The 51,921-nt window shown below is 56.5% G+C and overlaps 20 protein-coding genes across 20 annotated transcripts; 7 read left to right on the top strand and 13 right to left on the bottom strand.

Moving 5' to 3' along the window:
• Positions 1-1,298: 1,298 nt before the first annotated feature.
• Positions 1,299-2,533, bottom strand: HRG_09255 (kinase; the record flags this gene model as incomplete). Its single annotated transcript, XM_044867726.1, has 5 exons — positions 1,299-1,503; positions 1,585-1,867; positions 1,988-2,068; positions 2,143-2,191; positions 2,273-2,533. 5 exons carry the CDS (start codon positions 2,531-2,533, stop codon positions 1,299-1,301), a joined length of 879 nt encoding a protein of 292 aa, XP_044716986.1.
• An 824-nt stretch (positions 2,534-3,357) lies between these two features.
• HRG_09254 (indoleamine 2,3-dioxygenase domain-containing protein) lies at positions 3,358-4,933 on the bottom strand (the record flags this gene model as incomplete). The annotated part of the gene is made up of 2 exons (XM_044867725.1): positions 3,358-4,396; positions 4,485-4,933. 2 exons carry the CDS (start codon positions 4,931-4,933, stop codon positions 3,358-3,360), a joined length of 1,488 nt encoding a protein of 495 aa, XP_044716985.1.
• A 1,535-nt stretch (positions 4,934-6,468) lies between these two features.
• Positions 6,469-7,968, bottom strand: HRG_09253 (uncharacterized protein; the record flags this gene model as incomplete). Its single annotated transcript, XM_044867724.1, has 1 exon — positions 6,469-7,968. The coding sequence occupies one exon, from the start codon at positions 7,966-7,968 to the stop codon at positions 6,469-6,471; it is 1,500 nt and encodes a 499-aa protein (XP_044716984.1).
• A 2,970-nt stretch (positions 7,969-10,938) lies between these two features.
• HRG_09252 (INO80 complex subunit ies4 domain-containing protein) lies at positions 10,939-11,847 on the top strand (the record flags this gene model as incomplete). Its single annotated transcript, XM_044867723.1, has 2 exons — positions 10,939-11,339; positions 11,445-11,847. 2 exons carry the CDS (start codon positions 10,939-10,941, stop codon positions 11,845-11,847), a joined length of 804 nt encoding a protein of 267 aa, XP_044716983.1.
• A 2,138-nt stretch (positions 11,848-13,985) lies between these two features.
• On the top strand, positions 13,986-16,334 carry HRG_09251 (SPRY domain-containing protein; the record flags this gene model as incomplete). Its single annotated transcript, XM_044867722.1, has 6 exons — positions 13,986-14,791; positions 14,853-15,076; positions 15,137-15,264; positions 15,327-15,573; positions 15,628-16,125; positions 16,183-16,334. The coding sequence occupies 6 exons, from the start codon at positions 13,986-13,988 to the stop codon at positions 16,332-16,334; spliced, it is 2,055 nt and encodes a 684-aa protein (XP_044716982.1).
• Positions 16,335-16,953: 619 nt separating this feature from the next.
• On the bottom strand, positions 16,954-18,047 carry HRG_09250 (mitochondrial membrane transport complex protein; the record flags this gene model as incomplete). The annotated part of the gene is made up of 3 exons (XM_044867721.1): positions 16,954-17,439; positions 17,499-17,756; positions 17,826-18,047. 3 exons carry the CDS (start codon positions 18,045-18,047, stop codon positions 16,954-16,956), a joined length of 966 nt encoding a protein of 321 aa, XP_044716981.1.
• A 442-nt stretch (positions 18,048-18,489) lies between these two features.
• Positions 18,490-19,422, top strand: HRG_09249 (OTU-like cysteine protease domain-containing protein; the record flags this gene model as incomplete). Its single annotated transcript, XM_044867720.1, has 1 exon — positions 18,490-19,422. One exon carries the CDS (start codon positions 18,490-18,492, stop codon positions 19,420-19,422), a length of 933 nt encoding a protein of 310 aa, XP_044716980.1.
• A 134-nt stretch (positions 19,423-19,556) lies between these two features.
• HRG_09248 (thiopurine s-methyltransferase (TPMT) domain-containing protein) lies at positions 19,557-20,483 on the bottom strand (the record flags this gene model as incomplete). The annotated part of the gene is made up of 2 exons (XM_044867719.1): positions 19,557-19,907; positions 20,046-20,483. 2 exons carry the CDS (start codon positions 20,481-20,483, stop codon positions 19,557-19,559), a joined length of 789 nt encoding a protein of 262 aa, XP_044716979.1.
• Positions 20,484-21,247: 764 nt separating this feature from the next.
• On the bottom strand, positions 21,248-21,478 carry HRG_09247 (uncharacterized protein; the record flags this gene model as incomplete). Its single annotated transcript, XM_044867718.1, has 1 exon — positions 21,248-21,478. One exon carries the CDS (start codon positions 21,476-21,478, stop codon positions 21,248-21,250), a length of 231 nt encoding a protein of 76 aa, XP_044716978.1.
• Positions 21,479-24,657: 3,179 nt separating this feature from the next.
• On the top strand, positions 24,658-25,944 carry HRG_09246 (polyprenyl synthetase domain-containing protein; the record flags this gene model as incomplete). Its single annotated transcript, XM_044867717.1, has 1 exon — positions 24,658-25,944. The coding sequence occupies one exon, from the start codon at positions 24,658-24,660 to the stop codon at positions 25,942-25,944; it is 1,287 nt and encodes a 428-aa protein (XP_044716977.1).
• A 465-nt stretch (positions 25,945-26,409) lies between these two features.
• On the bottom strand, positions 26,410-27,956 carry HRG_09245 (integral peroxisomal membrane peroxin domain-containing protein; the record flags this gene model as incomplete). The annotated part of the gene is made up of 2 exons (XM_044867716.1): positions 26,410-27,697; positions 27,772-27,956. The coding sequence occupies 2 exons, from the start codon at positions 27,954-27,956 to the stop codon at positions 26,410-26,412; spliced, it is 1,473 nt and encodes a 490-aa protein (XP_044716976.1).
• Positions 27,957-28,782: 826 nt separating this feature from the next.
• On the bottom strand, positions 28,783-30,164 carry HRG_09244 (phosphotransferase enzyme family domain-containing protein; the record flags this gene model as incomplete). The annotated part of the gene is made up of 4 exons (XM_044867715.1): positions 28,783-28,810; positions 29,180-29,867; positions 29,963-30,094; positions 30,146-30,164. The coding sequence occupies 4 exons, from the start codon at positions 30,162-30,164 to the stop codon at positions 28,783-28,785; spliced, it is 867 nt and encodes a 288-aa protein (XP_044716975.1).
• A 2,800-nt stretch (positions 30,165-32,964) lies between these two features.
• Positions 32,965-33,944, top strand: HRG_09243 (glutathione-dependent formaldehyde-activating gfa; the record flags this gene model as incomplete). Its single annotated transcript, XM_044867714.1, has 4 exons — positions 32,965-33,093; positions 33,148-33,260; positions 33,329-33,503; positions 33,567-33,944. 4 exons carry the CDS (start codon positions 32,965-32,967, stop codon positions 33,942-33,944), a joined length of 795 nt encoding a protein of 264 aa, XP_044716974.1.
• Positions 33,945-35,001: 1,057 nt separating this feature from the next.
• Positions 35,002-35,241, bottom strand: HRG_09242 (uncharacterized protein; the record flags this gene model as incomplete). The annotated part of the gene is made up of 1 exon (XM_044867713.1): positions 35,002-35,241. One exon carries the CDS (start codon positions 35,239-35,241, stop codon positions 35,002-35,004), a length of 240 nt encoding a protein of 79 aa, XP_044716973.1.
• A 29-nt stretch (positions 35,242-35,270) lies between these two features.
• On the bottom strand, positions 35,271-37,462 carry HRG_09241 (uncharacterized protein; the record flags this gene model as incomplete). Its single annotated transcript, XM_044867712.1, has 4 exons — positions 35,271-35,953; positions 36,211-36,295; positions 36,343-37,000; positions 37,392-37,462. 4 exons carry the CDS (start codon positions 37,460-37,462, stop codon positions 35,271-35,273), a joined length of 1,497 nt encoding a protein of 498 aa, XP_044716972.1.
• Positions 37,463-38,321: 859 nt separating this feature from the next.
• HRG_09240 (phosphorylase superfamily domain-containing protein) lies at positions 38,322-40,417 on the top strand (the record flags this gene model as incomplete). The annotated part of the gene is made up of 4 exons (XM_044867711.1): positions 38,322-38,690; positions 39,371-39,821; positions 39,882-39,992; positions 40,059-40,417. The coding sequence occupies 4 exons, from the start codon at positions 38,322-38,324 to the stop codon at positions 40,415-40,417; spliced, it is 1,290 nt and encodes a 429-aa protein (XP_044716971.1).
• A 1,259-nt stretch (positions 40,418-41,676) lies between these two features.
• HRG_09239 (alpha/beta hydrolase family domain-containing protein) lies at positions 41,677-42,384 on the bottom strand (the record flags this gene model as incomplete). The annotated part of the gene is made up of 1 exon (XM_044867710.1): positions 41,677-42,384. One exon carries the CDS (start codon positions 42,382-42,384, stop codon positions 41,677-41,679), a length of 708 nt encoding a protein of 235 aa, XP_044716970.1.
• Positions 42,385-45,475: 3,091 nt separating this feature from the next.
• Positions 45,476-46,710, top strand: HRG_09238 (RTA1 like protein; the record flags this gene model as incomplete). The annotated part of the gene is made up of 5 exons (XM_044867709.1): positions 45,476-45,494; positions 45,551-45,650; positions 45,711-45,878; positions 45,948-46,285; positions 46,427-46,710. 5 exons carry the CDS (start codon positions 45,476-45,478, stop codon positions 46,708-46,710), a joined length of 909 nt encoding a protein of 302 aa, XP_044716969.1.
• Positions 46,711-48,070: 1,360 nt separating this feature from the next.
• HRG_09237 (rhoGAP domain-containing protein) lies at positions 48,071-49,222 on the bottom strand (the record flags this gene model as incomplete). The annotated part of the gene is made up of 3 exons (XM_044867708.1): positions 48,071-48,591; positions 48,659-48,720; positions 48,792-49,222. 3 exons carry the CDS (start codon positions 49,220-49,222, stop codon positions 48,071-48,073), a joined length of 1,014 nt encoding a protein of 337 aa, XP_044716968.1.
• A 1,392-nt stretch (positions 49,223-50,614) lies between these two features.
• On the bottom strand, positions 50,615-51,703 carry HRG_09236 (MYND finger domain-containing protein; the record flags this gene model as incomplete). The annotated part of the gene is made up of 2 exons (XM_044867707.1): positions 50,615-51,025; positions 51,086-51,703. 2 exons carry the CDS (start codon positions 51,701-51,703, stop codon positions 50,615-50,617), a joined length of 1,029 nt encoding a protein of 342 aa, XP_044716967.1.
• Positions 51,704-51,921: the final 218 nt, after the last annotated feature.

Raw genomic sequence — 51,921 nt, 5'->3', positions numbered from 1 at the left:
TGTCTGAAGCTTAGCCCCCGAGCCCGTGGGCAGGCATGTGCTACGACGGGGCCCGAGGATGACCACGGCTTTCTTCGGTTTAGCCAAAAAGATCTCGTGGCATCACTTCAAAGCTCTCGCCTTTTCTGGAACGAGTTCAAAGCAAATTCTACGGAAGTTCGGCAGGCGTTCAATGTCCTCTCGGTCATGGTGGAGAATGTGTCGAGGAGTATCGGAACGCAGGAAGATGGGCAATTTGCGTACGTTGGAAACCCAGAGAACTCTGACACGGCTCCTCGGGGTGATGTAGGTGAGTCTATAGTACTGATATGTGTAACCTTTGGCTCATTCCACAACCAGCAATGGGTGCTGTCCCCGAGTCTATCGGCCTAAACAGCTTGAACTCACAATTAGACCCGACGCAAACACTGTCTCCGGGCATCAATCCAACTCTTGAAGGAATCAGTGCTTTTTTTAACAGCCCTGGGATCGTTAATTGGGTTCGTCTACGTTTTCTTTATATTTTTCTCTTGATACATGACAGGAAGCTCACCATTGCATGACTGCCTGGGATTAGGAACTGTGGGAGACTTACATGAAAGATGCTCGCTTCACGGAGGACTCCTAGAGCACCTGAAAAGCAATCGTTGTTCGGCTCTCCAAGGACGAGACCTCTCTCGGTGAGGGGAGACTTGATTCCTCGACAAAATCATATTTGTTTGTGAGGGCCAAACGGGTCACGGTGTTCAGGGTTCTCTGCCTTGAGGGGCTAAGCGGAATTTCAACTTCAAATCACCTTCAACAAAGTACCAGTGCGGGATCTGAAAGAGCGTGGTGCGACAGCGGTGGGCTCACGAGAAGGGCGTATTGTGGATCAACCATGACATACGAGGACAACAGTTGGTGAAGAAATTGCTACCGTTTACTGCTGGACGTTGCTTGCGTGTCATGAAGATAAGGCCCCAATGCCGGCGAAATTACCACTAGCCGGAGCCGATGGCCCGTTCGCCGACTTGTCTATCCGTAGGAATGTTCCTGATCCCGGCGTGAAGGTGGGGACTGCTGGCAGGTCGGGGGGTTGTACGTGGAAACGGAGCCTCAATGGGCCGTCGTGGACGATCCCGAATTCTCCATGTCTGCGAAATTTGAGAAGCCGGGAAGGAGACTTTTAGCCGTGCCTCCTAAGAAGATGGTCTTCGGAATTTGTCAAAGGTATGTGAGTCGATCACACTCATGGTTCCGTGACTGGGCCCATCAGCTCGCATTCACAGACTTAACCCATGGCGATAACGAGCCAGGGGTAGCCCGCCAAGCCGTCTTCAACTTCCATCTAGGACATTCTCAAACTCTGGCAACGCCCATTTCACCATCCATTCCGACTCCAGAACTTGCTTAGCTGTGGCCCGTTGCTCGGGTTTGAACTTCAGCATTGAGCGCAGCATTCCCACTATAGCCCCCGTTTCATCCTGGCAAAACTCGCCCATGTTATCTCGTTGCCGGTACCTTTGCACATCTGTCTCGAAGCTACGGGTCAGAGGGGCGTAAATATGCCGGCCACCCTTCGGCTGTCCCATGTCATTGAAATACTCGTGACGCTTTTCCCACCGATTCCACCAGTCAGCTGGCAATGGGCCAACTTTATCCACCTGCTGCGAGGTGATATCGTGGGCCGTGGCAAGCGTGGCGTCGAAGAGGGCCCTCGGTGTCAGGATAGACCATATGGCGCAGGCCAGGGTCCATATGTCGGAGGGAAACGAGAGGGCTTCGTCGGGCTCAAAATACGCCTCGGGGGGCATGACGGGGCGAGGTGCGTGGCACTCGTGTCCAGTGCGCTTCTCCCGGGAAGGGTAGAAGGATTCACCGAAGTCGCTGAGGAGGAGACGGGCTTCTGCAAGGCCCATCACATTCGCTTTCTTGCCCAGCCAGACAGGTACGACTCCATGGGTAGGGACTCCGGATGGAAGAGGCCCTCCATCCAGGCGTATAACCGGCTCTATGTGAGGCTTACCGAAGGTTTCATATAGCTGATCAATAGAGAGCAGATTAAAGTTGGATGGCAGTCGAATGAGAGCATTTCCAAGATGGATATCTAGGCTTAGAGTGTCAGCATTGAATAAAAGAAAGGACAGGGGTCCGATGGGATTTTGGACCAGATGGACTGACCACCATGACCACAGCCTCGGCCATGGGTGTATGCAACCGCCAAGACCAACTGGGCGGCCAACGCACGCGCTGTATCGCGCTTGAAGAGACAACAGAAGCTCGCTGCAGACACGCTACTTCGCGCGGGAACCGTAACTAGGCATCGATGCCTTCCGTTGGGGCCTTGAATCTCGAATTCGTCGTGGATGATGGGGATCATGGCGCGCCACCGTGGATCAGCGCTAGATGCCGTGGAGTCTGCTATAGCCCGTAGAATTTCGGCCTCGCGATTCTGTGCGTCGGCTGTCCCAACCTTGACGGCAACGTAGGCGGCTTTTCGCTGATCACGCGCCAGCCAGATGGTGGCAAACGTCCCGTGGCCTAACTTGTGAATAGACGCGGTACCGATCATGGAGGACGTCGCCGACAAGGATTGGATGATATCCGCCAGGTCGATAGCGTTCAAGCCACTCAGTGCCCTCGATCCTTTCATACTTAAAACCAGGGACGTCCTCGTCCGACGACGACATATTGGACTGCGAGCGGTAGAAGGTGGTGGGCAGACAGGGAAAACGGATAGACAGCCAAGCTTTGGGGAAATGGGTCGAAAGGCCTGGGCCTCGTTTCCTCCCACTGGTAATCAAGGAATAATGAATTCGCCTCATGATGACATTTCATAATCTGAGGCATTGGTGTAGAGAAGGAAAGGGTTGTGTCGGGGCAGAGCAAGGCGTATAATACGCGATAACAATGCCCCTAATGGGGGTGCCCCTATCTTGCCTGGTGTAGCGGTATTTTTATTACCAGCCGACAGTTACAAGCCTGCTTACAGGTCCTGAGGGCCCTGCTAAATAGCAAAGTAGCGAGGGTTGAAAACCGTTCCGGATTTCACTAATTACTGACGGCATGATAAGCACCGAGAGGTATAGTATCTACATGGCAGCCTCGTTAAAAGAATATGCCGGGCGGATCACGGGGCTGGTTACACACATCATGTTGAAGTTGCGATTTGATTGTGGCCTCGGCAATCCGAGAGAGGGGGAAAATCCTAACGCTTGCACTCCGTCGGGAACACATGAGCAGACACACTCGATACGCCTGGCGACAGCCAACCAGGCAGGTATAAGTCATAACCCCTTGGAAGCCCCCCTTGGCGCTCCCGAGGCAATTGGAAATAAGAGGAAAAGAAACTGAGAGGGAGAGAAAACACGCAAAAATGGTCCGACAAACGTCTCCTCAGCCGCGAGCAACGCCGCGCTCGGCGCAATACTTGTCCACCTCCTTGCGCAGCGTCTCCCGCTGGCGCATGGCCGCCTCCATGACGTCGTCGCACGTCCTGCCGAGCCCGCGGGCGTCGTCGCGGCGCGCGACGTCGTTGATGTCGGCCATGTCGGCCAGCACCGCCTCGAGCTGGTTGGGCAGCCAGGTGACGATGGGGCTGCCGCCCGTGGCCGTCGGGTGCGCCGTGCGCTTGAGGATGTACTCGCGCGCGAAGCACCAGTGCCGCCAGCGGAAGTCGCGCACCTGGTTGAGGATCTGCAGCCACAGGCCGCGCGACTGGCGCAGCAGCTCGCGCTTCTCCTCGTCGCCCGACCCTTCTTGGCCGTCCTGCTTGAGCCCCAGCGTAAACGCCCGGAGCTCCACCTCCATCGACCGGTCGCGCACGTGCTGCAGGAAGGCCTTGTGGTTGCTGGGCCGGTACTGGCGGAAGTCCTTGAGGATCTCCGTCAGCGGCGTGCTCGGCATCGGCACCTGCAGCAGGTTGTCCATGAGCGGCACCATGGAGTCGTTGGCGCCGCTCTCGCCCCGGAACGACAGCGGCTGGTCGTCGTTGAGCCCCTCGTAGACGACGCCGTCCGGGAACATGGACTGCGACGTGATGCCGAAGATGAAGGTGCGGAAGCTCGTGTACTCGGTCGGCCGCGACTTCCCCCACATGGTCTCCATGACGCCGTTGATGCTCGTCATGGCGTCGAGGATGCGCCTCAGGCCCTGGTTGAGCGCCGTCCGCTCCTCGACGCTGCCCAACCCCGAGCTCGCCCGCGACGCCACCTCCAGGCACTGCATGGTGCCGGCCACCAGCGGGCCCGAGTTCTTGACCATGTCGATGTGCACCAGCACGAAGCCCGCCTCGGACGACTCCGGGTCCAGGCCGTGCTCAAAGGCCCGGATCAGCCGCAGGTTGGAGTACTCAAGCCCGGCCGCCGGGTCCACCAGCCGGTAGTTGAAGAGGGCGTACGACCCGGCGTACTCCATGAAGGGCTTGAAGCCGCAGCTGCCAAAAGTCTGTCAGCCACTTTGCAAGGCAGGGGGCAAGGGAAAAAAGGGGGGCAAAAGGCTGGGAAGCATCGGGACCAGCTTACATCTCGGCACAGCGCGCAATGGGCTGCGAAATGTTCCGGGGCAACCTCTGCCTGCCCAAGCCATATCCCTCGCCCCTGACGAAGCGCTCATGGCACGGCTCAAGAAGATACGCAGACGCGAGGAAGGAGTAGTCGCGGTACAGCGCATTCATGACGGGCAGGTCGTCCTCGTACCTGTCCATGGCGGCCGTCAGGTCCGGGAACGAGCCGTCGACCTCGTCGCCGAGCTTGCCGAGGGCGAGCAGGCCCGGCTCGCCCGAGGCCGTCTTGACCGGCATGCGCTGCAGGATGGACTCGAGGGCGTCAAACTCGGCCGGCAGCGAGACGACGGGGTCCATCCGGGGCAGGAAGCCGCGCGTCGTCGACACCATAAAGGCCGGCAGCGACTTGTCGTCTGGCCGGGTGTCATCGAGGACTTGGAAGGGGGGGGTTGTGGCGAGGGAACCCATCTTGGACGGCGGGGCGTGGTGTGCGCAAAGACTGTGAATGTATGTGTCTTGTGTGTGTGTGTGTATGTGTGCGTGTATGAGTGTGTGTGTGTGTGTGTGTGTGTGTGTGTGTGTGTGTGTGTGTGTGTGGAGATATGTGTGTCTGTGTCTGTGATGCCTTCCTTTCTCTTCCTTTCTCGATTCAGATGATGTGGCAAAAGGGGCAAAAGGGGGGGAAAGGGGTCAGAGCATCCAAGGTGAGGGCGTCTGTCTGTGTGTCTGTCTGCCTGTCTACAAGCGGACAACGATGATACTGAGAGGAAAGAGTTTCCAACCCGCCGTCCGGCGCCGTCGACGCCGCCTAAGTACTCCGTGGCCGGAAAGGATTCCGGCCAAGCAAGCGGGGATTAGGGTGTCACGATGGGCAGCCCGGCCCTCATCTACCAGGGCCGCGACCGGCCCCTCCCAGGAGAACACGTCACAGAATTATGTTTCAGCATTTTTTTTTCGCTGTTGTGCCGCCGTGGTCGGTGCGCGGGAAGGGGGGGGGGTGGCGGGGGATGCGGTGAACGGCCGGATGGCGAGCGGATGAAGAGGAGGGCGAGCAGGAGGAGAGGGTGTCCGGCGCACACTCCGCACGCTATTTTGTATCACTCATCTCTCTTACGGCGGCCGGCTCGCCACGACCAGCAGATATCGGCCCCGTGCCGGCCCTCGTCGTCTACCTGGCGACCCGGCGCGCTCGGAGGCGTCACACACGGAGGAGGCAGGATGGTGATGTCCGGAAGCGTGTCTCCCCCCCCCTCCTCCCTTCCTTGGCCCCAACACGGCTTGGCAGCAAGGGAAACTGCCGTGGTGACTCGTTGATGCGGGATGTGGCCAAGGAGGGGGGGCTTGTTGGTGCCGGCGGCGCACTTGCGATAAGGAGGCATCCCCACATGGCGCCGAGCCAGCCCGGCCACGTGTGGAGCATTGGCCGGAATGGATTCCGGCCAAACACGGGGGACGATATCGGAGCCCCGGCCGTCGCCTCCCCCCGAATCGCCCCCTTCTCCTCGGCCGCATTCCAGCCCCCGCGTCGCCGCCGTCGCCCAGCCAGCCTGCAGAAACAGGGACGCCGGGGCTTGGAAATATGGGCCGCGCCGTCATCGGATCACGTTATGCGGCAACCACTTGTTGAGTTGTCCATGGCCGAGACACACATGCTCTTTAATGCTTTACGCAATAGATTGGTTATGACGTTGGGGCGCCAAAAAAACAGGTAGTCTTCTTGCCCCCCCTCCCATCCCCGTTACAGCAAATTCTGTTTCCTTTCCCGGGTATCCGATGATGGTGATGGTGGATGATATGATTCCCTTGCTTCCTTGCCCTCTCCTTCTCGGCATGCCGACATTTCTCGTAGTCTCGTTTCGTAAAAAAGAAGAAAACCTCATACCCGTGCAAAGATGAAAAGATACAGTTCGAACCGTAAAGGGGCAATTAAAGACTCAAGACCTTGGGAAGAAAAATAAAAAGTAAGGGCATTCAAGCATGTCCGTTTCGCCATTGCGTCCCATTCACTTCCTGGTCTCGTTGGGCCTCTTGGATGCCTTTGTAGCAATCGTCTTGAAGCCACTCGGGGGCGGCGAGCTTGTCCTGGCGCTGCCGGCACTCGGGGGCAGCGTCAGCCTCTTCCTCGTCGCCATGGCCGGCGGCGCTGCCTTTACGCGGGTCAACGACGTCGGCGTCTCGGCGGCCATAGTGTGGCCGCTGAACAGCACTCTCTCGGCCTTGAGCGGCACGTAGAGCTTGATGGTCGAGTTGGAGAACCTTTGCAAGCCCCCCGCGAGCTGCTGCGGGAGGACATTGGGCGAGGCATGGCTGAAGTTGGGGGCCCGGGTTGCGACTCTCTCAGTGTCCCGGTCCATGTCCCGGTCCGCTTCGTCGGCGGTTGGGCTTGTTGCTGGCTTCGTCTTGGCGGGTGTTCGGGAAGCCTTGGTGGTTGACGACTTGGTACGCCAGTCCATCCAGATTGTCTTGGTGCGTGTCTTTGTGATCTTCACGGTTGTGCGGCTCGAGCCTGTCCTTGTGATGGTGGTCGTGGTCAATTCCTCGCGGAGGCTCATCGTCATGGGACCCGCGTTCCTCGTGCCGTCCTTGGGCGAAGCGGAGCCCGTCGCCACAGGCTTCCGAGTTACGACAGCCTGCTGTGGTGCCTTGGCAGGGCGCGCCGTCAAAAATCTCGGAGTCGTTTCTCCCGGCGCCGACTTCATGAGGCCCACGGGCGCCGAATCGTCTTCCTCGGTAGCTGATGGAGGCGCGGGCCCGGACTCTTCATCTGTTTTGTTAGATGATGTATCGTGCGATACCTTACCCTTTCCACCCTGAGAGGATGAGCCTCCGGCAGATGCAGATGCCTCGTCGTCTGCTGAGCCTTTCGGAGAGATGTCGCTGTTGCGACCACTGTCTGTGGACTCGGAATCGTACTTGGAGGCAGCCAATGAGGACACGCTGGAAGAGGTAGAGGTCTTGGAACCACTGGCTTCGTCAAACACAGCACCCGTCAACGCACCGTCATCCGACGAAGCGCGCGCAGCCGGCGACGACGACGGCCCGGATGTCTGGCGAGCGCTCTTTTGCTCCGGCTTCCGTGCAGCAGAGCCGGCTTTCATGGAGCAGTTAGCCTTCCCGCGCGAGGGGTCATCGGAACCTACCTGGTCCGCCGAGCCATGGCAGTTATTCTCGTCGCTCGACTGGGAGCTCTGTTTGGCGTCGTCGTTGGCGCCAGCTCCGGCTCCGTCCCGCAGTAGGGCGGTCACTTGCTTCTCTAGGCCCTTAATGTCGCCGAGAATCTCTTGTAGCTTCGAAGTTGACACGGAAACGTCGGCGTCGCGGATTTCAATGATGCTTCGGGCCCGCCTTACCGACTGGTGCAGGCGCGCAATGTCGTCGGCCAGCGCGTTTCTGGCTTGGCCGGCGAGGATCGCAGGGGATGACAATGAGGAGGAAGAGGCCACCGCGGCGATGCCAACGGATAGGTTGAGAGAGACGGGAATGAGATGCTTGAAGCGAACCATGGTAGATGTCACGGTTCCAGAGGCTTGGGATCACAATCAGTCGTCAAGAGTAGTGGAGAGTTGAGAGTGTGCTTGTCTGTATTCGCCTTCTATCTTGCAGTTTCCGGGCGGCCGAGTCTCTTTTCTTGATGGTGTTGACATATTATTGAGAGCTCTCCCGTCTCCAGGGTAAAGAAAGACGCCCGTTGTCATGGGGAGCAACGAATCTCGTTTCATTCCGTAGACGGCGAGGCTGCTCTTCGGGGATGCGAGGTTCGGATCAACGGTCCTGGATGCCAGCCGCAAGCCAATCAATCGACCGCGCAACAAATTTTGCCCGCGCCGGCGAGACATGGCGACGCCACCCTCTTCTAATCAAGCCCTAGCGCTCTGAACTCGGTTTCTTAGCTACTCCGTAGAGAGAGTCCAGATCGTTTGCAATGCTCCAAACCCGTCTGTTGCGATCCGACGCCTACGTCACCCATTTGGCTGGGCGTCTTGCCACACGACGTTAGGCACGCTGCTCCCTACCCATCATAGCCCGTTGCTCGTCAACCACTCATTTCGTGTCCAGGGACAAGCAGAGTCGCCCCGCTGTGTGGCGCTTTCTCTCCCGCTCCCTCGCGGATTCCTCGGACTTGTGCATAAGAGGTTCCTGAAGACCAGGGTACATGTCGTGGCTCCGAACATCGACTATCCGAGAGCGGCCTGCAGAAAGACGGATTGGTTGCACTTGGGTCCATCGCGGGCTGAAGCTCGGTTGCCATCGTGGATGCACTGTAGGTGGCATGACAAGAATGCGGCTAGAACAGACCCGAGCCTCGTTATATTCGCATGACTAGCCACGCCTTGCTCGAGGCATGGGCATGGATGCACTCCGTTCCAGCCAACCCACCGTGCCGACAGAGAGGTCATGACGAGACGCCCAATGGCTTACTAGCAAACGCAGGCATGACTGCAGCCAGCTGGGGCGGTCATTACGCGGTTTGATGGGGCGATTCATGGCGCTCCAGCAAACACAACTCGAGCGCCTCTCACAAAGCCACTCCGTAAAGCATGAGCGCAGCTCAAATTGCGAGTCTGGCACGAGATTGAGGGCTTCCAGTCTCCGCAAAGCGTCCCGGGATGGCCCAAGTGCTTGACCAGACTCCGCCCAAGTAGATACACACAGCAATTTCACGAAACCGGCGGCGACAAAACCGTACGAGGCGTGGAGGAAAGGGGGCCGGGCGAGCATAGAGGATGCGGGTTGGGGGGGTCCCACGCGACCTGAGTAGGACCATGATCTCAGCTTGGAGACTGAGTGGACTGGCGGCGTTTCATAGCCTGTGTCCGCACCGGTTGCATCTTTTTGGATCCAGCCAGCCAACGACCTCGCCCTTTGTTGGCGCCAGGCGTGCGTGGTGCCGTGGTGCCTTGAGCCGGGACGAGACGTTCGTGAGTGCACGTTTTGGCCATGGTCATGTTGCTCCCACCAAACAAGCCTACGATGTGGTGGTGTCCGCAGGCACAGCTGGGCGGGGCCATGGCGGGCCAAGGTGTCGATCCCATTGTCGCCGTTTGTCGTTTCTGTTGTCGAGGAGGCGTCGGGGTAGTGCAAGCAACTTCGACGCAAAGATTGGGCCTAGTTGGAGGCCAAAGTGTCCGAGGCGCAACGCATGTCCGCCATCGCCGAGGGGTGGTGCATCCATCGTCTACTTGGTTCGCACCGCAGGATATCCGGAGGGGAATGCCGTCGTCAAGGGATGAGGGCAGGCGAGACCAACGAAGATACAGAGTAGAGCTTTCATCATTTCGCTGACGGTCTCTTTGTGGCGGAGAGAGCTTGGTTCCGCAAGGTACCTCATATGGTGTCTGTGCTGAGGAGACTCCTGTGAGCAAGTACCGGCTCCATCAGCTCGAGTGCAGGCGAGTACTCACGAATGCGCTGCAGCTATCGAGTACAGAGATCATCGACTAGATCCGGACCATGTGCTAGTACTCGGGTAAAGCAAGGAGCTTGGAAGTGACGGGACAGTACACAAGTACGGAGCAGGGCACAAGGTGAGTGTGCGTATATCCGTCCCTCTTGCCCTCGCGATGTCGCTCTGTCCGTTGCGGCGACACCCCCTCTGATTGGCTGCAGTGCCCGGAAACCAGGATAATGCGGGTGCCCCTTTCGGTGGACGGCCAGCCGCTAGCCCTGTTTAGGCGCTCTTTGCCTTCCCAAACCCACACCCCCCTTTCCGCCCGCCTGTTGGCTCCCCGGGGCAAGCGCGACCGTCTGCTCGCATTGCTGGTGGTGGTGCTGCCTGCCATCTCGTCGGCCAAAGAAGCTTTCGCCCACATCATTTCGCCTTGTGCGCCGCCTCTGGCCAGCAAAAAAAAAATTGTCAGGATGAGACCAAGGCCCCAAACCTACATTACGAGACAACGCAGCGCCCCCCAGACCATGAAAATCCCGCCTCCCTCCCTTCCAGGCTCCGCTCCCCCCCAACTCTCCCCGTCCGCCTTCGTTTTGCATCGCCGCCGTGGCCATGATCAGCAGCAACAACATCGTCGCCGTCGCCGCCGCCGCCCGCTCCCTGTAGAAGAAACAAGACACGGGCCCCTGACCCTGACCTGACCTGAACGGCACGCACGGCTGGATTCACCACCATTGCCCACCACTGCCACCATCGCCACCATCACCACCTTCCACCATCATCCCACGTCAACGCGGCCATCAACACCGCGACCATCGCCGACTCCACGTGAAGCATACGCATCTTGCTCGCAGCCCAGGCAGTCTAATCGTGCTCGCCAGCCCTTCTACGGTACAGCCGTCGCCCTTTTTGCAGCCGTCCCCTTGCCGCGACGCCTCGCTACCTTCGTCTCCCTTTGAACCTCGCCCGAGTCGTCAAAAACTGTACTCTTCATTGCGTCTCTACGAGGGCCTCGTCGCTGCGACACCAGCCTCGAACCCCCTTCCTCCGTCAAGCCACCCACGCACCCATCCCTCATCCGGCCACGATGGCGCCATCTGGCAAGACGGCAGAAGGCCGACGCAAGTCTGGCGGCAAGCCCAGCCTGCTCGTCACCCTAGCCGTGTCGTCCTCTCGGCTTCGCGAAATCCTTGTGCCCGACTCCATCAAAGAGGACACTCCCTCGGCCAAAGAAGTACCAACACCCAAGGATGTCAAGGACTCGCCGGCCAACTCGGCGGCCCCGGTCAACTCCAACGGCGAAAATGCATCTGACTCCAACGCCGCCACGCCCGCTGCAGAGGGCACTCCGGCGCCATCGGCCATGGGACCGCCCACTGAGGGACCCAAGAAGAAGGGCACCAAGCGATCAGCCGCTGGTGCAAATGGCGCCACGGACGGATCGTCCAAGCCAAGGGGGAAGCCGGGCCCAAAGAAGAAACCCCGATTGTACGTGCCTACCTCTGTGTCACTCCGTGTCCTTGCACGACTTTCCTCCGACGAGTCGTCCAGGTACGCAGACGTCTACCCTGAATACACTAACACACACAATAGGGAAGACGGAACAATAGACCCCGCGGCGAACCGGACGGGTGGCGGCCATAAACTCGGCCCAAAGGCGAACCAGGGAGCCATCAACGCCGGCCTTCGCGCCCTCGACAGGTCGGGCAAGCCCTGCCGCAAGTGGGCTGTAGGAGGCTTCACGCTCAAGAGCTTCACCGGCGTGGTATGGGAGGTTTCTCGATGGAGGGCGCCACCCAAGGCGGTGCCCGAGCCGGCCGATGACGAATCCGGCGCTCCCTCGGCAGACAACAGCAGCAGCAAGGAGAACAAGGAAAACGGACCAGAGGCCAACAGTGGCAGCAACAGCAACAGCGGCGCGGATGTTGAGTTGAGGAGCGTCCACAGTGTCACTGCATCGTCACCAGCACCCATGGCCGTCACTGCCGCTTCCTAGAGGTTTCTTGAGTCCGTCTCTTGCGGCCCATGAGGGTCGTGCTTTTCATTGAACACGTGAGAGGCGGGAATAGTCAGGGTCACCCTCCTTCGCCATGTTCGCGTCAGTGCGACCTGTCATGAGGTTGCCTGCCCGGACAATCTGCTTGAACACTCATCCTGTACTTTTTTCTTTCGCTTTTTGTTTTCTTGGCATCTCAAACTTGGAGCAGCAGGCGTTTAGTGGATAAGAGAGACTGCACGCCCTCTAGGGCTGGCAGGAAACGGGGAGTACAGAGTCAGTGACAGCGTGCTTTCGTGTACAGTAATGGATTTTGGACTGGACATGCCTTTTGCTATCATGAGACCCGAGCCCAGTGCCCCTGCATTTTACACGATGTTCCTGTCGCAAGGTGTGCAAGGGAGCAACGTCTGGGGGCTGGAGTCTGGCCTGAACTCGTCGGTTGCGGCACTACTTGTAGTGGACAGGACCCGGCGCACGGAATGCCCAGCACATGATGGGGATCTGGCGCCACCTCGGCTGACGAGGGTCTGAGGCCTGCGCTCTGGGGCGGCTAGTAGCCACGTATTTGGTAGCTGAATTTGGATGGATCATGGCATCATCGGATTCGCGGGTCATCAAGGCCTCCACCACCGGCGGAGCTGGCCGGGGACGAGGCAAGTCGTGCGCCTCACAGCATTAAAGGTGACAGGGCGACATTGCCTTGCATCCAGCACTTTTTTTGGGGTCTGAAGGCTCGGTATTCAAAGGCAAGGGCCCACGGCGGGATTCTGGGCGACGTGAGAGACGTCTGCCGAGAGGTTGCGAATGTGAGCGACGCTGAGTCATCGGCGCTGCATGCCCATGCGCATGTGTGTTGTAGTTGTACGGAGGCATGTATTTCGTACCGATGTTGCAGCGCAGGAGGCGAAGGGGGGTGTTTTGGGAGCAGCGGATTGGTGGGAGAGAGCATGTACAGTACATGCTCAAGTGTGCCGGGAGTACCGAGTACACGAGAGCAAAGGGACGGGCAGACCGTGGTTCCATTGCTCGTGCCTGGCGCATGGATTTACGGAATCTTCTGTCTGTCGAGTGGCCGGCTGCATGGCCAGGTGGCTTGATGACTCTTCTGGCCCGCTACTCTCCCCCTTTTGGGAATTGGAAGAAGGACAAGACCACGTGACTAACTGATGAGTGGCCGGCGCCGAGCACGGCAGCAGGATGTACCGGCTAACATGCTCGCCAAACCTAGGTCGACCTGCGCTGCTGCGGCCAAAAGGACATATGTGGCAGAGAGAAGGCCTTTTTGGTCCGCATCGCATCCATCGGCTGATGATGGTGTCGAAGAGGAACCAACGAGCACACCATGTGCCGTCCTGGCACACACTCGGCCCCGCAAGGTGCCGTGGGTGCCAGGACATGCTGTATTATGTGTTGGGCGATTGGATTAGCAGGTACCCGACAGCAAGCATGCAGGGTCAGCGGGGAAAGGCTCAAGCCACTGCTTGCTCGCCAGCGCCGCTGAAACCGGCCCCAGTGTCCGCTGACAGGGCGTCGTGCCTCTAGTAGGTACCCATGGGAGCGGAGACTGCCGGCCTGCCTCCCTGGGCCGCCGCCGCCAGACAGCTGCTGCGCCTGGCCGAATTGACGTGACGGTATCCGCAGCTAGGCGCCCGAGCCGTGTGCTCGCTCTGCCACCACCACCGCCCGACTGCTCATCACCCCCCCTTCGGTCCCTGGCATCTCCGCGCCCTCTGCCCACCAAAGTCCGTCTCTTTGTGCTGGCCACGCATGCTGCAGACCTCTCGCTCGTCCTTATCGATCGCTATCTTTGGGGGGGGAGGCGCAAGAAATCCCATTCCCCGGAATCGTTGGGGCGACTTTGCATTACGCCACGAACACCATCGAGCCTCTTGATTCTCCCCATCTCATCGCCGACGCCCGCTCGCTTCGACCTGCCGACCGTCTCCTTGCCACCACCTCTCCAGGCCGGCTGACTATCCGTCCGTGCTCCTTCTGGCCAGCAAACTGCAACTGCGAGCTTGTCCCGGGACGAGTGGCAGGTCGGCTGAAGCTTTCTCCCCGAGAGCTCCAGTTGCTGCACCAGCCCTCGTTATTCCAGGCACGCTCCCCCTCCCCCCTCCCCCTGCTTCTCCGGCATGTACAATTCCTTCGGGCAGGGCTCACCTGGCCTCTCAGGCTCAGACTCGTCTGACGGATCCTCTGGCCATTCATCAAACCGACTCGCATCTCCCTATACCCCAGCTGCGCCACGCCCGGCAGATAGCTCTCACTTCTACTCACATCCCGCCCGCACCTCGGTTCTGAGCGCCGACGGCCAGCTGCTCGTCGATCCCGTCCCCGGTCTCGCCGGAATACCGCGTGGCGACGGCACCAACATGGACGCCTCGGGAAACGACGACATGCTCCACGTTTGGAGTGCGAGCGGGAGCCTGCCGTCGTTTTCGCGCGCGTTTGACATGTTCACGCAGCCTCTCGAGGCTGACGACTTACCCTCGAGCGCCGACGGCCAGTTCTTTGTGCCCTCTTATCTACGGGGGTCTACCTATATGCAGATGCTTGAGGAGGCACACAAGGCGAAGCTGCAGGCACAAAAGGATTCGAAGCGGTCGGCGGCCAACGGAGCCGCCAACAGCACCTCCGCCTTTCCTCAGGCACCACTGCCACCCGGCGCCCACCGAGGGTTGACCCACAGCGTCATCGAACGGCCGCCTGCCTCGGACGACGATGCTGCAGTGGCTTCCCTCCCGACGAGATGGAACAAGGACGACGTCTGGACCGGCATCGATCTCCAGCCTGACGACTTGAGCGTCAAGTACACGGGGCCAAAGAACCACCACGAGCGCGATCACGAGGCGTCGGCGGCCCGGGCGGACCATTACATGCCTCCCCCGTGCGGCTTATACTACTTTGAGGTGCAGATATTGCACGGGAAGCGAGACGAGTGCGTGTCATCATTCACGGCGCCAGCCCCCGGGAGAATGAGAGCTGACGAGATGAGGCAGCACTACCATTGCGATCGGGTTCTCGACAAAAGTCGCCTCCCTGTCGAGGCCAGTGGGTTGGGAGCCCGAATCTTGGGGGTACCACGGCGACGATGGCCGGTGCTTCTCTGGCCAGAACATTGGGCGGCCGTACGGGCCAACGTTCAACGCTGGCGACGTCGTCGGCTGTGGTGTCAACTTTCGAGACCACACAGCATTCTTCACAAGGAACGGCGTCAAGCTGGGTAAGCTGCACTCGGCCGAACAAAGGCACATGCGTGGACTTGCGCTGACGGCTCTGCCAGGTGTCGCGTTCCACGACGTCGCCAGAAGCAAGCTGTACCCCTCGGTTAGCCTGAAAAAGCCTGGCGAGCATGTCCTCGTCAATTTCGGGCAGTTACCGTTTGTGTACAACATTGACGACATGATGCGAGTATGTGCTCTGCCTTTCCCCTGTACCCTTCTCCTGGACCATGCCACTTATGCGCCCTTTAGGAGCAACGGGAAAAGATCCAGAGAGACATCGAGGCCGCCGACACGTCGCGACTGGAAGCCGGCATGAGCGAGACAGACCTCATTCAGACCCTCGTACTCGAGTTTCTGCAGCACGACGGCTACGTGGAAACAGCACGAGCCTTTGCCGAGGATATGAAGACGCAAAAGCAAGCGCTGAACCTAGACCCTAGTGCCGAGGTGGAGGGCATCAACATTAAGGATGAGGAAGATGCCAACAACAGGCAGCGTGCGTATTGCTGGGATCTCCACTCCTTGCCGGGGTTGACTGACATGGATGCAGGCATTCGGAGATCCATATTGGAAGGGGACATTGACCGCGCCCTCAAGTACACAAACGCCTACTATCCGCAGGTGCTTCAAGACCATGAGGACGTCTTCTTCAAGCTCCGGTGCCGCAAGTTTATCGAAATGGTGCGCAAAGCCGCGCAGATGAGAGCGGCCAATGACCCTAGGAGGAGCAACGGCCACGGCCCAGCCTCGCATGAGATGGACGTCGACCTTAACGGGGCCGAAAACGTGGCGTGGGGTGAGAGCATGGATATGGACGGGTCAGAGCAGCAGACGGAGCTCATGAGGCTGGAGCAGAGCATGCTGGAGTACGGGCAAGTCCTGGAAGCCCAGTACGCCAACGATTCACGCAAGGAGGTCAGCAACGCGCTGGGAGAGATCTGGGCGCTGGTGGCCTACTCGAACCCGCTTAAGGAGCCACAGGTCAGCCATCTTCTGGACAGGAAAGGACGGGCAGTGGTTGCCGAGGAGCTAAACTCGGCCATCCTATGTGAGTGGATGGCAGCCCCCCCTCCTGGAGAGGACCGCGCTGACTCGGCTACCACAGCCTCGCTGGGCAAATCTTCGCGGGCCTGCCTAGAAAAGGTGTACGCGCAGACGAGCGTGCTGCTGGAAGACCTCCGGCGGGACGGCGGGCCAGGGGCCTTTGTTTCTCTGCAGGACCTGATGAAGGACATTGCCGCGTCGCCACAGATTTAAGGCGTCGCGGCGGGCATGAGCTGCCTTGTGGAAGAGGCTTCTCGTACAGCATATGATTTTGCAATTTGTGGTGTTTCGGCGCTGGGCCGGTGCTACCTCTTCTCTCTGCCATTTTGATTTCTGTCGTGTCTGCGTCGGCCGTGGAAGGAAGGGGGGGCGTTGTAGGCTCGGTAAGCCTTGTTTTCGCTTTCTTTTACACATGATCCCAGCCACGGGATGATCATTTTCGTCGGGAAAGCGGACGGATGGATCTGGAGGGCGTGAGAGAAACGACGGCCATGATGCAGGGGAACCCCGGGTGTCCATAGATGATGGGGTCTCCCAGGGGGCGACGGTGGCCGCTCGCGGTTGTCAAGGGGCGGTCGGCTGGCTGTAATGGGCCGGATGAGTGGGTGGGTGAGCGCGGATACTGGATCGAGGCAGCGAAATAGATGTGTCCCACCATTGAGTACTTGGTATGACTAGCATGATACTATAGCCAATAGATAGCGAGTGCCCGCTGTCATGGTCTTGAGCTGTCCGGTTGATACGAGTGGATATAGTGCAGGCCATGCTGGATGTCGTGGTGTTGAGTGTGCAGCCGCCATTGCGCCCGCGGATATATAAAAGCCATTTCTAGTTAGGCAGCCCTCCCCTTGCCTGCCTCACTCCCCCAACACCTGCTGTACAAGGCATTCCTATGTGCAACCAAGTTGTCGAACCCCATGAGACAGGCCCTCAAAGCACGCCCATGCTCCCCCCAGCCCAGCCCACCGCCGCCGTCGCTACTATCACGACTGCTACAGCCGCTTTTGGGTCGGCAGTGGCGATCGTCGAGGATGAGGTGCGTGTACGCAAACACGTCGGCGTCAAAGAGGCCCGGGGCGGCGGCGCCAAAGAACCACTCGTTGTCGGCGAGCAGGGCGGAGAGGGCGCGGAAGGCGGCGGCGGCGTTGGCGAGGAGGGAGAGCGGGTCGATGAGCGGGCGGCGGGTTGTGGCGAGGACTTGTGCGGCGGCGGCGGCGCGGAGGGTGCGGGTGAGGGGGACGCGGAGGAAGGGGGATGACGGGAGGTAGAGGGCAGATAGGAGTGGGGTGTTGGTCCAGTCGAGGTAGAGGGCGTGAAGCTGCGTTTGACGGCCAGTGTTAGCTCTTGTCTGCTTGGGAAAAGAGGATACGGACGAACCCAGACGGGGCGGATGCTGTGCGTCAGGAGAGCGAGGTAGGCCTCGCGGCGCGCAGGGAAGGGAGTCGTGCCACCATGTTCCGGCAGGGGATGCACGGCACGATCCCGGGCGTACTGAGCAATCTTGTGTCCCGTCAGGGGCACGTCCGGCCGGGGATCCGACGCCGCGGGGAGGAGAAAGGGCAGCGCGCCCGAGGGCGAGGCGTGGTTGTTTGAGGGCACCACGTCGACGTCGACGCCGGCGATGCGCAGATATGTCTGGCCGCAGCATGCATTGTCAGCCCACGCACGTACCATCCTCCTCGGGAATGGACGAAGGAAGCAAACCTGCCACTTGAGACACGACGGGTTATGGCTCGGCGGCGCCTCCTCATCGTCGCCGGCGACAAAGACAAAGAGGCGCGCGCGCGGCCGTGCCGCCCCCGGGGCGCGCGCCGGCAGGGCCTCTGCCGGGTGCGTCCGTAGCGGGAAGCGCTTGAAGAGGTCGCGCACCGGCGCTGGCACCGCGAACCACGCACTGGCGGCGTGGGGGGAGTCGTCGGCGGCCATGGCAACGATGAGCCTCCCGAGCCCCCAGAAGCTTTTCCCGAAAGCTCTTCTTGCGCGAGGCCGAAAACGAGGACGCCGAGGGGATGGGGAGGGAGAGTTGAGGCTTCCCGCACGGTGCCTCTTGCTTTTGATTCAGTCGGCGGTGTGCTGTCGAGTGCAGTCGAGTCGAGCTCGAGTGTGAGAGGCCAGTCAGATGGTCGAGGCGCATCTCGAGTTGAAGCTCCGTTTTTTTTTGGCCTTATTTCCGCGTACAGTGCTGTACAGTGTGTCGTGCACCACTTCCCCTGGACGGATCGGCACTTGACAGTGTCTGACGTCAGCCCACATGAACGCTCAGGTAAGCCAGCTGAACCCCTCCACCTCCCCCTCATCGGCGAGAACTTTTGCATCCACGACAGACATCGAGACGACGCCGCAACCTCGGCCGGTGCCTCGGCCAGAAATGATGGAGCAGCAGTCGCAGGCCGAGGCCGAGCAGATGCAGGCGCGGCATCGCAAGGAGCTCAAGGAGCTGCAGGGCCGCATCACCAGCAAGAAAAAGAACGCCACCAAGAAGTCGCGCAAGGGCGTCAACGACGAGTGCGCGCAGATGGAGCAGCAGCTGAGGGACAAGCAGGCGGCCGAGATTGCAGCATTGACTGGCGCCGAAAACGATGAGAGGCAGCAGGACGACGGCGACGCGACGCAAGCCACGACGGACCTCGCCGAGCTGGAGCTGCAGGTGAATGACAAGCTCAGCGAGGCGACGTCCAAGCTACACCTCTCCGAGCCCATGGCCAAACAAAAGCCGCGCAATCGGCAGCGAGAACGGCTGGCGCGCCGGGCCGCCGAACAGGAGGAGGCGGCGCGCCGCGCAGAGGACGAGGCGACGTCGATGACGGACCACCGCGCGCGCGAGAGCGAGTACATGCGCAACGCGTTTGAGGCGCACGGCCTCGTCGAGAGGGACATTGACCCGGACGGGCACTGCCTCTTTTCCGCCATCGCCGACCAGCTGGGCCAGAGCGCCGTGCCGATCGCCGACGCCCGTTCCGACGACGGCGACAGGAAGGAGCCGGCGTACAAGACGGTGCGGCGCGCGGCGGCCGACTACATGCTGCAGCACGCAGATGACTTTGCGCCCTTTCTCGACGAGGACTTGGAGTCGTATGCGGCCAAGATGCGCGACACGGCCGAGTGGGGCGGGCAGCTGGAACTCATGGCGCTGGCGAGGCGGTACTGCGCCGAGATTCGCGTCATCCAGGACGGGCGCACCGAGAGGATTGGCGAGGACGAGGGCAAGGCGTCGGGCAAGACGCTGTGGCTGGCGTACTACCGGCACGGCTACGGCCTAGGGGAGCACTACAATTCGCTGAGGCACAAGACGAAGCCGTGATGTCTCTTTGGCTCCTTGGTCCATCCATGTCCACCCCCCCTTTTTTTATATATTCGCCTCTCCATCGATGTCCTCCGACCCACGCAGACACGCGGGAGTCCAAGCCCCTCCTTTTGGCCACGAGCCGACAGTCATCATCTTGCCCAGACCGAAATGAAGTCGAGCACGGAGCCGTCCTCGGCCGTGCCGACGGCGTGCGTTCGCGTCGGCTTGATGATGCTCAGGCGGTGCAGGGCGTCGACGCGCGGGCGCGAGCAGGCGGTGCTTACGACAGCGCCGTCGGGGGCGTACGACGGTGCCTCGCCGGGCGCCGACAGCAGCGCCTCGTACGCCTCGGGGCTGACTGCCCACGGCCCGGATGGCTTGTTGTCGCTGCTGGTGCTGGACGGGTACTCGAGGCAGACGAGGCGGCCGCGCGGCTCGAGCAGCTGGGACACGCGCTTGGCCCAGCGCGGGCGGGCGTCGGGGGGGAGGGCGCTGAGGAACTGTGTCGTTGTTAGCCCCGTGTGTCCAGCTTGGTGCTGCGCGTGTTCGCCGGGGAGAACTGGTAGACGTGTACGTCATGTGTAGAAGGCAGGCAAGACAGCGCGACACCAGGAAAGGATTATCGCAGCACGACGTACCTCATAGTCAAAGACGAGGTCAAACCGACCCGAGCCGTCAGACCCCAAGGCCCGCGACCAATCCTCATCAAAAAAGTCCGCCGCCAACCACGTAACGCAACCGCCCCCCTCCCCCCCCTCCTCCTGCCACTGCTCCTCGCCAACAGCGCCCGCACCACCACTGCCGCCGCCGCCCCGCCGCGGCTGCCGGTGATCCAGCACCCACACGTCGTAGCCAAACGTGCCGGCAAGCAGGCGCGCGTCGTGCGCGCGGCCGGCGCCGGGGACGAGGGCGGTGGCGCGCCGGGGCGCCGCGGCCGGCGGAGGGGGCACGAGGTCTGCGCGGTGGGCGAGCAGGTCTGCCAGGGCGAGGGAGGGGCCCGACCGGTCTGCGGGGGGTGGTGAGGAGGTGGTGGTGGTGTTTGGCGTTGGGCTGGTCGTCGCCACGGCGGCGGACATGGTGGAGAGGTGGGTGGTGCGAGATGGGGGATGCGAGTAGTTGGACCTCCAGGCGGACTAGGCGATGCACGAGTGTACACGGTAGAGACGGCGGAAGAAAAGTCGCGCACGATGACGGATGATGCAAGGAGCCGGCTGTCGGCGCCTCTCGGTGAGGCGCCCGTGACCGAAGACCCCCGCCGGCCCCGTCCGGTCGGTCGAGCCTCGGCTCCCCCGCGCGCGTGCATGTACTCGGTACGCGGAATGTACCTCAGTCAATGCGCCCAGCAACTCTCAATCCTCGCTGCATATGCGCCAACTCTGCCCCGTTCCGTTTCGACATTTCAGCTCTCAAACCATCATCTTTGCATTTCTTCAAATCTACCGTCTCCCTACAGTGGGGGTATTGATCCTGTTTGTATATACGAATACCGCTCGGCGTAAAACGAGCAAAAAAGGACTCACAAAGCACTCAATGCTTGACCCCGTATATGCCTCAACACCGAAAACAGAAGAAAAGGAATCAAGTGCGGCAAGAGAAGATCAAAAATAGACAGAGGAAGGAAGAGCAAGGAATGGAGGGCGGTGAAAACAGAGAAAAATTTAGCAAAGCCCAAACGACATGCCCGATGCGCCATAAACACTAGTAGAAATTTCCCCCGCGCTCTTTCGTGGCACCATGCCCTTCGGTGCAGGTGCTCGTCGGAGACGGCGGCGTCACCACCCGTGTCCGGATTCACGTGTATGCCCGTATCGGGTGCAGGCGCTCATCGAGAGGCGGGCGGCTACGAGATGCCGCAGCTCTCAAAGTCGCGGACCATGACGGCCACCTGCGCGCGCTTGGCAGCCTCTGCGACGAGGGAAAAGTCCTTGAGCAGGGCGTCGGTCGAGGGCGTCTTGATCTGGACGGGTAGCGGGGGGGCGGCGACGACCACGTTTGCGGGCGACTGCTGCGTCGACGACACGGCCGACGAAGTGTTCCTCGAGTGCATAGGCGACGAGACAGGGGCGTCCATTGTGCGGGGCATGTGGGTGCCAGTGCGACTCGAGCGCGCGTGCGTATGTACGTATGAGAGTTGTCGTCCAAATGGTTGTATGTAGTGAGGCGGCTCGGAAGTCGGGTCGGCGGACGGGCCGGAGCGTCGACGAAAACGGACGGCCGTGTTACGGCAGGGGGCGGCCGAGGAAGAAGCAAACAAATAAGCCGACGACGGCAAAGGTCTCGGTGAGATGGAGATGCGACAACGGGAATATATGTCGGTAGAGGCCAGTGGTAGACTGAGAGCTGAGATGGAGAGTCGATGTCGGAGACGGGGGAGGAGGAGGGGGATTAGTGAAGAAAGAGGAGACAGTAATTGCTTGTGAAGAGGGCTAGTCAATGACGCCGCGGCATGTGCTTTTGGTCGTCGTCTCGAAGCGGCCACCAACGTCTAAGTTTGCCTCCGCAAAAGCCTTTCTTGGGGGCGCCGTGGGGTAAACGATTGCGGAAAGCCTGTGCGCTCTGCCGAGGAATGAAGTGATACGGACGCGGCCAACCGACTTGCAGGGCGCCGTTTGCCTCGTGCCGTGTAAGAGGGCGTCGAGAAGAGGAGAAACGGGATGGGATGCGTCGGGCAGAGGGGCGATGGATGGCGCAACAAGGGGTGGAAGAAGAGAGAAAACCCAGCCGAGGGGATTCCGACCGTGGGAAAAGGAGGGGGGGACTAAAGAGAGACGGCGGCGGAAGGCGCGACGGATGAAATGCGGGGAGACGAAAGGAGGGGGGAGGGGAATCGAAGGTTGGCAAGAGCGGCCGAGCAAAATGGAGCGAGGAGTCGGTGACGGGATTTGTTGACGCTTGGTCGTTGGTGGCGGTGATTTGTAGTTGTGGGGGATGAGAAGGGTCAAGATGGGAGAGAGAGGATCGGTGGGATGGCCCGAGAGACGAGTCGAGGCGCGTTTTTGAGGAGGCGAAGAAGAAGAAGCAAGAAGAGGCGGAGGAGGGACAGGAAGGAGGGCGGAGCTCGAGGTGAGACGATGCGTCCATCATCATTCGATTCGACTCGCGCGGCCCGTCCATCGTGTCTCGTCTTGTGGTGATGGCCGCTTACCGACTATTTTCCCTCGTTCTCTATCCCCCGGTCCCCTATCCGCTTCCTTTCCTCATCCTCTACTCTGTACGCCCCAGGCTGCATCCCTGTCTCTCCATCTCTATCCTCTGTCCCCATCATCCCGGGGCTCACGAATCAGTCCCCCGCATGCGGATGCAAGGCATACATACATGTGTTTTGGAAACGCCCGTCTCTCTTTTCGGACGACCCGAGCAAACCATCGGCCTGCGCTAGGCCCAGGAAACACGAGCCATTCAAGCGCTCGTGTCCTTGTACGAGAGACGAGAGACAAAAAGCATCACTCCACCAAAGGCAAATGGCCAGAAACTCGCGCCTGCCATCGAATCTCTTCGTCTTGCTCTTCGCCCTTGGCGTTCGAGACTTCAAGTTACATGTGCTTTGAAAGGGGGCTTGGGGTCTGGCCCTCTTAGTATCAGCATGAACCAGCGCCAAATAACGCCGTGCATGATGGGTCCACACAGGCGTCTGCTTTGTTGATGCTCTTCCGAGGACCATGGTTCTGTCTGCCTTTGCTCAGCTGGCACGGCGCGCCCATCATCGTCGTCCCATGAGACAGCCAAGGGGCATCATGTGCTTCGCTGTATAGCCCACGTACATATGTCCCCAACACTTCCACTGTCAAGTGTCTGCGCTGCCATCTTGGCCCCAGTTGGTCGTCTCCAGACTTGGCACGGAAAAAGAAGACGAGAATCTCCTTTTCCCCGACAAAGAGTCGCCTCCAGCGGAGCTGATCCGGGCCGACCGTACAGCGTGGGGCGCGCGTAGGAACGGGTGCTGCGAGCACATGCTTAATGAGTAGCAATCCCAGGCTGGTGTCTGGCAATAATGCCCTTTGTTCGTTGGGTTTCGCAATGGTCGCGAGCTCGAGTCATTATGCTGTCGTGTCTTGAGAAAATGAGGGCGACCTTACATAATGCACCGCTCGTCACCTACCTATTCGGTACCTTCCACGGAGTAGCCCCGGGGGGTTGTCGGCCCGTTGCTACAGTGCAGCCCTCACTGTACCTTTGCCGGCTGCCCCGCCACCCGTCACTCAATGCAGGGCGCCGCCCGCCGCGGAGCACAGTGCGCAGGACAACACGCAACCCCCCCAGGTCCCTGCTGGCAGAGGGGCGCCGTGCCTCGGAGCCGCCGCCGTGCAGTGGAAACGTCGTGGGGCGAAAAAGGAAGGGTCGAGGCCTCGACTTGGACCTTGGCTTGAGCCTATCGAGTATGGCACGACGACATCAAGTCCAAGTAGCGTCAAAGTGAAGAGGGCTCACGTGCCTGCCGAAGTCGTGCGCACTCTTTCGTGCTCGGCACATGCAGTGAAGTGACCGAAGAGCGTCGCAGTGCAGGCCAGCAACGGAGGCTTCCACAGCAGATGACTAAGAACACGGCAGACCTTTGTTCTTGTCTCCACCGAAAATGGACCATGTCGATTCACCACCATGCCACGCCCTTCTCGGTCCCTATCACAGACGCCCCCTCTCTGTCGGCCAAGCCAAGCCTTAGCTCCATGTACACGCACCGAGGGAACATGTTCTAATTACTAGACCGCCCTCGTGTCCGCTGGCGCTTCTACCTCGCTCGCTCTCTCTCCCGCTCTCTCGCTCTCTCTCTTCTCATATACCCTCCCCTCTTCCTCTCCCCAACTTCCTCCTCTCCCAAGCTTCGGCCAACTCTGCATCGGCGGCGGCCTGATCTCTCCCAGTCGGTCGGTCCCCGTTCCTCTCCGCCCGGCTCGCCCGATACGACGACGTACATCAAGCCGTCCCGCGCCCCGTGTCTTGCCCGTGCTTGTCAGGCCAGCCAGCGGCACGGGCTTATCTCTCAACGTCACGGGCCAAGAGGCACAACAACCCGCCACCCCTGCCGCCCGCCCTCCCCATCTGGCGCCGCCGATGCTGTGCTACAGCGGCTGGCCGGCCCCGACAGTATTCTTTTGGCATTGTGGGTGAGGGAGCTCGTGGCTTCCCATCGCTGAACCCCTTTCCTCACCATACCGAGGCCAACAAGCTATTTGCTCCGCTCGCCCCCGTTCAGCTCCAACGCTCGTGACCATGTCCTTGTCGTCGACGCCGAGACACAGCGAGCCAGTCACCATGTGCAACCAGTCGCCCTCGTCCGCCTCGCCGCGCCACGCCGCCGAAGCCGAAGCCACCCCAGTCGCGCCGAACTATAACCTCGGCAACCCCCTCGCCTCTCCCAACGCCATCCCTCCGCGTACTTCAAGCTCCGGCCTCCACGCCCGCGCCGCCCACCAGTCCAGCGTCATTTCCCACCAGTCCACGTCGCCCCCCTCGGTCCTCCGCCCCGTGTCCGAAGGCGACTGGCTCAGCCAAAAGAAGAAGCAGACGTCCAGCTGGCTCTCGCCCGCCCTTGACTCGCCCGCAATGGCCGTCGCCCAGCAGCAGGAAGCCTCACGGCCCGACGCGCCCCAAGCGGCCCCCGACGTCGACAAGTACGCCCACGAAGACCTGCACTTCGCCCCCGAGCGCTCATGGACCGAGGGCAAGGAAAAGGTGGTCCGCGCTCCCTTCGACTACGCCATCAGCCACCCGGGCAAGGACTTTCGCTCTCAGGTCATCGCCGCCTTTGATGCCTGGCTGCAGGTCCCGCCCTCGAGCCTCCAGGTCATCACAAAGGTCATTGCCATTCTCCACGAATCCTCCCTCCTCCTCGACGACGTCCAGGACTCGTCAGAGCTGCGCCGCGGCTTCCCCGTCGCCCACAACATCTTTGGCATTCCTCAGACCATCAACTCGGCAAACTACATGTCCTTTGTCGCGCTGCGGGAGCTCCAGGAGCTCAACAGCCCGCGCGCAATTTCCGTCTTTGCCGAGGAGCTCGTCAACCTCTACCGGGGGCAGGGCATGGATCTTTTCTGGCGCGATACGCTCACCTGCCCCACCGAGGACGACTATCTCGAAATGGTCAGCAACAAGACGGGGGGCATGTTCCGCCTCGGCATCAAGCTGATGCAGGCCGAGTCGGCCGCCAACATCGATTGCGTGCCTCTCGTCAACCTCGTCGGCCTCATCTTCCAGATTCGCGACGACTACATGAACCTCTCGTCGACCGAGTACACCGAAAACAAGGGCATGTGCGAGGACCTGACCGAGGGCAAATTCTCCTTCCCCATCATCCACAGCATCCGGTCCGACTCCAGCAACCTGCGGCTCGTCAACATCCTCAAGCAGAAGACGACCGACGTCCAGGTCAAGCGCTACGCCGTCTCGTACATGGAGAGCACGGGCAGCTTCGCCTACACGCGCAGCGTGCTGACCACGCTGATTGAGCGGGCCCGTAAGATGGCGCTCGAGCTCGACGCGGGCCAGAACAGGGCGCAGGGCGTCCTGAAGATCCTGGAAAAGATGGTAGTGGAGTAGGGAGTGGGGGGTTGTGGTGCATCTATTGAAGCGTCTTCGCGCGTGGCCCGCCTCGTGGAATGAGCAGACGCGGGGTGATGATATCCGGAGAAACGACATTTCAAGAGGCGGAGCATGAGGTTTCTGTTTTGGCTTGCAGGGGAAATGGGCCGCCCCTTGCCAAGTTCTGTGCATGTGACAGCCCACCATTTAATGCCATGACGAGATCTATGCCAACGTATTGACAATCACTTTGGAACGACCTAGGGTTGACGGCAGGTTGAATCAGTGATGTGAAAAAAAAAATTCAAAAGGGGGCGTGTGGTCAACTCCAAAACGCCGCCCTGTCTTGGCTAAAAGAAAAACGCCAGCCGAGAGCTCAAAGCACATCCGCCGACACACATACACCCACAAGTCACACACACCACACACCATACACACCCAACGTATACATACAGCGCATAAGACACCCAATGCCTAGATGCATCACGACGCAGCCGACGGGGCAGCCCTTCGCTTGACCAGCCGAACCCACCGCCTCCTCCGCCACTCGCCCCTCCGGCCGCCGCCGTCCTCGCCCTCCTCCCAGCTAGGCTGAGGCGGCGGCTTCTTGGAGGTGGAGGTGGAGGTGGAGGTTGTGGCCGAGGCGGCCGTGGACGGGTAGTCGACGACGCCGGTGCGGTCCTCGCGCTCGTCGTACATGTCGTAGACCCAGCGCTCGCCCTCGGTCTCGACCTCGACGCCCGTGATGATGCGCTCCTCGACCCACTCGCGGCTCCAGAGGTCGAGGGCCCACTTCTTCTCGCTCCATTCCCAGCCGTTGGGGGGCAGGACGTCTTCGAAGAAGCGGGTGCCGCGGGGCCGCTCGCCGTTGATGCGGGCGGGCGAGAGCGGGTCGTAGGGCGAGGGGGCGAAGAGCCAGGGTTCCCACTCGCCGCCGGCGGCCGACATGTGCTGCAGCTCAAATATTTCCACCTCGCGCGTCTCGGGGGCCGAGTCGAGGATGACGTCGTCTGCGATCCAGCGATCGAGCCAGGAGCGGGCCTTTTCCTCGCGCGGCTGGACGTGCTGCTGGTGCTGGGCGTGCAGCAGGGCCTTGATGGCCGGGTGGCCCATGAGGACGAGGGCCCAGCCGCCGCAGAAGAAGATGAAGCGCCAGGGGACGACGTGGGCGGCAATGGTCATGAGGACGCCGCCAGCAAAGAGGAAGAGGAAGACGGTCGAGGAGAGGGCCTCGTCGGCAAAGTTTGTGACGGGCACGACGAGGTCGACGATCTTGTCGTGGGCGTGGCTAAAGTCGGCCATGCTGTTCTGCAGATCGCGCATGTTGCGGAAGAAGTCCTTGCTGAGCTCCTTTGCCGGCCGGACAGTGGCGGCGGGGGCGAGGGGCGGGCCGCGGGGCGAGTAGGCGACGCTCTGCTCACTCGAGAGGGTGCCTTTTGGCGGGGCCGGGTGGCGTGCGACAAACGAGGGGACGAGGACGCCCAAGAGGAGCACGACCATGGGCAGGGCGGGCAGCAGGTAGGGGTCGAGACAGACGAAGGAGTAGACGGCGAGGAACGAGAGGGTGTGCGTGGGGCGGCGCCAGGCGAGGAGGCGCTCGGCGTCGGCCTGGAACTGGAAGACGACGCCGATGCGGGCGTTGAACTGGCGGAAGTTGTACGACATGGTGGTGAGGTTGAAGCTGGGGCGTTGGGGGTAGTTGGAGCCCTTGGCGTCGGCGGGGGCATCGGAGCCGTAGTCGTCGTCGGTGGGGATGACCTGCTGGAGGAGCCTGGGGCAGGAGATTCGAGGTCAGTCCGAAGCTTTCACGACGCGAAGAGCACAGGGCGGACGACGGAAACATGCCTCTCGACAAGCCGGTCCTGGATGCCGGCCTTCTCGCGGATGGCCGCAAGACCGCCGCGCAGGCCTTTTTTCTGCGAGGGCGAGGGCGTGGGCGTCGTCTTGCGCGAGTCGGGCTGGCGGTCCGACGGGCCCTGCGGCGAGCGGTCGTGGCCGGCGGCGATGATTTCGGCGGTGAAGTCGTCCATGGTTGGTGATGACGATGGGGGTCAGGACGGAAGTAGCATTGCCCGTCGGTCGGCGCCTTGCTCTCGCTCGAGGTGAGCGATCAGTCACGGGCAAGCTGGAAGCCGGGGTTAGCGGTGTGTGTGCCGCGCCGAGTCGCGGCTCATCGGATTCTGGGAATTTGCTGCGCAGCGAGGCGTGTTGAAGCAGGGATGGGGTCGAGATTCCCATGTGACGCAAGCCGGAGACGGCCCATGTTCTCATCCCGGTGGAGGACAAGCGCGCTAACAATTGTCGCAGCATATTGCACGGCTGTCCGGGCCACCCTGTTAAAGACGCGCGTACCCTGCACTCGGCGCCCCACACAGTGCCTGGAAGACGGATTCTCATAAACGGGAGCAATGGCGGCTCTTTAGGTCCGTCTTTGTTTCCTGCTCCTGTTTTCTTGTTTCATCTTTCTAAATGACATTCAGCTGTCAAGAGAGCGACTCACTCTCTCAAACAAACCATTCCTTTCATTTTTTACGCTCTCACTCGTCTATCCTCTATGCCATTCAAGGTCCTCGAGCGGTCCTTCCAAGCGTCAATAAGATTCCTCCATGGCATCTTCGAACCAACTACACCTGTTTCGAGGCCGACGCGAGCGTGAAAGAGCCTTTTCATAATGCTCTCCTCGATGATATTAAGCTTGCAGAATCAAGTGCTGGTGACACTGGGGCACGCCTTAAAACAGGTATACATAATTTACAGACCAATGCTCAATAGGGGGCGGGGGTGACACGGCTCTCCCTGGCCCTCTTGATATCTCATTTTTCTATTTGCCGAGAAAATGGCTCGTATCGCTCTCTGTCAACCCAGCCATTGTTGAATGCTCCATCTGCCCCAGTTCGTTAGCTGTCGGATGCTCGGAATATAGGCCGAGTTGTGAACTTAAACCAGGACCCTGGTCATCCTGGCCACCGCGCTGTCATTGTCCCATTCGACCAGCGCTCTGGTCCTCGATTCCTGCATTTTTATCTCGACGAAATTCTCCATCGCAGCCAACTCATGATCCGCTAGTAGATCGAGTCTTACTCGACAATCTCCGGCCACATTCTGCCCAAAACAACCAGGGTATATAAATTTCCAAAATATAAAGTCGAAGGCCCAGCTGTCTCTGGCTGCATAGTTCACCAACGACGTTTTGCTCTCCCAGCTCTTCCGAATTCTTCGGGACAAAGGCACGCTCCCGTCGTGCGTAACTGACTGGTCTGGCAAGATGCCTTTGGCATTCCGCATCTTGTCCTCTTCCTGTTCCAGAACGCCCAGGAAGGTGTTCAGGCGAGGCTCGTACGCTTCCATCCACGGGACATATCCACCGGGCCAATACTCCGGACTCTTCAAAAGGAGCCACCATGGCGGATCAAACGAAAACTCTGCAGGGGCGACGTAGGTAAATTCCCAGTCTATGACACCCACCACGCGAAGGTCCTTGTCAATCAAAACATTTGACGGGCGTAAGTCTTCAGAGTATAGCCGAAACGTCGTTTCATTGTCCCCACCGTTTTCGGGCTCAAATCCCGTCGCAAGTCGCCCACGCGATGCCAGACGCCGAAACAATTGACGAGCCACAAATTTGTCGCGCGCATCATCCTCGTCTTCAATAGCGTCGTTGCGCTGGAACGTTACTTGTGAAAGATGCATGTCGGCCATGGCAGAGTACCACTGCGTGGATGTAAGGTACTGCTGCGAGGGTAGTAACGTCGGGGGAACACCTGCGAACTCGACGAGGGAGCTCATATTCTGAATGAGAGGCCGGCCGGAAACAGATATAAGTCCCCGTTTGTCCTGGACCAATGATCCGATTCGAGGGAACGACAGGGTAGAAAGCCGCAGTATGATGTTGGCCATCTGCCTATAGAGGAACATGAGCGTTTGCTCATTGATGTTGTTGTCTAGCACATGAGGCTCGCCGAATCCAAGGAGGGGTCATTAAGAGCATCAGACATGGTCCTTTCATGCTCAATATAATTCATTATGATGAATGGACCGAGGCCAGTAGGGTTCTCCGTAGCGGTCCCGTAATGGTAAATCTCAAGCACGGGAATTGTGGTCTTTGCTGCGACGTAGCGCATCGTAGCCACCTCGTAGTTGACCTTCTCCTCGGGGAATTTAACAGTACCTAGTTTGCTTCAGCGACTTCATCACTTGACTGAAGTAGACTTTAAAATACCTTTGCAGGGGATCCTCATGGCGGCCGACGAGCCGTCCTTGAACTCTAGCCGATAAAGCAGGTTGTATCCACCTCTGATCGGCCTGTGAAGTTCCAGGGGCTCACCCGGTCTATACTTTATGATCAGATTGGCAATGCCACGGTACGTCTCGGCATTGTGCAGTGATCTCTCCCATTTCTCGACTTCCTGTCACTCTTTTCCCAGGCAAGGTCGTCCTTGTCCATTCGAATATATCTTGGTTTGGGAGACATCGCGGAATCTTTAAGCCGCACCGTCGAGGAGTGTCTTCGGCGTCGAGATGAAAATAATGGTGGTCGTGGTGATATGCAGAGGGAGGGGAAAACAGGAGCCAATAGGTTCGCGAATTTAAACTCCAGGTGGACGCGGCCTGATTGGACCAAGAAGCACCACTGCCGCTGAAGCTTCTAGAAAGCGCAGAGAGGCGGAAGCGAAGCGCAAACGTGATGAAAATATGGTCATAAGGGCGGCAGAAAATTCTCGAAAGAGGCGTGAGGATAGAGGCATCGTCGACACCGTAGCTGGGCAGCTTCCAGATGGACTTGGTCGTCGTTAAATGATGCGGGTTTGCTGTCGTCTGTGGTGGGTGCGGCTTGATACCTGTGACTCTGTGAGGATCCATTGTCGCGTGCTGCTGGTTGTTTTCAAGTGTCAAGTCGAAGCATCGGGGCCAAAGCCCAGGCCGTTTCCACGTCTGAGTCTCACGTCAAAGTCCGCTTTTGCTAATTGAAGAGTGCCGTGGGTGCCCAGTCTCCGTAGTCATCTTGGGATTTGATGATATTGCTAGGTGCATACGAAGTACGGAGTACATGTAACGTGGTAATTATCTATCATGCTGTTGGTCGTGAGCACCCTGCATGGACCTTTCTTCAAGATAGCATGCCTACAGGGCGGTGTGGTCATCGACACGACATGACACGGGGACTTTCTTCGTCTACATTCACATGTTAACTGTGCAGTCGGCCTTAGTACCCAACTGTGCAGCCCTAGAACTGGAGACACATGCAGGAAACTCGTCGTTGGAATTTTGCTTGCCAACAGCCCATGTGAAGCTTGACGCGTGTGATCATGCACGACATTTGTAGGATTATCTCCCATGTCCCTCCCACTTGATTGGCCAAGTCTACAAGCAGGCTGCAAACAGGCTGCAAACAGCATTGAAAGTTTGTCTCCCGAGTTGGGAGAGTGATTGCATTATTGGTCTATTGGTTCGGTCTGCCCATACTGAAGGCGTGCTTACCAGGAGCTGTCCTACTAGTTAAGGGCATTCCGACCGAGACTACACGCGAAATGCATTCGACCAACGACCAGGAACGACAGTTCAAGCTTGCAGCATCATATTGACTTGAGCCCAAAAACATGTTCGCACAACCTATATTCATGAATGCTCCTGTGTAGCCGTAAGGCTAACGAATCTATCAACGAGCCAGCCTTAAAGTCTCGACACGTATGCAGCACGTCCGAGTCAACGTAGTTTCTTCCAAGCGAGGGGTAAAACTTGGTCGGTATCGGGGACATATCTCCTGAGCACATGATGTATTGCCGCAGCTGTTCAATGCAGTGGTCCGGATGCAGGAGAGTATTTTCAGGTGAAGCTCGCCTTGCGTGGCCGTGTCCATCGGCGCCGTAGTACGTCGGATTGAGTGACCTGCGAAGGTTGTTCTTATCATCATGGTCAGTCTGGATGTTCATGCGACTAGGGTGACGCGTCACTTGCCAAACAATGCAGCGTGTGGAACATGTCTAGCCTGCCAGTTCCTTGGTAAATATACAAGCGAGAAACAAGGTTGATACGAGCAAAGGGTCATTACCCAGCAACATAGCCACCTCGTTGATGGTCCCAATACTGGTTCACGGGTTCTCCCCATGTAGCAACCGCCTCGTCTCTCGTGATGAGGATATATCGCCCTGGCGACTCTTGTCAGCGTTCACGTATATATGCATATGTCAGACAAGATAACCATGTGGCCAAGGCAGTCAATGACATGGAGTCAAGCATCATGCGAGGACAACGTCCTTGTCAAGCTTGAATACTACTGAAAGATTCTACTACGAAAGGATTGTGATTTTCTAATCTCGACCTTAGCTTCATAGTTGGCGCTCGTTCGTATCCTCCCCCACATTCAGCCATGCTTTAGCCACAAGGCCGCCGACATCGCACAGGCAAGAATAATGTCAATAAGTGTCAATACCAATCGAAGTACGTTGAGAGATAATAGCGATTAGTTACATTAAACTTCGGGATTCCCAATAACCCCCTGCCCACTGGCAGTGCTGACTCTTTGTCTAAACTTTGAAGGATCCGGAAAGACTCATGTCAGTCACTAGAATGGCTCCGCCAGTGCGGACCCTATTTAGTTAGCTGGCAATTGGGTGAACGTCCGTAATGAACTAAGGCAATTCAAGTACATACTTCGTACGGAGTACGTACCTCTCTTTTCTCATGATGGGCGGGGTGAGATGGACGTTGGTTGCGGAGTACCTGTAATTATTACTCCCGTAGCCTCCCCCTGTGGGGGTTGACGTATTGACGTCCGCATAAGCCCCCACAGGGGAGCCTACGGGTATTAATTACATATAAAAGCAGGTTGCGTCAAAGTCCGTTAACTCACTGCGGCTTGTTCCTAACTTCCTACTGCTCATTAAAGGGCATTTTCTACAAAGGATTCACCGAGCTTGCGGCCATTCTTGTCCTCTCGTTTTACCAATGGAAAGCGAGCGAGCAACTATATACCGCGGCAATTGCCATTGCGGCCGTTATCGCTATGAGCTGTCGCTGCCGGACAAGATTTCAACGGCCATGGCATGCACATGCAGCCTCTGCGTCATCAAGGGGTGCCTTTGGATCGTACCGCCCGAGGGCAGGTTCAACGTTATTCGAGACGATGGTTATCTGAAAGAGTATGCATCAAAGGCCATTTCGAACAAGGTAAACCCATACCATCTCGGTACCTCTCGCGACCTTGCTATTGACTGGTGCCAGTTCTGCAGCTACTGCGGCACAGGAGTGCTTGGCCAGCATCTGGTTGGACCGACGCGTGGTCAAACAATGGTCAATATTCGAGCCATTCAAGGCGTCAATCCATTTCAAATCGAGTAAGCGGAGCATTAATACAACCGGGCACCGTGTGACTCTGAGCTAACAAACGATATCAAATTCAAAGGTCAAATATCACCACTATCGAAACAGAAGACGAAAGAGATAGGCAAGAGCCTGCGAGTTCGGAGCTGTCGGCCCCCCATGTCTTCTCATGTCACTGCGGGAATCTGCGCGTGGAGCTTGACGTCTCAATTCATGACCAGGAATTCAAGGAGGACAACTGCAGCTTATGCGTGCGAGTAAGCTCAACCCCTGCGAAACAGAGTATGCCAATAATGTACTCCAGATAACCGCTCGACTAGAATGCCTACATTGGAGTTTATCCAACAAAGGACCAAGCAAGGGTTCATGGTAGAGAGCACAGCTTTGAATACTATGGCATCAAAGCCGAGTCGACGGGGCGCAGGTGGAGCAGCACAGTCTATTGCCAAACCTGCGGCGTCTTTACTCTCAGCGTTATTTACGGGCCGCCCATTAACGTTTTCGATAAGCTCGCCCCTGAGAGGAAGGCGCACGCGCTTGAAGTTTACTATAAGAACATCAACTTACTGCCGCTCAACGTGCGCGCCTTGAAAGGGTTCCAAACTCGGCTTTTCCCTAAATCTATAGACATTCAAAGGTCGGACGAGGGAACAGAGGGCTATAAGGAGCTGCTTGAGCCGTGGCGAGGAGGCGATTAGATGTACGTTTGAGTCTTTCTGCTTTAAGCCTCGCCGGTATTATGCCCTGAACGGGCCCCATTCGAACAATTTGCGCCAACAGCTAGTCCCCCTCGATTGTTGAAAATTAATTAAGAAGTTGGACAGTCTGGCCCGGGCAAATTGAGCATTTCTTGTTCCGATGCAAACAATGGACAACGTACCGAACCCGAGATGTTACAGTGCACCGAGACCCAGAGGGGAAATATCTCGTTCTACCTAGGAGGAAAGTCGCCGTCCGACGACGCAAAATGGACGCCGAAATTGAACGCAGTCTGCGCAACAATACGATTTGCGGTAGCCACCGGCCGGCTCGACAACACGCAACGTTAAAGCATCGCAATACCACCTCCCTATTAACCTTCTTCAAATTCCTCAACAGCAGGCACCGCTTCAGCCGCCATAGATAGGATGCTGAACGCTTGAAGAAAAGCCTTCAAGCCAGCTTGCTAGTAATAAAACGCATCACGAGATCCCAAGGAGAGATGAAAACAAAGAGAAAAGGCTAGTAATGAACACTGTATGGGCTGTTAGGAGAACATGGCAAAGCTTTGGAAGGGACATGCATAATAGCAAATAGTGGCCCTGTTGGCCAGATAGCCACCGGGCGGAATAAATTGTGTGTGTGTGTAACTAGACAACCGGCCCAAACAAAACTTATTGCAGAAAAGTGGCCATCGAAAACTGGACAGAGATGAGGATTGCGTCTGTCGAATGATACCGTAACGTCGCCCACCTAGCTTACAGCACCCCCCCTTCTAGCACTTTTCACGTCATAAATAAGGCACATTCCAGTAGCAACTAAAGCCGTATTTTAATATCACGATAGTTCAATTTACTGTTTTCTAGCTATTCAAGCTGCTAGCTAGGTGTAAAGACATCTGGCGGCCAGCTTTGTACTGTTGGGCCACTCTGTGAATTGAAGATGGGGTAGATGAGGCTTTAGCCGTGTCGGTGATGCCACGGATACCATGTGAAACTGGCGCATTGGGCCATTCTTGAGATCCTCAAAAGACTGGGCCAGTTCCGGATGTTGTGTTTAATGCCAAATCTTGTCTGGCTTCCCAAGTCTGAAAGCTCCAGAATCAACCAACTTGGCGAAGAAAGAATCATTCTCGGCTGCGACGTCATCGCATTGTCTTGAGATGCCCGTGAGATCAAAGTCCGTGTCGGGAACGGGGATAGGGTCCATGACAACATCAACGTCCCGACCCTTGGCGTCTTCTAAATTGTCCACGCGGTCCATGTCTTTCATAGTGGCATCGGCCGCCGAGGTCATGTCGGATGTGCTTCCTACATCTTCACACTCTAGTACGCGGCCTCTTCGTCCATCTCAACCGAATTGCTCTTGATGTCATCATCAAAGTCCTCGTCATGACTCTGCAAGGCTGCGAAGCGTAGTGTCAAAAGCATGAGCCCTTGCAGATGCACCGCAATATGTCGAGCGATGGCCCTTGAGGCGTCCATGGTCTTTTGCTTTTGTGATCCGTCTGGGTGCGAGCCGATGTCATCTACATCGGACAACATCTCCGAACAGTCTGCGCCTGAAATTCGGGCATCTGGTTTCGTCATATCAAGAGCCTTCCTGGCACATTTGGTCTTCTCTTGTTTCGACTGTCCCTTTTGTCGTTTACGGAGTATTACCTCGGCCTCATTATCGTGCTCGTCCACTGCAAAACAGCACAGGAAACAATCGTTCCAAGCTCTTGGCTGCTTCGTCATGCTCTGTCTTGAAATACACTGGAGTTGTTTCTTTGTGAAATCGCCGTCATGGAACTCTTTTAGGTGCGAGTAAAGAGCTTGAGGGCTGTGGTAAACGTCCGGGTTGACTTCGCAGATGGCACATACCCAACTTGGTTTTAAATAAGTTTCCCGATGCCATCGCCTGTTGTGAAGTTCCATATGGTCAACCCATTTGTCAAAGGTCGGAAAGACCGGATACGCTTCTGAACATCCTTCCGAGAGGCAGACGTAAGGCTCGAGGTCTTGGTCTACGTGTTGCCTAAGAATAGTTCAGTTTCCTCGAACCCGCGTTGGGAGACATCGTGAGACGCTCCATGCGTACAGCATCATGTGTGCTTATATTGTACCATGTCGGCGCTGGTGTACCCAAGAAAGTGGACGCTACATACCGCCATTCGCTTTTGGAAAGTGTCTCTGCGTCGAGTGCTTCAGAACACCACTCGCAAGCTAAGGTGCTGCTCTCCCCGTTCGTAATAGGGGGTTGGGGATAACTGCATTGCCGTACCTGGATCGACAATGTCTTCGGCAACCATGTCGAAGCTTTCTTGACCTGTTGAGTGTTGATGCGGGATAAGGCCTTCGCCAACCGACTGATTGGAACGTCAGTTTGTGTATCGTTATCGGATGCTTCCTGGACAGGCGACAGCCCTGCATGTGACTCTCGATGTTTCTTGTACTGAGAGCCGAGCATGAGCATCCTCGCATATCTGTCTGTCATTGACTTGGTGAGATGGTTTTTGAGAGCCTGATGAGCCCCGGGGTACAAGGCCTGGACGGCGCTCGCACATAGATGCTCGAATGTGTTCGGCTCCAGGCTTGCGGCAAATCTGGAAGCTCTCGCATCGATCTTGTCATAGCTTGCTTGGCGAATCGAGACCCCGAGACGGTTGAGTCGAGTGAGGGTATCATCGATCGCCGTCAAAGCTGCCAAGGAGATCCGGAAGGCTCTTGGCTCGGACTCATCCAAGCTTGTCGGCGTCGGACCTGGCTCTGCTTGACCGCTCGATCCGACAATACATTGTTGCAGACCGCAGCGGAGGACATCGAGTAGACGAGCAACCAGGTCTTGCAGGTCAGCGTGGTTTCTGAGTCTCGTGTCCAGGCAGTTGCTCCTCCGGGCAAAGACGCCGAGATGTGCCGCCCATATGGCGAACCGTTGCTGAAACTCGGCACACAGATCGGCAGTGGCATCCAGATGCGACGTCAGAGAAGAATCCTGCAGTTGGTCGAAGAGGCTTTCACATTCACAGGCCAGGATGTATAGCAAATCTTTGCTGTCGTGGTTTAACGTCATGCTGGGCTATGGCGGGGATGTCAGTCATGGGAAGAGGACGAGTCTTGCGGGTTTATGTATGTGTACTGCCGACCTCGACTGATAGATATCAGGCAACGGAAAGCTGAGCGGGGAAGTTAACATGACTTCGTGTCAGAACAGATGACGTACATGGCTGTCTCACTATACTGCACTCGCCGAGAACTGAGCTCGGGTCAGTCAGCCTTGTGATACCTGACATCTGATATGAAAGACCAGGGCCGCCGGAATCGTTCATCGACCCCGCCCTTTGTCTCCCTCGCAAGTTCTACTGAAGTTTTGACTCTCGAGGCAACGGATCGAATTGTGCCCAGCCCTTGTGCAAAAAGGACTGAAAATGCCTTTTATCGATGTATTTGTCGAGTGGAACCTACTCCAAGGCCTTGGACTGCTGCTGGGCCAGAGAAAGGCGCGACACAATGAGCAGCTGGAACCCCTCAGCCATGACGGGGGAGTGCATCTCGATGCTCAACTACTCGAATTCGAGCTTCGCCACGCGTTCACGGTCAAGGATTATACCCTGTATCTGAGAGATGAAGTGGCTTCGGAATGCTGGGCGAAACTCTTCAACCTGTGCTCTTTGTGGGAGCGCCTTGCGCGGCCTAGCAGCACCGAGAGTTGTTCAGGACAACGAAACCAGTCATATCCGCGTTTGAAAGCATTGACGACATTTCTAAAGTCAGAATCCGAACCAGTCGACCTAGTGAGTGGTCCAAATCAGACAATTTTCAAACTTCCCGGCGACACTGCCGGGATTCGCTCGTGCTTGAATGCCGTCACAGCATGTAACAAGAGCCTCGATCGAGTCCTCGAGCGCCTCAAGCGAGCCCACGGGCCCCTCGCACGAAGAACAGCCGCTCGACCACTCCGGAGGCAGACAAAGGAGGGAGCATGGAAGAAAGCCAGGATACGAAATCAGGTTATACTCGTTTTGGGGACTTTATCTGAACGTCTCCAATGCGACACTCAGCACCAAGTACTATTGAAACTCATCCAGGACCCCGATGCAGATGCACTATTACCCGGTCTGCAACTCATGCTCTCGCCGTGTTCAGATCCCGAGCTAGAACTGTGGCACGAGGTTGTGTGCCACACGTCCTACCTGTATGTGGCCTCCTTGTGTCCGCGAATGTCTCAAGCTCTAATTTTTCCTCGGCTGATTTTTCAGATGTAAAAACGCAATCACGCACATCGACAATATCTGTACAGACCTTCAGCAGCATCAGGGCCAAGGGAAGACTTTAATGCTGCTCATCAAACATAAAAGGCTGTTCGGTGCCTGGACAAGCACCACCACCTCTAGGATGGACTACGTATCGCGAGAGTCTTTTGACCAACTCATCATCCAAGGTGCTTTCCGGCCGCTTGATCTCGACACGCTATTCGACAAGGCGCCGCCCACAAAATTCGGCATCAAGGACAAGCGAGCACTTGCTCTTAAACTAGGCTTTTGCCTTATGGACTTTTTCGACGCCGACCTTGCCTCCAAAAGTATCTACTTCACATACTTCTCGGAACTAGGTCTCGACAAGGAGTCCCCGTACCTGGCTTTTAATAGCTTAAAGCATTCGGCGACAGCCGACCTATACCGCTTCAAACTCGGCCACCCTACATTTTTGTCCTTTGCCAAGTTGTTGCTAGAATTGGAGTTTGGCCAAAGCATCGACCTACACGTTAGCCCGGAGAGCAGCCAAAACAAGTCCGCTTAGATGAAGCTCATGGAAAGTATCGAGGAGATTGAAGTAGAGAGAAGTGACTCCTATCTCCAAGCCGTTAAGGGCTGTCTTTTCGTCTATCGCCATATAGCCATGGCGCTAAGATCTGGCGACCTCTAAGGCAGAGATGCAGATCCGACGATATAGAGAACGCTCTATAAAGAAGTCGTTTATTATCTCGAACTTGGGCTTTCCGAGTCTATCCCTAGGGCTGTTCACAAACGCCAACGGTCCGAATCACCGCCTCCTCCGGATTCCTCGGACGGCTCTCGCACTGTTGCCATTCGGTCTACGGAGTCCGAACAGACAAAGGCTGGACATAAAAGGCGATGTGTTCCCGAATCACAACGGGAGCAGCTCCTTTCTATGGCTAAGTGTAATCTTGGAAACCCGGATTCGAAGTGCAGCCCCGCCTGCTGTGGCCAGTGTCTACACGGCTCCTTTTTAGAGGAGGCCTCTCAGCTAAACAACGGCACAAGACCCACGCAGCATATACCTCCCGACTCTGTGGCCCCAGCTTGGTAAGCGGGCTCCCAGATGCAAAGATCTTCCTTGAAGTCGCGCATGTTCCTAATACTGGTCTGGTGGCATTGATTTCTAGCTACAACACGTCAGCTCGCCAACCATGTCGCCGCGAGGACTTCGAGGTAGCCATCATATGTGCCTTGCCTCTCGAGTACGACGCTGTTTCCTACCTCTTCGACGAGTTCTGGGACGAACAGGGCGATCAGTACGGAAAGGTCAAAAAAGACCCAAACATCTACACAACTGGCCGCATGGGCAACTGTAGCGTCGTCCTGGCTCTGTTGCCTCAGATGGGCAAGACAGGCGCCGCCAGTGTCGCCACCAGTATGCGCTCGAGCTATAGCAACGTGAAGCTTGCTCTTCTTGTCGGAATCTGTGGTGCTGCGCCGCGCAGCCAAGATCGCGAGATCCTGCTCGGCGATGTCGTCATCAATAAGACCATCGTCCAGTATGATTTTGGCCGGAAGTATCCAGACAAGTTTATCGGCAAAGACACTATTGGGAATAACCTCGGGCGGCCCAATAAGGTTATCCGCAGTCTCCTCGCTATGCTCGAGACTGAACGTGAGCATGATAGTCTGGAGGAACGCACCACCTATTTCCTTTAGCAACTCCGGGCTAAAGCTGCCCAGAAGCGGCGTCATAGCAAGTATGACTATCCCGGCACGGTCAAAGACAAACTATTCAAGTCGACTTATCGGCATAAACATAATACGTCACGGAGTTGTGTGTGCTGTGATTGCATCAGCGACTTGGATCCCGTGTGCGACGAGGCTCTTTCTTCATCATGCGATTATTTAGGTTGCGACGACGGATACCTTATGGCAAGAGACCGGCTCCGAGCTAGGGAGGAAGTGGAACACGACGGTGGCGTTGCCCTTCAGACGGTGGCGGTACACATCGGTGCTGTCGGGTCGGGAGATACAGTAATAAAGTCGGCTACAGACCGCGACAGGATCTCAAAGGAAGCGGGCGTGATTGCGTTTGAGATGGAGGGCGCTGGGGTATGGGACGAATTACCTTCCGTTGTCATCAAGGGAGTGTGCGACTATGCCGACAGTCATAAGCATAAGGGCTGGCAGGACTTTGCAGCAGCGATGGCGGCTTCGGCGTCAAAGGCGATCCTGGAGCGCTATATGCGAACTGACCAGGCAGCGTAAGTAAAATACTTCGAACACTCGTTAAGTTAAGGTAAAGTAGTAGGTATAGTAGATTGGTTAGCTGTTAAGTCTGACGGCGTTATTAGTTAGTAAGGCGCATCTTTATCACTACCTTACTGTTGAGGAGAGCGGGCATAAGAGGCCACAGTCATGCCCAGTGGACCCAACAGTCATGCATAATGGAGCCTGCCTATGCAACTGACTCCCCTAGCTCAAGGACATGATGTAGGCCTGACTCAGGTATAGGAACATCTCAATGCCCTCTTTGGCTAGCTTTGTGTAGTCTCTGTACCTATATGAGTCCCTCCCTTGTCCCAATAGATAGACCAAGACATGCATCACTAAATTCACCTTTCTGTGCCCCTATTTCTTCCCTGCGCTCTCAAACCTCTGCTTGAGACTTACAGTCAGCCGTAAACGCAGTATATTGGAAATGTAGGCGTACAACCCATTTACACGCGTATAGTTATAGAGGTTTTAAAAATAAAAAGGCGCCTTAAGGATATAAGAGCGCCGAACTGGGTCACTGACTTAGGAAGTCTATCTCGTTGTAGAGCAATAACGATATCCGCAATCTGTTGGACGACTTCAGTCTTCTATTTCAACGAGAGCAAGGGAACTGAGTGTCGAGGTCGACTCCATTCTTGAACTCCCCATTGTCCACCTAAAGCTTGCCTCGACGGGCGCCACAGGAAAACTAGGGGGTGCTCGGCTTAGAGGTTAACACACAATGCTTTAACTCACGTCTATCCAACTTAAACTTAACTCGTAGTTAACTGACTATTGTAGAGGCATCGATAACGAAGTCAACCTTAGCGTAGCTAAGCTATTTAGTTCATTTAAATTAAGTGGTTTGTATCGTTGCTTAATTGGATACGCGCGAGTAATTCAAAACCCGGCTAGGAGCCCAGGCTTGCAGTTAACTGTTACGCAATAAATGATATAAACAGTATGGGTGGTTTAACAACGATCGGGCAGAAGATCTCGAGCTTAGGTAGCAAGCGGGTCATTTATTCTCTTATGTAAAGGAGTGGAATTGAGCTGAACTAATACACCATAATGTGCACCTGCTAATAAATGGCATTATTGCCTACTGGTAAATTCGTTGCTTGCCGAGTTGCTAGGCAGCGATGTTATTGGCCTTTCTGTATAAGCGAGAGTTGATCTTGGCATGCGTGGTGACGGGGCTGTAGGCGGCTGTTAACACCCTTCTGCTGTTTGGTGCAGCGTGCAGGGGATGGCGACCCAGTTTGACATGGTTATGTCTTTTTCATTTGCACAGACTTTTTGGCAGCGTCGTCGATAAGATCAGACACTGCTTTTGGCTGCGAGGCGAGTGAGGCATGTGCAGACTTGAGCTCGACAGTCTTCTGCGTCTTCATACGTTCGGCCATGAACTTTTGCGCTTCGGGATTGATACAGCGATCTTCTGTCGATATTTGATACCAGGACGGCTTTGTCTTCCATGCTGGCTGTGTAACCTTGTCGCCAAAGGTACTCGCAACGGGCGCCTTCTGGGTAACGGCCATGACGAGAGCCTTGTCCTTGGCGAGATCTTGACAAAACGAGTCATGAAACTGGTCTGCTTTGATCCAAAGGTAGCCATCGCTGTCCTGCACGAGGCGGCCATCGGTAGCAGCGAGGGCCGGGTATTGTGCCGAGATGCTTCCCGCACTTTCATCCTTATCGGGGCCGAATGCCGCAATGTAAACAAGCCCGACGACGTTTGGTAGATTTCCCGCCTCAGTAATGACAGCACCACCATATGAATGCCCAACGAGCAACACGTCCCCTTTGATCTGCTTCACCACCTTCTTGGTGCGCTCGGCATCATCGGCCAATGAAGTCAGCGGCAATTCGACGGCTTGTAGAGAATAGCCTCTCGCATCGAGGTTGATGATAACGTCAGCCCAGTGGGCTGCGTCGCCCCAGAAACCGTGCACGAAAACGATGGTTGGCTTGCTCATGGTGTACGATTTGCAGAGATGCTCCAGTTTTTAGTAATTACCGACTCTTTGCAACAGCTTTCACGAACGATGCACTTCTTTCCCGTCCTACAGTCGTTTTAAGTAGTTATGGGGGAACCACTTCGCTTCGACATGGCCATACACTGATGGAAACTCTACACATACAATGATGTAATGGATTACGCCAAGCATCCAGAAGAGCCGTCAAGTTGCAACAATTGAGTTTACTTAATCGCTAGCATGCTACGGAAGTGAGGGCTTCCGGTCCGTGCCACGACGGTAGTGCCGACATATGACTGTCATGAACTGCAACCTAGTTTAATGCTGTGAACCCTAAAAAGCACAGGAGCGGTAAGCGTCCTCTATAACCAATAATTCAATTACGACTAGTTATCCGAATATTCGAAAGACCACAAGGTAAAGAGAGCGAAACGAAGGAAATTGGCGAGGAATGAAGAATGCCCCCCACCCCCTTTTTCTCGCCTCGTTAGGATGGGTGTACTCAGCATTTATTACCTTGTGACAAAAGTTTTGTGACAAAATTGTTCATGTGACAAAGAAAAATAAGAAAGCGTACTTATGTTCAGATTTGCAGAAAGCTTTTTGCGATGCAGATGGAAAATCCATGGCCGAATTTGAGTTTGGTATTGTTAGACAGTCATGTCCCACACCTGGCACGACGACAGCAGTTGGGTAAAGCGACATAAATAGCATTAGTTAATCAATGAGAATTATCTAAAGAAATAAGAGAAAGGATCGAATGCACGCACATTCGTGTCGTGTTTTTATGTCCGCAGTGCACCCCGATGATAGTTAACACAACAACGATCAACGAACTGGTTCTATGACATATATTCTTAAAAAGTCCCGCATAGGATTGCTTTGGAGCACTCATCACTACCGTAGCTCTATATCATGCTCTTCCTATAGGCCCTTCTTCTTCTTCCCGTATAGTATTAAGTAAAGTCTCCGACCAGTGCTCAGCCACATTGTCTATTAATTACCAAGGCTCCCCACTGTCTATTAGTTTTGAATCCCTTCTTAGGAGCGCGCACCCCACCTACGGGCATCGAACGCAGAGCCAGTAAGAATCCAAGACAAAGTTTTCAAAGACGAGACACGATCCCCACAGCTGAACATTCAGAAATGGTTCAAGGAATGCTACAATGAGCAACTCGACTCTTGGCGAGCTAGGCAAGGGACAGACTATCAAATTAACTAGACGAGTCAGGTGGATGGCTGCACATGGTGTTTTCAAGGAAAGCGGAATTCTCATTATCAGCTCTTTTGATGCTGCTTAAGGTCATTGCCTACCCGTTCCTTTAATTCTGCCCTCGCAAGCTTTTCCTCTCTCTCCTGAATTCTCGTAGCGCCTCCCGTATGCTATAGTAGTGCCGGGTGTGACGTTGACGGCACGGCGTATCCGCAAAAGATCCAGCCACCCCAATTAGGCGACAATAAAGGCATCCATAATTTCTTTAATGCTATCGTTTCATATAGGAAAGAAGCTGTTGACTTCCTCACCACTCTGCGCTTCGAAAAACTTCCGTGCTCTCGCGACAAGCTTGGCTAAGTATTCTTAACTACAGCATGTCTTTGGCGCCAACTTACGAGAAAACTTCGTGATGCAAGACTTGCTAAATATTGTTGCCTCTTGAGTAGTGCTTGGATGCATGTGACCGCTTCAAGCTGCACGTCTTGATCCAAAAGCCTGGTTCGAGGAACTTATTGGGTATTACGCGTCCTCGGAAGGGGGATTGATAGGATGTTCGACCTGCCACTTCGTATTTCGCATGCATGAACAAGGTCCAACATTGAAACGCCCTCCGTACAGTCAATTTTTACACGCTCCTCGACTTTACTTTAGTCCCGGGCTCCCCGTGTCTAGGTGACGTGGACCCAAGTGACTTGATCCTTCGCCAAGAGACATGCTGCTTGCAATTAACCGCAGCCAACTGCAGCAAGCGTGCAGCCAACCGCAGCCGGTCTACAGGGAGTACCATTTATTAGGAGGCATACGAGCTGACAAGTCGACGGATTACCTGCCATTTGAAGCTGGCCGCCGAATCCTGTTCGCCGCTCATCTCGAGCCTATTTCCTTTTGCGTGCCCATTCCAGACCGCGCGAAGGGACTCGCGAGGTAAAGAAGACTTTTATCCTAGTTTCTTTCTCGATTATATTCAGATTCAGGCAAAGCAATCACGCAACTTCTTTTCCCACCTCCACCCCAATCGCACTGTTGCCTATGAAGCCAAGCTGCACTGAGTACAAATATCGCTTGACCACTTACTTGGTAACCTGCCCGGAGAACGTATTCCTGCACCGAGTATCTTGGACTTCAAATGTTGCTCCAGGCCGCCACGGGGCAAGCATGGGGACCGGGCCAACCACGCATGTGCTGAGGCCACCGTCACACCCCCAGCCGGGCAAATGTCACTCTGGCTGACTGGTAAGGCTGAGCTCTACCTTACCCCCGGGGCAATCAAGGATCCGGCCTTGACGAGTGGGATGCTGGCGAATCTGTTTTCTAATTTGGGACAAGCGTATTCGTAAAGCTGGCACTGGGTCCGAATGACGACGCGGTCTCGGCGGCAACGTCGATATTACATGCCATGCAAGGCGGTAGAGGGGTGGCACTCCAGGGGGCACAGCCATCTCCCATGCCCGAAGTACCCGTGATGAACCTGGACCCTATACATGGCAAATACAAATCCGCTCATGCTTTAAATGGGCATCGGGAAACCCCGTACTCAACTTGACTGATTCCTGCATTTCTACTGTAGCTCCTGTTTTCATCCTTCGCCCCGCCGTCCTCTGCATTGGAGACGGGGAACCGTCAGTCGCCCGTTTCAGTCGGCATGTAGGTCATGGTTGCCCTGCTTCAGTGAAGCAAAGGGCTCTTATCCGCCGTCCCCTCATCTGTAAAGCCCAAGTAATGACCGACTCCTAACGCATTGTGACAGAAAATCCCTATCTTGAGAAAATAGAATCCCGCAGTCGTCTCACCGTCACCACCTTCTACGCCTGTCCCGACTCATCGCCTGTTTTTGTGTCCCGATTCATCTCGCCCCGAATATATGTCGAGGTTCAAATGGCCGACGGAGAGCCTAGTAAAGATCCAAACTTAACAGATGTAGCTGCGCCATGCATATTGACGATTTTCTAGTTCTGTACAGTCTGTACATTTACGCTCCAAACAAAGGCGCACCCATCTTCTTCATAGCTGGGTACGCCATCTCCGCCATCTTCTACATCTGGCAATGCTGGTCAGTGTCCCAATACCGTGGCAAAAGATATTTCGCTCCTCTGAGACCTCGTTCCCTTAGGTGCTATCATGCCGTCAAGTTGACCGGACTCCACCTGATCTGTGCAGTCATGTTTACTGTCGGCTATGGACTTCGAGAGTACGGAGCCTCGAACTATATGTACGAGAATGATGACATGACTCCACTGATCGTCTTCATTCTTAGCCAAGTTTTCGTATATGTTTGTCCGTGAGTGATGGGCCCCCCGGCTCAATGCTGCTGACTTCTGCTGATTGACTCTATTTCGGGTTATCGCAGTCCGCTTCTTGAGCTCGCCAACTACCATATCCTTGGTCGTATTTTTCACTACGTGCCACACCTTGCCCCAATTCCTGCTGGCAAGGTTTTGGGCGTTTTCGGTGGCTTGATGGCCGCGGTGGAGCTCTTGAACGCTCTAGGGGTAGCACTGGCTGCTAATCCATCATCGGGGCCTTCTCAGCAAGCGACGGGTAGCTACCTGACAGTCGCCGCTATCAGCATTCAACTCGTGGTTATTGTTATCTTCGTATGCATCGCCGGTACTTTCCATGTGCGATGCATGAAAACCAGGGTGCCTCTGAAGAACATTAAGACTCTACTGTCCACACTGTACGCGAGTATGGCCTTGATCTTTGGTCGTTGCATCTACCGCCTGATAGAGCACGCGGGTCCTACGAAGAAGAATCTTGGGGACATCGAATCTCTCCGAGCCCTCAGCCCTCTTTTCCGAAACGAGGTTTTCTTTTACGTCTTCGAAGCGAGCTTCATGCTCATCAACTCTGCTTTATGGAACATATGGAATCCGGGTCGCTTTTTGCCCAAGGACTATCATATCTATCTGGCACAAGACGGCACCGAAGTACATGGTGAAAGGGATACAGACAAACGACCGCTTCTTGCCAAGACGGCGAACGTATTGACGTTTGGCCTGCTCTTTCGGAGGAAGAGAACGAATTATGCAGCGCAGGAACTTGCTCAGTACCGAGACGCTCGACAAGAGGAATCATCTGGTCAAGGCCCCTCTGGTCAGTTGACGTCTTGAATGTTTCTGGCCAAAACAAACCAGCTGTATTCGATCTTGGATGGATAAGCCCACAGCAACTGGGACGAGCGTGCTTAGGGCAAGGGGCAGGAATCTTAGACAGGAGTTGCGTACTCAACCACGTGCATGCGACCATTTCTCAGAGTTAACACTCGGTCAAACCCCCGCACTGTCACAAAGATATTGATGAATCTCTCAAGTATGAGTTGGTTCGAGAGTGGACTACAGAACGGGTTTTTAGCGACGACAAAAATTTCTTTGCACTATGATTGAAGGATTTCATTCTCACAGGTATCTGATCAAGTCTCACACGAATTATGGGACTCAATTAATATACACCGCCTATTGCCGTGTTGAACCGTCACTTGAATGTCATATGCATCATCCGAAGTCGAGTTCCAAGAGGCACCCCCAGAGTTCAAAAGGAGGTGTTCCGTACCCGATGGGCGTAGCAGGCGGAGGGTGTGTTCGAATTGATCCAGAATATGGCCAAGCCGACAGTCACTGATAACAGTCGAGTCGACCTCTGGCCAGACCCTGATACCGTCATCAAGAATAGTAAAAGATGGGCTGCAGTGGCTAAGACCCCCTTCCCAAACGAGACACTCCATTTTGACGTCGGCGTCCTCCCTCTCTATGCTGTCTATTGGTAGCGCGAGCCGGACGTTGAGCAATATCTGGAAGCCCGAGGCAAGCTTGGCTGCTTCGCTCTGCGCACCAAGCTTGTCGAGGCTGTCTGTAGTGCATGAATTGGGCATTTCGTTGTAGATGGCGCACAGAAGCCGCCCTGTCATGGTCCTTGGCTGAAGCACCGGGGTAAGGCTTAGGGCGGTCGTTGTTGACAATCTTGACGTGAAGGCCGATCGTGAGGACGCTGTTCCACGCCGCCTCGGCTGTCTTGCGGGCCCTGGCTGCTCCCGTTCTCTTCTCGCCCGCGGGGCTAGCTTCAGAAGCCCTGCTTGCGAACCTTGGTCTCCCAGTAGTCGTCGTACGCCCTGCGGCAGTCCTCGATAACACGGCTGCCAAACTGACGGAACATAGGCCACGCCGTCGCGATGCTAATATGTCACGAGCGGTACCAGAAGAGCAGAATGCCCTGCCGGGACGAGGCCGTCCTTTCGGCTTGTCTAGCGAGTATCTTATACAGCGACCTGGTTTTGTTGGACAGAAGGCGCTCGGGCTGGGTTGTGGTGTGGCCCCCAACTGTCGGCAGAGCCTTGAGCGATGACTTGTTCGACGTCCCTTTGGTACTATGGGGTGTCTGAAGGCATGCCTTCGAGTAAAAGCCGAAACTCGATATAGGCTTAGCCGGTTATACTTTAAAAGTAATCCGTATTCTCTAGCCGCCTAGTCCAATGGGTCAATCTTGCCCCAGAAGAAAGTGATCCTGGTTCTCAACAAGAAAGACCGTTATCCGAATAGTGAGGTGATGAGCGTCGGCGTCCATGGTAGCGGGCGGCCCTGACAGGATCGACGGCTGAAAGGCGCTAACCAGCCTCAGTGCTGGCATTTGGTTGTCGTCTGACTTGCTAGCAAAGACGGCCATTATATCCCGTAAGTAGAGCCACAGTTGACGGCTCAATGACGGCAGTGCCCGTATGGACCTTTGGGCAATGCTTATCGCCTCGGTTTCCCAGTCGTGCGAACTCGCTTCCATAGCCGGCGATATCTCGTCAACAAACTGCTCATAGTGGCTGTACGATACGATGGGCTCTGGAAGGCTCTTCAGGTATCGCAATAAGACGCCTGCAGCATCATGGACCGAGTAAGGCGCCAAAGAATGATTCGTTCCATATTTCGGAGGCGTTTCGAAAGCAGTCTGTAGGCGCATCACTAGAGTAGGGTGTCCGCTAACAGCAAAGATGTCCTTGACATCTGTCCCTATAGAAAAAGCCGGATATTAGCTTGACAGGGGAAACCAGCGGCACAGAAATGGAACAATACCCACCTTTTTCCTTTATGAAGGCTCCTATCTTTGCAGAGGTGGCTGACCCTGTTCTCTGCATCATCCTGGCTCTGGCTATAGCATGGGGTGGTGAATAGATGTCGATAGCACGTCACTTGCTGCAGGGCCCATGTACCATGTTAATATCATAAGCATCAGCGCCAGAGAGCTCTTGTGCGTCTCTAGTCTAACAAGCACGTGCTTGATATCCTTCTCCTTGGTGACCCAGCGCAGTCGATCGAGAATGCTCATTCTCATCTCAGACTGTAGGGCCGTAGCGAAGGTGTCGAGCTCCGAAAACGCCGTGACACATGCAGCCAAGGTCACAACCACCTGCTCGACCATGATAAGAGAGGTCCTCGACCTGGAGGCACAGACGTTGCCGACGATGAAAAGCTGCAGCGACGACAGCACGTTCCGGATCTCGTCGACCTCTGCCTTGATCCTGCGGCATTCGTCTGGCGCGTGGCGAGCCTTCTCGATGACATCGGCGAGGATTTTGGAGACCTGGGCCGCAGCCGTCAGCAGGCCGATGACGCTGGCCGCCGCGCTCAGCGGGTCAGACATGGCCGGAAGACTCTTGGCTTCGTTGTCGCAGTGAGCCACGATCTCGTCCGGCCTGGACAGTTCTGTGGCGGGATTGAAGGTTCGGAGAGCAGATGTGATGGGTGAGAGGATTGAAGAGCCTCGTCGTCTGCGGGGTTGGCGGCTAGGGGCGCGGCGCAGTGCATACATTGACCGGTTGGCCTGTCTTAAATGTATAAAGGGGGCCTCGCCAGCTCGTATTGTCGGACGACAGACACTTCGCCACAAGCCCCTAACAAGGGTCATACATGTGGTAGAGCAGTCGATAGAGGTCCCTAAGCCCCTGTCAATGCTAAGGCTATTAACTAACTACTTTTCCGCCTTTTTCCACTACTCGAGGTTCTCCATGTGGGCTGACGGAACGGAATCTCGGTCTTTCATGGACGCAGGCGCTCAAGTATCTTCGCTTCTCTATGCTTGGTAATACGTTTCACCTTTATTTCCTGAGCGGCTCTGGACAGACAAGTCGGGGTTGTCGCCGTCTTGTAGACAAAAGACGTCATGGCCAGGGAACCGCCATTGCCCCAGCCCATATAAAGAGGCCGGCGTTACCCAAAAGCTCGTGTGAAGCCATGTTCTAAGCGACGATAACTCGGAGGGCACATGCCCCCACTTTCTTGGCCTCGACCACCGGTCAAGTCAGGCCCTTCCTTTGTCTCGTTACTGTAGTTATGTTGGCCCCATTCGGATTCTTGGCTTTATCGACGGAGGTCCTTAGAAACTGTTGTGGACTCCGGAGTAGTTAGGGTTCTCCCCGCCCCTCGCGGCTCTATAAACATCTTGCCACGCTCGGGATGTTGAAATCGAGCAAGTGGATGGAGGAATATGTTATACAAGAACCTGGAGATGTAGGAACCAATTGCCTTGGTTGGATGTCAGCGATGTCGTGCGACTGTCCGAACCTTGGGCACATGGACAGCCATGATGGTCCGCTGAGAGGGATTCACGTTCTCAGCGAACTGCCAAAACAAGTGTGGCATTTTCCGGTTGTAATCTATAAGAGCAAGGCGGTAAAGGCAGTGTTTCCAAAACTCTTTGGTTCAATGTTGGTTGGCAAGTGTAATGGGAAGCCAGGACGTTGTCTATGTTGCCCCTTACATGCCCTACCCATTCTTTATACATTTCAACGTGAAGAGTACATTTTACCACGCCGCCCTTGCTGTTAGAGGCTACACGAGATACGCCATCTAGGCTTCTCCAGCCACGTACGTAAAGCTTCAACGATACCGAGTGCGTCGGACATTGGTATCAGGCATGATAGTCTGCATCTGGAACAGCGGCAGTCTACGGGTGAGCTGTTGCCCTTGAACCGCACCGAGGCCAAAGTCGGCTACGGAATTGGTTTTGCATCGGCCGGGGCATCACCCCGACCGTCTACTTCGTCTTGACCGTGTCCCCCAGGCTCCTCAGCACGTCGACGGCCCCCGGCGTCTCATACCAGGCCGCATAGCAATACCCGACCATGAGCAGCGCCTCGTCCCTCGATCTTTTGGCATAGGGCCCGCTCGGCCGCTGCAAGACGCCGGCGTCCGGGTTCTCGATGAGCAGGTCCCAAAAGTGCGGGCTGTAGGAGTGGACTACGTGGTACAACTGCTGGATCTGGGTCTTGATGGTGTGGGCTAGGCGCGCCGTCTCGTCGGGCTGAGCCAGCAGGAGCTCGGGCCGCGCCCGCAGAACGGGGCCGACGAGGTGGCCCCGAATAAGGTCGACAATCTCCTGTGGCTTGGCGCCGTAGAGGGCCAGGCCGGCGTTTTGTACTGCCCGCAGGTCGAGCAGGACGCGGACCTTGATGAGGAGCAGGGCGACGGCGTGGCTGATGTCGACGAAGAAGGAGTCCAGCCATACCGCTGGCAGTGGCTCGAGCACGTCGGCATCGTGGATGTCTAGAAAGGGGAGGTCCATGTCGCCCCAGTCGTAGTCGGGATCCTGTCCCGTGGTGGCGTACCATTTGATGAGGTCGTAGGCGTCCTGGTCCCTGGCGAGACGGATATATAAGGCGGGAATGACCTGGCGCAGGCCCATGTTGTCGCCGCGGCACAGGCGCATCATGTCGAGCAGGTGGTCCAGAGCCGTCTGGACAAGTTCGGCCGGACCACCGGCAGTGCCGTAGCTCAGCAGCAGCGAGTCGACGAGGCCGTAGCGCGCGCGCATGTAGGGACGCGTCTCGAGGATGCCCCAGAAGTGGCCGACGCACGTCTCAAACATCCTCTCCGGTGTGAGGGCGTCGCCCGGCATGTCTCGCAACTTGACGTACTCGCGCTCGTAGTGCAAACGGGCCTTTTTGACAACGTTGCAGGCTATCTTGTGCTCGTCGCGGTCGGCGAGCTGGCATTCACGGCCGCAGTAGTAGACGGCCTGGCACGCGGCGCAGCGCTTGACGTTGTCCTTGAGGCGACATAGCTCGCAGGCCCGCGGCGCCAGGCCGTTGAGCTGGTCCACGTCGGCATTCATGATGAGCGGCATCTTGGGCGGCAGCACTCCGTATTGGGGTATGTCTGAGGGCAAACGCGCCAGAGGACGATGAGACGCGTCGTAATTAAGACACTGGATGCGGTACTTCGTACTTGCTTTCAAGGTTCGCACCGCTAGCTGGATATCAACTCCGGTTTGTGTGCCCATCCCCGAACACTCAAGTACCGTATACCTGGTATAAATCAGACATGGTTGTGCTATTATGTTCT

The sequence above is a fragment of the Hirsutella rhossiliensis genome (assembly GCF_020360975.1).
Source record: "Hirsutella rhossiliensis strain HR02 chromosome Unknown scaffold00012, whole genome shotgun sequence".
Taxonomy (NCBI): domain Eukaryota; kingdom Fungi; phylum Ascomycota; class Sordariomycetes; order Hypocreales; family Ophiocordycipitaceae; genus Hirsutella; species Hirsutella rhossiliensis.
The sequence above is the reverse complement of the archived record's forward strand: the minus strand, read 5'-3'. Positions and strand labels throughout refer to the sequence as shown.